General features: G+C 35.0%; 4 protein-coding genes and 1 pseudogene across 4 annotated transcripts; all 5 read left to right on the top strand.

Annotated features, from left to right (window-relative positions):
* Window positions 1–1923: 1923 nt before the first annotated feature.
* LOC140514598 (14-3-3 protein epsilon pseudogene) lies at window positions 1924–3510 on the top strand (annotated as a pseudogene).
* A 4842-nt stretch (window positions 3511–8352) lies between these two features.
* LOC140513167 (olfactory receptor 4K14-like) lies at window positions 8353–9291 on the top strand. Its single transcript, XM_072622560.1, has one exon. It carries the CDS (start codon window positions 8353–8355, stop codon window positions 9289–9291), a length of 939 nt encoding a protein of 312 aa, XP_072478661.1.
* Window positions 9292–28564: 19273 nt separating this feature from the next.
* On the top strand, window positions 28565–29579 carry LOC140513389 (olfactory receptor 4K3-like). The gene has a single exon (XM_072623055.1). The coding sequence runs from the start codon at window positions 28586–28588 to the stop codon at window positions 29519–29521; it is 936 nt and encodes a 311-aa protein (XP_072479156.1). The 5' UTR covers window positions 28565–28585; the 3' UTR covers window positions 29522–29579.
* A 15379-nt stretch (window positions 29580–44958) lies between these two features.
* Window positions 44959–45897, top strand: LOC140513513 (olfactory receptor 4F4-like). The gene has a single exon (XM_072623259.1). The coding sequence runs from the start codon at window positions 44959–44961 to the stop codon at window positions 45895–45897; it is 939 nt and encodes a 312-aa protein (XP_072479360.1).
* A 14947-nt stretch (window positions 45898–60844) lies between these two features.
* Window positions 60845–61786, top strand: LOC140513243 (olfactory receptor 4L1-like). Its single transcript, XM_072622754.1, has one exon. The coding sequence runs from the start codon at window positions 60845–60847 to the stop codon at window positions 61784–61786; it is 942 nt and encodes a 313-aa protein (XP_072478855.1).
* The last annotated feature ends 10303 nt before the right edge of the window (window positions 61787–72089 follow it).

Genomic DNA, 72089 nt, shown 5'->3' with positions numbered 1-72089 from the left:
TTTCTATACTCAATTGCCCGTATATCTGATTTCCCAGGTGCATGTGAAAACAATTTTTAACATTCATTTCTTAAAATTTTGAGTTCCAACTTATCTTCTTCCTTCCCCACCAATCCCCACTGAGAAGTCAAGCAATTCGATTTATGTTATTCATGTGTAGTTATGCAAAAGACTTCCATGAAAATCATGTTGTGAAAAACTAACTATATTTCCTTCCATTCTATCTGGCACTCCATTTATTCTATTCTCCCTTTTGATCCTATCCTTCCTCAAAAGTTCCTCCTCCCCCTTCCCCCTCTGCCACCTTGGTCCTAGGACCAGACCACTCACTCTCCCACACGGGTCCCACAGGCTTTTTCCTTTGACCTTCCAATTGGTCTTCTGTGTTTTGGGGTCATGAAGCCTGGAAACCACCAGAGTTGTCCGAGATTCAGTCCCCCTAGGCCTACTCAGGTCTTGTATGCCCTTGCTTGACCCACCCTGGACTGTGTTGTGCTCCCAGCATGGTGTAATAGACACTTCCCAGAGACCTTCTGGGCTCTCTTGGCCTGGGGATTTGCTTCATTCCTCCATTCTGTGGGTTCTGCAGCCCCAGAATTTTGGAGCCATTTTTACAGGTATTTGGGTGGGCTTCAGGGGAGCAGTCTAGAAAGTCCCTGCTGTTACTCCACCATCTGGGTTCCACTCCCCTTCTACTAGTATTTCTAGTAGAACATTGGATAATATCATTGATAATGAGCATCCTTCTTTCACTCCTCATGGTATTGGGCAGGCTTCTAGGTAATATTCATTAGAAATTATGCTTGCTAATGACTTTAGGAAGATACTTATAATTTTAAGGGAGAATCCATTCTATTCATGGTTTCAAGAGTTTCTTTTTAAAGGAATGAATGTTCTATTTTGTCAAAAGTTTTCTATTCATCTATTGACATAATCATATGCTCTTTTAATCTTGACAGTTGATATTTTTGTACATATTTTAAATTTCACTGAAATTGTTTGGGCAAAATGACTCCTAATGAATGCTATGATTTCATCTCCATTTGTGGTATATTCACCGTTTTAAAGTTTCATTCTGGTAATTTGGATTTCTTCTTTCTTATAAAATCATATTAACAAATGGTTCATCTATTTTATTGTTTTTGCATAAAAATCAATTGTTAATTTTACTTAAAAGCCAATGACTTTCTTACATTTAATTTCATTTATCTCACCTTTGAGTTTTAGGATGTCCAGTTTGGTGTTTAATTGGGGATTTTTAGTTTGTTCTTTTTCTTGTTTTTATAATTGAATATCTGATTCATTGGTTTGCTCTTTCTCTATTTTATGGGCATAAGCATTTAGAGGTATAGAATATTTTCACATTTTCCTTGTTATTGTTATTTTCCTTAATAAAGTTATTTATTATTTGCTCGACTTGCTCTTCAATCCTCTCAGTCTTTAGGATCAGCTTGTTTAGGCTTTAATTTTTAATATGTTTCCATAGTCTATTATTAAATATAATTTTTATTCCACTATGAACCAAAAAAGATGTATTTCCTATTTCTACTTTCCCACATTTAACTATATAAAGGTTTTTTGTTTTGATATATGATCAATTTTTGTGACTGTGCCAATGTACCCTTGAGGAAAAGATTAATTTCTTTCTATTCCTGTTCAGGTCTCTCCAGATATCTATCAGTTCCAGCGTTTCTATTTTCTTGACTTTTTTTTAATATTAGATTTATCTACTCCTGAGAGGGAAATATTCAAGTTCCCTTTTACTATAATTTTGTTCCCTATTCTCATCTGTAATGTATTTAGCATTTCCTTTAAAAAATTTAGATGCTGTTCTTTGCTGCCTGGATGCCGAGCAAGAGGCTGCCAAGAGACTAGGAGCCGCCCTCTGCTGCTATCCATCTTGCACATACTGCCAGAGTTGCCTCCGCTATGGATGATCGGGACGATCTGGTGTACCAGGCAAAACTGGCTGAGCATGCCGAGAGATACGACGAAACGGTGGAATCAATGAAGAAAGTAGCAGGAAGGGATGTGGAACTGACAGCTGAAGAAAGAAACCTGCTGTCAGTTGCATATAAGAATGTGATTGGAGCCAGAAGAGGGTCCTGGCAGATAATCAGCAGCACTGAACAGAAAGAAGAAAACAAGGGAGGAGAAGACAAACTAAAAATGATTCGGGAATATCGACAAATGTTTGAGACTGAACTAAAATTAATCTGTTGTGACATTCTGGACATACTGGACAAACACCTCATTCCAGCAGTAAACACTGGCGAGTCCAAGGTTTTCTATTATAAAATGAAAGGGGACTACCACTGGCATCTGGCTGAATTTGCCACAGGGAATGACAGGAAGGAGGCTGCAGAAAATTGCCTGGTGGCTTATAAAGCTGCTAGTGATATCGCAATGACAGAACTTCCCCCAGCACATCCCATTCGCTTAGATCTTGCTCTCAACTTTTTCGTATTCTGCTATGAAATTCTCAATTCCCCTGACTGTGCCTGCAGGTTGGCAAAAGCAGCTTTTGATGACGCAGATGCAGAACTGGATACTCTAAGTGAAAAAAGCTATAAGGACTCAACATTTATCATGCAGTTATTACGTGATAACCTAACACTATGGACTTCAGATATGCAGGGTGATGGTGAAGAACAGAATAAAGAAGCGCTGCAGGGTGTGGAAGATGAAAACCAGTGAGAGACACTGAAACCAACAAGAGATCCATCTTTGAGCACCTCACTCCTCCCCTCCCTCCACACAGAACTCGCCAATGTCACAGAGAACCTCCAAATCTGACTTTCACATTTGGTCTCAGAATTTAGGTTCCTGCCCTGTTGTTGTTGTTGTTGTTTTTAAACAGTTTTCAAAGTTCTTAAAGGCAAGAGTGGATTTCTGTGGATTTTACTGGTCCCAGCTTTTAGGTTCTTTAAGACACTAACAGGACTGCATAGAGGCTTTTTCTGCATTGCTGTATTGTCTCCGTGCCAGATGTGGCAAGATAACCATTGGAAATGGATATTACATTGGAATGCCGTTAGACTTCTAGGTGAAGCGAGAGTATAGGAGAGGTTTATGGCACTGTAGGACGCATGTGGTGGCATTTTTCCTTTTTATAATTGTTTAAACCAAATTCTATACCAAAATGTTAAAATTATTTGGGTGTTTAGCTTGAAGTTACAGATTGCGTTGGAATGTTTATTGTAGTGGTTTTGCTGTAAAAAGTGTTTCCAAACTGTGCTGAAATGGTGCTGGTAACAGCCCAACAATCCGTGGCTGCTCACTCTTGCCGACTTTGACCTTCCCTCACAGCAGGTTAGCATTGAAGGTGGTATTGAAAAGCCTGCATACGTGTTTACTTCTTTGGTTTTTCTCCTTCCCTCTTCCCCTTCTTCCCTTCTACTCCCTGCCTTCCTTTGATCCCTCAACCTCTTTCGTTCAGTATGTGTAACTTGAAGCTAATTTGTACTACTGGATATCTGACTGGAGCCACAGATACAGGACCTGTGTTGTTCTTACCAAAGCACAGCATGTAATTGATATTAAACTTAAATAAAACAAACCTAAATTAAAAAAAAAAAGGATGCTATGCTATTTGGTGTATATAGGTTTATTTATTGATAAATTCATAACCTATAAATTACTTCATTACCTATGATACTTTTTATCATAAGGAACTTTCCCTACTTATCTCTTTTAATTAAGTCTGTTTTAACTTTAATTTTAAGATCATGGTTTGCACACCTACATTTTGGCAGCAGCTGAAGAATTCTAATTTTTCTGAAGTTATTTCTCCTGGATCTATTTTCTATGTCAGTTGCTTATTCAATGAGGTGTTTCATATTTTCTTCTATTTTCACTCTCCTCACTTTTTGAATTGTTCTTTGTAATCTCATGAAGTCATTAACTTCTACTTCCCCAGTTCAAACTTTTAAGGAATTATTTTCTTGAGATTTTATACTTTTGTTTCCCTTTCTTTATTTAATTTTACTTTTAGTGAGTTCTTTTCATCAGGGAATTTTTGTTCCTCCTTTTCCAAGAGTTCTTTCTACAATGAATTTTTGTGCCTCCTATCATTGGGCTTATTCTATTTTTTAAAAAAAGTTTATTCAGTATTTTTTATGCCTCTTGCCTAGCTATTAATTATCTTTTCATAATTTTCTTGCATCTCTCACATTGTTTCCCAATTTTACTCTACTACTTTTTTATTTCTTCAACTCTTCCAAGATTTATTGCTGTCCTTGCATCTACTTAGTATTTTTTGAGGCTTTGTTTGAAGCAGTTTTTACATTTTTATCTTCTAAATTTATATCTTTTACTTCCCTACTTTTTTCATGGTTCATTTTCCCAGACTATTTCTTCACTTTGAACTTTATGTTAAAGTTGGGCTCTACTCACTTGGGCTTGGGGAGACACTGTCATAAGCTTCAGACTTTTTCATCCTTCTTTTTCATGCCTAGTTTTTTGGGTCTGCATGTTTTTGGTCCTTCTGAGATGAACTTTTCCTTAAAGAGGGGTGGTCAGTGTTCTTCTAGTTTGCTCTTTACCCATGAAGGACTTCTGTTCTCTTGCAGTCCGAAGCAGTACTCTTCCTCCTGACCACAGATATGGAAATAGGGACTCTGCTCTCTTGTGACCAATCAAAAGCACTCCTCTCTGCCCTGGAACTGTGATCCAGAAGTACTAATGGGAAATAAAGTTGCTAATGAGTGCTATCTGCACGCTGTGGTAGAAAGGACTCCTGTTCATATTTTCTGATCAGTTCTCCAACTCCCTTACTTTTATGCCTGCTTTCAAGGCTTACTACTGCTGTTCCTGTCCTGCTCTGGGTCTGCACCCATTCTGATGCAGACTTCCTCTGTAGATCTCCTAAGTTGTCTTACTCCAAAAAACCATCTCCCTCTCACCTTTTGTTAGCTCCACAGTCCCAAAAATATGATTCAAGGTGGAGTTCTTTAAAGTTATTTGAGGGGGAATATTGAGTGGGTTCAATTGGGTACTTTAGTATCTGAGCTGCCCGGGGGCTTTGAAGTAAGGAATTATTAACTGACTTTTACTACTCCTCTGGGGCAAGAAAGATTTATTCTATGAGGTTTCTCTGGGTAAATACGTGAATAATGTAAGATTTTAATAGCTGGTGTATTGAGGCAGGTATTATCCAACAACTCTGCTTTATTTAAATGTAAACTACTCCCATAAAATGTGAGATGATGAAATAGTGAGGAACCACTTGTAGTTAGGTTGGAAAGTTTAATAGAGTATTTGGCAGTTGAGCTACATATTGAACGAAAATGAAGAATTTTGAGTGATGCATGTGTGAAAAGACAATATTCAATTCATGGAATATAGAAGCGGCATTCCGTCAATACTCATAGTTGGAGATGGATTTTACAATATTGCTTATTTTTGGATTTTCTAGTTAAATAGAGCTCCTTTATCTGGCTTTGAATTTTCCAAGGACTCAGTGCCAGATGTTTGTCCAATTTTGGTAATACACAAAGACACTAAGAAGACCCAGAGGACCATAATATATGGATCTTTTCCATGAAGCCTGACCTGTCTTGCCGAGAATACAGAGAATGAAGTTTTCCTGACCAAGGACTATTCTCTGAAGTGAATATATGTACCACACTAAGAAAGATTCTCTTTCTTATATTACAGTCTCCAACCAGCCTAGTTATATTCTCTTCATTGCTCACAGATTCAAATCACAAGAGGGAGAATAGCATTTGTCAAACAATGAGAAATCTTTAGTGAGAGAGATGCTGAATAGGGTAAGCCTTTTCCTGTCCTCTCTGATTTTTCTGCAATTCTTTCTAATTCTTTCTTGTCTCTCTCTCTTATATATTTTGATGCAATTTAAAGGTATCACCTCTAAATGCTGCTTCCAATTTCAACGAGTTCAGAGTTCATCCCAAGCCATGCGATTCCCAGGAAAATTCAGAGTTTCTTCTCCTAATTTAACCCAGGAAGTTAGCCTTTTGTGTAGCCACAGCCATGGTTTTCAATCCATTTCAAGGCTCAACCTACTTATTCTTCAGAGTCCCCTCTTAGATTTTTGGTTTTGCATGTGATTATTTTCTCAGTTCACTTCATATTAGTAGTCTATATCTCTTAAGTCAAAAATGACAGCCAAGTCAATGGGATAAATGAATAAACAGTTTTCCAGATTAGAGGACAGTTGGGTGCATTGGCAAAACAGATACTGAAGACAAGTCTAAGTAATAGGGAAGAAAATTAAGGGAAGGTGAAAAAAAGTCTCAGATAGTTATTATGATATGGGGATTAAGCTCTATAACACTGAACACTGGAAATCATATGTATATACATATTTTATATATGCATATATGAATCATAGTAACATATATGTGAAAAAACATACATACATAGATGCAACCTCAGAGGTCATCTAACACAAACCCCACATTTTAGATTTTAAGAGACTGAATTCTGGGAAGGATATTTGATTTCCCAAGGTCATCGTGGCATTAAGCAGCAGAAGCATTATTTGAAAGCACGGCTTCAGAGTTTCACTCAGAACACGCGCTTTAGGTATTATACCAAATGACATCCCTAAATGTCCTTGATATAGCAATGTAAATGAGAAAATCCATAGCCTTGATCCCATTTCGCCCATTCTTCTATTTCACTTTTTTGTTATTTTCATAGTTTTCATTCTTTTTTTTTGTAAGGTGACAGATGAGGAAGGAAAATTTGCCTGAAATCACAGAACTATTTAATTAACACTCTCAGTAAACAGAGAGATCTATTTCTTTTGGGTCCAACTTTCATAGGGTCTCCAAAAGTAAAGGGAAAAGTTTTCTATTTAGTTTTATTTCTTAGGTTTTTAATAGAGCTAATCACAGGAAAGAAGTGAAACAAAGAGAGGATTGAGAGTTAAACTATTTGAGAGAAGACTTATTTAGAATCATTAAAGTCTTGTAAAGGGCTAGGTGCACAGAATATGGAAAACTAGAGGTAAAGGATAAATTATGTATTCCATCCCCTTTTAGTATATGTGAGGAAACTGATTTCCTGAAGAGGTAAGGGAGTTTTCTTATGTCTCATAGCGAGTTAGTAGTCAAGTTGCTCCTAGAATTCAGACATTAAATAGCAGGTCAGGGTTCTTTCCATATTACTTTACTACTTGTTGGTAGCAGCGTGTGAAATTCTTTCTTTATAGGGTGACTGTAACATGCTATATTAATGTAAGTTATAATCAATGAAACACAAAAATGCGTCTAATCTTAGAAACAAACAACATCCTTTCTAATTTCTATACATGTTTCATCTGGGAACAAGTGTGAATATGTACTACAACGTATCATTCAATGAGACTGAGACCATTCAGTGTCAATGGAACAAAATCAGTTTGGAAAAAGAGAAACCATTTTTTTAAAAGAAAGAAGACATCATATATTTTCAAGTATAAATATCATGGTAAACAAACCAATATAATATCAAAGAGCCTGGCAATGTGAAATTCTGAACAACCATTTTAAAGAATGAATAGTAAAGGTTAATACATTGATGGTACATACTTGTTAACAGCTTTGGAGGAGATTAAAAATAATGTATTTTCACAAATAAGTTTAATGATATTTCTGTATTTTATTTTTCACAATTTACACTCAAATTGTTTTCACAGGTGATTAACAATTCAATTCAACTCCATTCCTGAATAAAATTTGTTGAAAACTGAAAATGAGAACAATCAGAACTCATATGGCAGCGTAGCTTCATGGAAAGAGCACTGGACTAGGTATCAGGAGATACGGGCTCCTTGTTTACTAACTTAGAGATGCTGAATAACTCAAAGGTCATCAGTTGTAATTTTTCTAAAATGAGGAGATAAATTATATTTAAGGACTCTCAATTTTATTCTTCTATGTTATTGTAGCTTCCTTCTTTGAAAATCCTTCATATATTACAGATAAGCATTTACATGTCAAAATAAAGTAAAAATTTCTCTCTCTCTCTCTCTCTCTCTCTCTCTTTCTCTGTCTTTCACTCTCTCTCTCCCTCTCTGTCAGGCTTGTTGTCTCTCCTTTTCCTCCTTCTTTCTTTCCTTTGTTTTCTTTCATTACCTCTCCTTCCTATTACTCTTCATCTCCATCTCTATCTCTCCCTTTCTGTATCCTTCTTGCTCTTGTTTTCCCCCTGGTTGTGTTCGTATGGGTGACAGATAGCTCTAAGATGGAGAGATATTTTGAACAAGTTACACAGGTAGCAATATATTTATAATGGGAATACTTATTTGAGGGGAAAGATTGAAAATTAAACTCTTTTCCATTTCAACAAAGCTGTTTTTTTTCTTATTCTTCTTAGGTAAATTTCTATTAAATACTGGACTGAATGGATGAAGTAAATAATTCTGTGGTGTCACAATTTGTGCTATCGGGGCTTTGTGAGTCTGAGGAGCTGCAGATATTCTTGTTTTCATTTTTCTCCATACTTTATTTGATCATAATTTTAGGGAACATCCTGATTATTCTCTCTGTCATCAGTGATGCTCATCTCCACTCTCCCATGTATTTCTTGTTGGCCAACCTATCTTTTGTTGATTTGTGGCTTTCCTCAGTCACAACACCAAAAATGATAATAGACTTTCTCAGAGAAAGCAATACCATCTCCTTTGGGGGCTGTATGTGCCAGATCTTCTTTGGGCATTTTGTTGGAGGGGGTGAGATGGTGCTGCTTGTGGCCATGGCTTATGACCGCTATGTGGCCATATGCAAACCACTTCATTATACAGCCATCACGAACCAGAGAAGATGCATTGGGCTTGTAGTGATCTCATGGACTATAGGATGTGTGCATTCAATGAGTCAACTGGCCATGGTTATGGATTTGCCCTTCTGTGGCCCTAGAGAGATGGACAGCTTTTTTTGTGACCTACCACTGGTCATTAAGCTTGCATGCATGGATACTTATGTCCTAGGACTAATGGTGAATGCTGATAGTGGAATCCTTGCTTTGATTTGCTTCTTTCTCTTGTTGATTTCTTACACCCATATCCTAGTCACTGTCTGCCATCAATCTTTGGATGGGGCAGCCAAGGCATTATCTACCTGTACTGCCCATATTATGGTTGTAGTGATATTCTTTGGACCTTGCATCTTCATCTATCTGTGGCCACTCAACATCACCTCAATGGACAAGTTTCTTGCTGTGTTTTACACAGTCTTTACACCTCTGTTGAATCCTGCTATATATACCTTGAGAAACAAAGAGATGAAAGTTGCTCTGCAGAAACTGAGAAGTCAGTATCTGAATCTGAAGTGGAATTCTTAGATGTATCTCTATTGAATGTCTTATATTGAAATTCTTAATTACTGTTAAATGTAAAACCATCCTTCTCATCACCCAGGCTTGTAATCTAGGTGCCACCCTTGAGTCATTATTCTCTCTTAGTCTCTATATCCAACATATTACTAAACCCTATCAATTTTTCCTTTTCAACATTGTTTTTATACACCTCCTTCTCCGATCCTGTTTACTACTCTGGTGTAGGTCCTATCATTTCACTGCTGGTCTATTGTAACAGCCATTCAGTCAATAAATGTTTAAGTGTCAATTGAGTGCCAGACACTGTGCTAAGCACTGGGGATATAAGGTTAAAATATAATCTCTGCTTTCAAGGAGATCACTGTCTAATTGAGGAGGCATTATAGAAACAGCTATGTACAAACAAGTCATATACAAGATAGACCTGACACAAGGTAATAGAATTAAAGGGGTTAATAAAGACTCTATATAGTAGGTAGAATATTAGCTGAGATTTGGAGGAAAGGAAGGAAATCCGGAGGCAGAGATGAAGATGGAGATCTTTCCAGGCATGGGACTTAGACATGGAAAATTCCCCAAACAAGAAGATGAAATGTCTTGTTCAAACAACTACAAGGAGACCAGGATCACTGGACCAGCATATGGAGAATATGAGAGGTAAAAAGTGAAAGATTACTGGAAAAGTAGGGGAAGCCAAATTGTGAATGGCTTTGAATGCCAAGGGATTTTATATTTTATCTGAAGATGATAGGGAGTCACTGGTACTTCTGAATAGGAGGATGCCAGGGATGCCCTTGAGCTTTAAAAGGGACATCACTTTGGAAGCTGAGTAGAAGTTAATCTGGGGTAAGAGAGACTTGCGGCAGGTAGAGCCACAGTCTATTGCAATAGACGGGGTTTAAGTTGTACCATCGTGGTGGCAGTATCAGAGGATAGAAAAGAGAATATGGAAGAGATGTAATGAAGATAAAATGGACAGTCTTGAAGACAGATTAGATATAGGTGTGAGAGAAGTGAGGAGTTGAGGAGGAATCTTCTTTAGTGAAATACAGACTTAATTTGTCAATAAATACCAAATTTCTTCTCCCGTTTCCATTCTTGGGCAAAGTATCCCTCACTCACATCAACATCCTTTATTGAATCTCAGAATGTAGGCAACCAAAGATACTCAATATCCTTTCATACCCACATTTCCTTGAAGCAAATGGGAAGTGGTACTAAAAGTAGTTGGGGATTCATCTAGAAAAGTGGAGAATCATCACCAGCTCCTCTTGTTATCAATCACCAGGTATGTGGAGGAAATGTGATTCATAGTTTCTGAATATATACATGTATATGTACATTATATTTTTGCTTATATATTATCATTTAAAATGTACATAGATATTGTTGTAATTAATAAAAATATACAAACTTAAAGGTGTTAATTTATAGAGGTTATTTGTGAATGTATATTTCCTAAACCAGCAAGTATTATAATGTAGGGAATCATAATTTTTTTGCCTTTAAAATTTTGTTTTAATATTCACAAAGATTGGAAACTTCTATTTTAACAAATTCTCAAGTTCACAAATCTCTGTAAGTCAGATTAAGTTTCATCCCTAAATGAGATAATTGAGATTTTACCATATTCAAAGGTGACCTCAGATGGCATAGACCAGGAAATGAGAATCAGAAGTTTGGTGTAGAAAGAACACTTGCATCAGAGTAAATTCATTGCATTTGTCACAGCTCCAACAATTGCTAATTATAAGAGAAGCATTACAGTGTAAAAGAGACAGTTGTCTTCAGTTAGGAAAATCTGATTCCCGTCTCATTACCTTATAGAATGATCGTATGTTCTTGGTCATGTGAAAACATCTCTTGGTGTCCTGAATAATTACGTAAGACTTTAAGTTACAGAAGTGCTCGTATATGTTGCTAGAGGAGTTCTTTCAAAAGAAATTTCTCATACTTATAAAATCACAAATGTAGTTTAGAATTTAGGGAATAGTTGAATAAATTATAGCACATGGGTATAATAGAATACTATGGAGCTCTAAGAAATGGCAAAAGAAATACATGGGACTTCCATGTATTGATGCAAAATGAAGTGAAGCATTTATACAATGACAGCATTGAAAAGAAACGAACTGTGAAAGGCTTATGAATTCTAATTAATAAATAACTAGGGACATCTGCAAGACTGATGATTTATAATTGCTGTTTGGAAGAGAGGGAATGACGTAGAAGTGTAGAATGAAATATAAATTTCTCAGACATAGAGAATAAATGAATTTATTATGTATGACTATTTGAGGGAGATGAGTGGAGAGTTAAAGAGTATGATTATGATACTAAAAAACGGAAGAAAAAATAGCATTATTTAGTCATTAATATACACAGATTAGATCATGAGGAAGTTCAGAAATGTATGTATGTGTATATATACATATATATACATACACACACGTATATATGTATATATGTATATATACATATACATATATATATGTGTAAGAGTGGGAGTGTTGGAATTACCAGGTTAAATTAAAAATAGTTCAAAATTTTATATAATGAAGATTCATTATTTCATATGACGTCCTCTTTAGTACTTTTTAAAACAGAAAAATATTCATCTTGGATCATAATAATGAAAGGGAAAAATTAGAAATGAAATAAATAAAATAAAAATAATGTATAGTCAGGAGTATGCTGGTAAATACTTAACAACTAGCTCAAACATAATGACAGCTGCAATAATAACAAGAAGAACAACAGGCACATGACACCACTTTTAACTTAATTTGTATTGTTAACATTTTTTCCATCACTTCCTTAAATCTCAACAATCAACAAAACAGCAAATCAAGCCCTAATTTGTAACATTTTCTGATTCGAGACTTGTAAATGCTCATACTGATGATTTAAAAATAAGTTCCTACAAGCTGGTTCTATCACATTCCTGTGCATAGTCCAAAAGCATTTAGGAACATTTAATAATGTCACATTATTAAAAATTTATAATCTTTAAAACAGGCATCAAGAAAAGCTTTCAAAATTCAAAAAAGCTTTTCAAGAGAACTAGCCAAAAATAACAATGGGACAAGAAATATGTCAACCCTGTTATTCTGTCTTCTAATGGAGTTGTCCCAAACATCTTTTTAGTGTGTACACAGATGATGGATCTATGCCTCAATATTGATTCAATGGCAAAAGAAGACTTATTAACTACACCAAAACTATAGTCTACAGAACAAAAATATAAAAAAGAATATTAAATATAAACAGAAGGCACTAAATATATAATAATAAGATTGAGGCCTGTCCTTCAACTGCTTTTATGTAAATCCCATAAAAATGATGGGAATAATGGAATGATGATGAAGAAGATGATGATGATGTTGACATTTGTACTAATTCAAAGTTTATTTGAATAAAGTGACATGCATCATAAATTGTTATGAGCATTTAAAAATATGTTAGAAAGAATAAAAAAAATCTCGAGCATAGACTTAACTATACGTAAGTTAAGAATTATTTACTTATTTTTACAAGAATTATAATGCACTGGATTGAAATTAGCAGATTTAATTTTTTAGCTTTGTCCATAATTAGATATGTAAATTTGCGTAAGATATCTAGGTTCTCTTTCCAATGATGTTGAGGAAGTAATTCAAGTCTCTTTGAGACTCAGTTTCTCACCAATAAAACGATTTTTTAAAAAATATTAGGTGACTTCTTTTACCCTTTGACAATAGGTATTACTCATCTACTTTGTCTAATACGATGGGTAATTCCTTTAAAGATAATAGATATCTCCCAGAAGGCTTTGAATTTTTCTAGATTTTGATGAAACCCCACAGCGCCATCTAACTTAAAAGTATCTAGAAAATGTTACCTTCTTGTAGTATCCCATCTCAGTGTCAAACAAGCAACTTTGTTGAGCATACATACGCGTGTTTCACAACTTGATGTAAATATGATCTGAGGGTCCTTGAATTAGGCTATGACTGTTGAACTAGATTGTTTTTAAGGTTGTTTATACCTATGAAATTCTGTGGGACTTTCACTGAGCAGTTTTATGTGCCTTCTGCGAAGATGAGTTGGATTGTATCACTGATTTTATTTTTAGTAAAATAAGCTACTTATAAACAATGAAATTTCATTGACATGTGAAGTTCACATGGACATATGAAGTCTATGTTTTTTACTATTTTATTTTTTTAATAAATTAATTTGTTTGTTTTTAATTTTCAACAATCACTTCCATAAGTCTTAAATTTTCTCCCCCTCTCTCCCCACTCCATCCCTGAGATGGCATTCAATCTTGTATGGACTCTACACATATGTTCTTATTAAACACATTTTCACATTAGTCATGTTGCATAGAAGAATTAAAAAAGAATGGGAGAAATCATGAGAGAAACCAAACCAAAACAAAACATAACAGAAGAGAAAATAGTCTTCTTTATTTTGAGATCCAATTACATAGATCTTTCTCTGGATGAAGATAGAATTATGTCTCAGGAGTCCATTGGGAAAGTTTTAGGTCTTTGCATTTCTGTGAAGGGCTTAGTCTACCACAAACAATCCTCGCATACTGTGATTATTCCTGAGTACAGTGTTCTCCTGGTTCTGCTCATTTCACTAAGCATCACATCATATTAGTCTTTCCAGGCCACTCTGAAAGCCTCCTGTTCATCAATTCTTATGGCACAATAGTATTCCATTATATTAACATACCACAACTTGTTAAGCCATTCCCCAATTGATGAGCATTCCTTTGATTTCTAGTTCTTGGCCACCATAAAGAGAGCTGCTATAAATATTTTTTTCATATGGGACCTTTCACATTTTAATGATCTCTTTAGGATAGAGTCCTAGAAGTGATATTGCTGGTTTAAATGGTATGGATACTTTTGTAGCCCTTTGGGCATAGTTTCAAATTTTCCTCCAGATTGGCTGTATCAGCTCACAGCTCCACCAAGAATGAATTAGTTTTCCACCTCTCTCACATCCTCCCCAGCATTTATGATCCTCCTGTTTTGTCATGTTAAGCAATCTGATAGGTGTAATGTGGTACCTTAGAGTTGTTTTGATTTGCATTTCTCTAATCAATAGTGATTTATAGCATTTTTTCATATGATTATAGGTAGCTTTAATTTTTTCCTCTGAAAGCTACCTGTTCATATCATTGGACCAATTATCAATTGAGGAGTGACTTGTATTCTTGTAAATTTCACTCATTTTTCTATATATTTCAGAAATGAGGCCTTCATCACAGAAAATTGTTGCAAAAATTCTTTCCCAGTTGTCTACTTCCCTCTTAATCTTAGTTGCATTGGGTTTGTTTGTGCAAAAACTTTTCAATTTAATGTAATCAAAATTATCCTTTTTGCATTTCATAATGTTCTTTATCTCTTGCTGCTCATAAATTTCTCCATTTTCCGCTAATGAGACAAACACATTATTCCTTGCTCCTCTAATTTGTTTAATAGTCTCAGCCTTTAAATGTAGATTGTGTACTCAATTGGATTTTATTTTTGTGTATGGTGCCAGGCATTGGTCTATGACCAGTTTCTGCCACACTTTTATCCCGTTTTCCCAGTAGCTTTTCTAAAACAGCAAGGTTTTATCCCAACAGCTGTGGTCCTCAGGTTTATCAAACAGTAGACTACAATATGCATTGACTACACTGTCTTTAGTACCTACCCTATTCTGCTTATCTACCCCCTCTGTGTCTTATCCAGTACCAAGTGGTTTTGATGATTGTTGCTTTACAATACAATTTGAGATCTGGAAGGGCTAGGCCACCTTTCCTAGCATTTCTTTTCATTGATATTCTTGACCTTTTTTTCTTCCAGATGAGTTTTGATATTACTTTTTAAAGCTCTAGAAAATAATTTTCTGGTAGTTTGGTATGGCACTGAATAAGTAAATTAATTTAGATAGATATGTCGTTTTTATTATATTAACGGGCCAATCCATGAGCAACTGATGTTTTCTTTTTTTTTTTTTCCCAGTTGCTTAGATCTGACTTCATTTATGTGAAAAGTGTTTTGTAATTTTATTCATATAGTCCCTGGGTTTGTTTTGGCAGGTAGGCTTCCAGATATTTTAAAGTGTCTGCTGTACCTTTTAATTGGATTTCTCTTTCCATCTCTTGCTATTGGAGTTTGTTAGTAATATATAGAAATTCAGATGGTTTATGTGAGGTTGTTTTGTAACATGCAACTTTTCCAATTATTTCAAGCAGTTTTTTATTTGATTCTCCAGGATTCTCTATGTGCATCATCATATCATCTGCAAAGAGTGAGAACTTTTTTTTTGCGTATTCTAATTCCTTCAATTTCCTTTTCTTCTCTTATTGGTAAAGCTAACATTTCAAGTACCATATTGAATAACAGTGGTGATAATAGACATCCTTGTTTCACCTCTGATCTCATTGGCAATGCATCTATCTTATGCCCTTTGCTATACAATGCTTCCTGATGGTTTTCAGCAGATAGTGCTCATTAGTTTAAGGAAGGCTCCATTTGTTGCTATACTCCAGTGCTTTCTGTTTTTTAAAACCTATTTATTTATAAACATATAATTTATTTATTCAGTTCTCAACATTCACTTCCACAAGAATTTGAATTAAAATTTTATCCTCATTTCTCCCCACCTCTCATCCCAGGACAGCATGCACCCCATTGATCCCTTCCTCCTGTCTTTCTTCCCTTCTATTTCCCTTCCTTCTTCAATCTCCTTTCCCTTCTATTTTCCTTTAGGCCTAAATAGATTTCTATACCCCATTGCCTTACATCTTATTTTACGGTTACACCCAAGAACCATTTTTAACCTTCATTGTTAACGTTTAAGTTCCATATATTCTCCCTTCCTCCCTCTTCACCCACTCTCATTGAGAAAACAAGCAATTCAATATAGGTCATACATGAGTAGATGTGCAAAACATTTCCATCATAGACATGTTGGGAAAAACTAACCACATTTCCCTCTGTCCTAACCTGCCCTCCATTTATTCCATTCTCTCCCTTGACCTACCTCCCTCAGTAAGGTTTGCTTCAGATTATTCTTTTTCCCAATTTGCTGTCCCTTCTGTTATCTTCCCTCTCCTACCTCCTTTCCCCCTGCCTTTCTGCAGGGGAAAGTAGATTTATATATCCAATTGAATGTATGTTATCCTGTCATTAAGGAAAATTCCATGAGAGTAAGGCTCACTTGTTTCCTTTAACCTCTCTCCTCTTCTCCTCCATTGTAAAAGCTCTTTCTTGCCTCTTTTATGTGAGATGATTTGCTACATTCTTCCTCTCCCTTTCTGTTGCTCTTAGTACATTCCACTCAACAGTAAATTTTGTTTTTAGGTATTCTCCCTTTGTATTCATCTCAACCTGTGACAACTTTCTGTATGTATATATGTATATATATGTACATATATATACAGCCATGTACATGTACATATCTACACAAATATAAGATACACATACATATATACCCATACACACCTACATACACACACACATATATATGTATATGTGTATATGCATACATATGTATATATTTATTCCCTTTACCCTTATACTGAAAAATCCTCATGAGTTTCAAGTAACATCTTTCCACATAGGAATGTAAACATTTCAACTTTAATGAGTTCCTTAAGACTTCTCTTTGTCTTTAACTTTTCATGTTTCATTTGATTCTTGTATTTGAAAGCCAAATTTTCTATTCAGCTCTGTCTTTTCAACAAGAATGCTTGGAAGTTTTCTACTTCATTGAAATTTCATTTTTTCCCTGAAGTGTTAAAGTCAGTTTTGTTGGGTACGTGATTCTTGGTTTTAATCATCTCCTTTGACCTCTGGAATATCATATTCCAAGCCCTTCAATCCCTTCACTTAGAAGGTGCTAGATTTTATGTTATCTTGATTGTATTTCCATAATACTTGAATTGATTCTTTTTGACTGCTTGCAATACTTTCTCCTTCGTCTAGGAACTCTGGAATTTGGTTACAATGTTCCTAGGAGTTTTTCTTTTGGAATCTCTTTCAGGAGGTGATCAGTGAATTCTTTCCATTTCTATTTTACCCTCTAGGTGAAGAGCATGAGGAGAGTTTTCCTTGATAATTTCTTGGAAGATGATGGGCAGGCTCTTTTTTGATCATGGATTTCAGGTAGGCCAATAATTTTTAAGTTCTCTCTTCTGGATCTGTTTTCCAAGTCAGCTGTTTTCCCCCTGAGCTATTTCACATTGCATTTTTTTTCATTCTTTTAGTTTTCTTTTATAATTTCTTGCTTTCTCATGAAGTGGTTACCTTTCATTAGCTCCATTATAATTTTTAAAGAACTATTTTGTTAATAACCCCACGGTATCCACAGACAGCAACAGCAAGATAGAATGGATGTTATATTTTTTTCAAAAGCTTTTTATGCATCTATTGAGATAATCATGTGCTTTTTGTTAGTTTTGTTTTTGATATGATCAATAATGCTAATAGTTTTCCTAATATTGAGCCAACCCTGTATTTCTGGTACAAATCCTACCTCACCATAATGTATTATTCTCGTGGTAATTTGCTGTACTTTTTTTTGCTCTTATCTTATTTAAAATTTTTGCATCTATATCATTAGAGAAATTGATCTATAATTTTTTTCTCTGTTTTGACTCTTTCTTGTTTAGGTATAAGAACCCTATTTGTATCATAAAAAGAATTTGGTAGGAGTCCTTCTTCCCCAATTTTCCCAAATAGTCTATATAGTACTGGAATTAACTGTTCTTTAAATGTTAGATGGAATTCAATTGTAAATTCATCTGGCCCTGGAGATTTTTTTCCTGGGAAGTTCCTTGATGACTTGTTCAATTTCTTTTTCTGAGCTGGAATTATTTAAGTATTAAACTTTCTCTTCTCTTAATCTGGGTAGCTTTTTTAATATTTATTCATTTCACTTAGATTGTCAAATTTATGGACATACTGTTGGACAAAATAATTTCTAATTATTCTTTTAATTAGTTCATCCTTTCATTTTTGATATTGATAATTTGCTTTTCTTCTTTGTTTTTTAATCAGATTGATCAAAAGTTTATCAGTTTTTTTGGTTTTCTCATAAAACCAACTATTAGTTTTATTTATGAGTTCGATAACTTTCTTAATTTCAATTTTATTAATCTTTTTAAAAGTTTTTCTTATTTCTAATTTGGTATTTACTTGAGGATATTCAATTTGTTCTTTTGCTTGCTTTTTCAGCTGCGTGCCCAGTTCATTGATCATCACTCTTTCTATTTTATTCATGTAGACATGCAGTGATAAAACCTTCCCCTAAGGGCATCTTAGGGGAAGCTGTTGGAGCATATCATAAGTTTTGGTACATTGTCGCATTATTGTCATTCCCTTGAATGAAGTTGTTGATTGTTTCTATGATTTGTTGTTTACCCTAACCATTCTTTAGGATTAGATTATTTTGTTAAGTCCTTTTAAAATATCATAAAATATATGCAATTCTCAAGATTAACAAGTACAATCTTCCCTTACAGTGATGTAAACGGTTTGCCAAGGTGAATTACAAGTTTTTTTTTTCCTGTTTTCATTTTTATGCCTCTCTTTAGAGTTGTATTTGAAGATCAGACTTTCTGTTGAGCTCTGGCCTTTTCCTCAGGTAGTTCTAGAAATTATTTATTGCACTGAATGTCCATATACTTGCCTGAAATATTATGTTCAATTTTGCTGGGTGTTTGAACCTTGGTCGTTGTCGTAGCTCCTTTGCCCTACAGAATGTTATGTTCCAATCCCTCTCATTTTTTAACATAGAAGCCGCAAGGTCCTATGTGATCCTGACTGTAGTTTCTCAATATTTGATTTTTTTTGGCTGCTTGCAGTATTTTCTCCTTAACTTGATAGTTCTGGTATTTGGCAACAATATTTCTTGGTGTGTTCTGTTTGGTATCTCTTTCACCAGGCGAATGGTGAATTCTTTCAGTGACTATTTCCCCCCCTGTATCTAGGATGTCAGGGCAGTTTTCTTTGAAGATTTCTTGAAAAATATTGTCCAAGTCTTTTCTCATCATGACTTTCTGGTAGACCAATAATTCTTAGATGTTTCTCTACTGGATCTGTTTTCCAGGTCAGTGATTTTTTCAATGAGATATTTTACATGTTCTGCTTTTCTTGTCATTCTCAAGACTCTGTTTGACTGATTGTTGATGTCTCATAGGGTTTTTAGCATCTACTTGCCCAATTCTAATTTTTACCAGATTATTTTCTTCAGTTAACTTTTGTACCTCCTTTTCCATTTGTCCAATTGTTTCTTTTAAGGAGTTACTTTCACCAGCTACATTTTGTATTTCCTTATCCATTTGCTGAAATTTCATTTTAAATTCTTCTGTGAATTTTTTTCATATTTTATAAATCATTTGCCAATTTTCTTCTATCTCTCTAATTTGACTTTTAAAATATTTCTTGGTTTCTTCCAAAAATACTCTTTTGCTTTTTTACCAATTCATATTCCCTTCTGAATTTTCAGAGTTGAGTGTAATCTCAATGCTGTCTGTTTCCCAATTTGTGTTTTGTTCTTTAGCATTGTAGTAAGATTCTACTGTCTTTTCTTTTCTAGTTTGCTTCTTACTTGTGATGATTGCCTTTTCTCTGGGTTTTAAAGTGGTTCTCAGCTTCTCAGGCATAGGGGGCTCTGTCCCACATTTCTTGTGCTGATAATTTAAGGCTGTGTGTGCTGTAGCATCTGGTTCTTTTAGCTAGAAGCTAAAATGCTGCAGATTACTTGGTGCTGAGCTGGGTGGTGTGCCAAGGCAGGGGTCAGGTGAAGTTTTTCTGAATTTCCCTGGAGTTACCCTGAAAGTTACTGCATGAGGTGTGGGGGAGGGGTGATCTTCTCATGGGAGGTCTCCTCTGCTGAGTTGGTGAACCACCATCTGAAGTGGTGCCTTTTTGATTCCCCTGACTCTGCTAAAGCATGCCTGGGTTCCTGGTGTTTGGGATTCATCCCTTTGGGGCTCAACATCTCTTCCTGGTTTGCTGAGGTGAAGTTGTCTAGAACTGCTCTATTCCTGCACTGGTCCCCTTCAGCCACAGCAAGAAGGTCTTTCCTTAATGATTTTCCTAGGTTCTCAAGCCAAGAGACTGTTTACCACTTTGGCTAATCCCACTCTTCCAGGATTTTTCCTGGTCAAATATTCTCTGTGTTTTTCAAGGTAAACAATGAGGGGGGGGGGAAGGGAGGAGAAAGAGCAGTTACAAATGACTCCACCATCTTGGCTCCCAGATGTTCAGGTGGGTGACTTACAAACATTTAATCTGTGGGTTGATATCCTAGGAGTATCTGCTACTCTTACCAGGGGCTCTGTGCTTCTTTCTCACCCAATTCAACTGGACTCCCATCCTGTGCTGATATTCCTGAGAATCCATACTGCTGCTTCTAATTCACCCTGCCCTGGTGGTTCCTGCTCAGCTTCGCTATGATGGGATCTGTGCTGGTACAGCCTTTGCACTCTGTGCTTCCCAGGTTCCATGTAACAGATGCTTCCCATTGACTTTCTGGGCTGTTCTGGGTTGGAAATCTGCCACTCTCTGTCTCCTACTGGATTCTGAAACTCTAAAATTGGTTCATTTTATCTTTTTAGATGTATTTGAGGGCATTTGTGGCAGAGCTTAGGTGAATCCATGTTCTCATTATGCCATCTTGACTCCGCATTCTGAAGTTTCTCTATGTTACTCTTCTTCAAAGGAAAGGGGAAGGTATGACTGGAACTGAGCATGTTCAAGAGTTAGAAGATAGCAAAGGCTAGTAGATTGACTTACACACATTAGATATTTAATAAATATGTACTGAATTGAATCAAAATGAATTGAAGTTAAAGGTAACCCAGATGGATTATATTGAAGAAGAATATTGTTGACATGACAGTATGACTGTGGTGAATATTTTAGAGTTCTAAATGGGGAAAGTGTAGGGGGATTTTTTGCCTACCTATGTAGCCCTCTAATTTCACAGATCTACCATGTTTTCAACTGTCCCCTACATTTTGAGCCAATATGACCTCTAAGCTGAAGGAACATAAGAAATCATGTCCCTTTCCATTGTGGACAATGCTTTGATTCAGGCTTGCTCTTGGAGAAGTTCCCTTTGCAGTGAATTGAACCTTGCCTTGTTCTGCTCTGATTAAATCCCTATTTGTTATGTAGTAAACAAAATTAATGTCATATATTTACCCATCTCTTTTCATTTAATTAAATTCAAAGCAGTACAGTATTACAGAATGTTGTTTATTGATACACAGTGCTTCTCAGAAAGTTATTCAGATGCATAATCATAATACATACTCCTCTTCTTGGACTCCAGTGTATTAATGGCTCCACATCTCCTGGAGACTAAATAAACATAGATTGATGATGGATAATATATTGATGTCATTCACACTGATAAAAATCATATTGGTTTTGATACTGAATGATTTCACAGTGCCAAAGACTTTGGTATCAAGGATTTTCTTTTTTGAATGTTCAGTAGCTGCAATTTTATCATCTGCAAGAAAGTTATGAAACCACATCTCCACAGGGTTTCCTTTTCATGATCATGGTTACAGGCACTGGTCTAGAACAATGGATCTTCCAAAGATTCTTGCATTGTCTTGTGTTGTCTCTATCCAGATGCAAGGGGAGATAGTGATCAAAGTGCTGGTATTAGTTTGATTTCCTGTCTTTTTCTCTAGGTGTAATGCTGTTTCATCTAGGTTAATTTGCTTGCTATGTGGAAGAAAATGTTTGAAAGACTGTGGGGATAGGTAGCCACACTGTCACAGAAGTAGTTTCCCAAAATGAGGGCCAGGAGATCTGGGCTTGAAGTAGAGCTGAAAGTCTGGTGATTCTGCCATTCCTAGGGCTTTCCTGCTTGTCTGTATGATGTCGTTAATTGTTGCCAGTGAAGATGAGGAAGATGGATCCTTTTCCATAATGATTTCTCCCCTCAATGATGGTCATGTGGGGCTTGGTTGGAAGGAGGTCTGGGGGTTTGGGGGACTCTACTATTCCTAAGTCTTTATATACCACTGTCACCATCACCATCCCCCTATCACTCAATGAAACTCTCTTAAGATTGTCTTCATTTTGTGGCCTGGTTCCCAAATTATTTTTCAAGCTGAAAACATCCTTTCCTTTTTTTATAGTAATTAATTTATTTGTTTTCAGTTTTCAACATTCACTTTCATAAATCTTAAATTTTCTCCCCCCCAACCCCCACGAGATGGCTTGCAATCTTATATGGGTCCTACACAAACATTCTTATTAAACACATTTTCACATTAGTCATGTTGCATAGAAGAATTAAACTGAATTGAAGAAACCATGAAAAAAACGAAAGCAAAACATAACACACAAAAAAATAGTTTGCTTCATTCGACATTATGATTCCATAGTTCTTCCTCTGAATGTGGATGACTTTTTGCCTCAAGAGTCCTTTAGGAATGTTTTAGGTCCTTGAATTGCCGTAAAGGGCTTAGTCTATCAGAAGCAGTCCTCTCACACTGTGGCTGTTACTGTGTATATGAAAAAACCCTTTTCAAATTTAAGGCAAAAGTAAAGCTTCAGAGAATTTCACAGCTGACAGCCTTCAAAAGTTAATGGAATTATACTCCTATGGGACAAAAAGTACCACATACATCATTATATCTTAAAATGTATATTACATTCCAACACATAGCATTTACAAGGCATTTAGAATAAAAACACAGAGGCTGATTAAAAACACCTGTAAAAATACATTTTACTTAGAAGAGATTTGGAAAAAAAATAGTAGTCAGTAACATTGAAAACTCTTAAATAAATCCTCTCATAAATCCACTAAATTAATACTAATTATTTAAGAACTGCTCAGATTAGTTTTGTTTTTTTTTTCAATTTTGTGCTCAGGTGATGGTAGAGAATTTTTACATAGAAGCTGTCCTAAGATCTCTAAGTTATACTTAGCAAGTGAACGATTATCAATTCCTAGGCAAGTTCACATGTTGGAGATGATCAGTTTGTCTGGAATAAAATCTGCTTTATATAATCTTCTCAATCTTTTATAGCCATATGTGCCACAATATCATATTACAATGAAAAGTCACAAATAAAATCAGCACTATTAATAGGGTCTCATGCTGGGTGCTAAGGATAGAAATATGAAAAGACAAACCCTATTCAGTCACTACCCTCAAGGATCTTACAATACAAAACGGTTAAAGGATCGTGACAGCGACACTGCAAATGAGAAGCACAAAACAGTTGCAAAAGTGATATCAGGAATTTTGGAAAAGAAACACTTCTTTCAATTTTTATTGATAGGGGATCCTGATTAGGAAAGTCGTCTTGAAGGAGATTGCGCCTGAGAGTTCCCTTAAATGGAGAGAGAGATTCTAGCAAATGGGAGATGTGGAGAAATTACATTCCAGGGATGAAATATAGAAGAAAGTCTTCAGGGAAAGATTTTAAACAATTGCTTGTTTGGGGGCTTTCTATTTATATTTAGTTGTTCTTGGTCTCGAATTTTTAGACATGATTTTTCAGATGATTATTGCATCTTGAGGAACCTTAGGCATAAAGAGGTCTCAGGGGACAGTAGAAAATGAATCCTTTCCATGAACGTTATGCTCTGCTGTGCTTAGAACACAATGTGGAAAGTTCCCTGATTTACCACAGGGAATACAATACTTCACCAAAGTGAATATAATCTATTCTACTAAACCAAGGATGATGGTCATTCAAAGTTCAATTTTCTCTGATAGAAAGACTAGGTGCTCATTATTATCCACAAACTTGTGATCAAATGACAAATCACTGGCTGAGAGACTGCATATGGTAAGTCATTTCTGTTGTTTTTCGACCTCTATTGTTTTCTCCCTTCTCTCCTCCTCTCTTACGAGGGACAAAGGACAGGGTTTTAGAATGTTGAGCATATATAATGGTACAAAATACAATATTAGAAGAAAGAAGAAAGTTTTGGTTCATTTTCCTTTCCTTTTTCTACCTTGCTATTTCCAAAATTTCCACCTTTTTCAAAGTGGGGGAGAGGGAGAGTTTTGTCTGTATTCACAGAATGGTAAAATTAACTGTGCCAGGTAGCACAAAGAGACTCATTTCTTCTGTGCGACTTACCTACTCTTACTGTTATTAAGGAAGTAAATTCATCTTATCCTTACTAGATTGTTAACCAATCCTATTTTAAAGAACGCAGTGAAAGAAAGGGAGAGGAAATTATTGATGTCTTTGAGAGCCAATTTATTTTGTGTACCCCCAGAGGAGTACTTATCTTTGAAAATATAGCTAAAATTTATAGAATCACAGATTTGTTGAGATAGAAGATCTTAATTTCTTCTGTTTCCTTATTACCTCCACCCCAATATTCTGAGTGAAGGAATTCAAGCCAAGAGATGCTACTTCCCAGTTTCCAATAAATCCTTTCTAATTGTAGTCCATCTCTAGTGTGTGTATATGTGTGTGTGTGTGTGTGTGTGTGTGTGTGTGTGTGTATTTGTTGGGGAAATGGAAGAAAAAATGAAGAAATTTACACGATAAATTTATTACATATTTAAAAGGGATAGCACGTCGTACATAAAAGATTTGAAATTTCATTTGCAAGTATCTTTTAAAAAATTATACTGTTATGGATATCCTTGTTTTATTCCAGAAATTAAAAATAAAATAAATAAAATTTAAAAAAGTAAAAATCCTTTTTAGTTTGATTTAATCTTTTGTATCTGGTAGGTACTATATAAGTTAAAGGAAAAAATCCCTTACAGTTATTCTTTTCTTTCTATTTTCTCCATTTTTTCTGCTTTCAAATCAGAATGAAAACCAAAAAAAGTTTACTCATTCAAATGCATTAGTATCTGTAAGGCCAGTCTAGATTAAGGAAAAGTATTAATGAGGGAATATTTTAAGAGCAGTTTAGTAGTATATTTTCAAATATTTCCAATTATTTTAAGTATTCAATAGTAGCATGGATTTTTGTATTTTAGCTCAATTATTACAAATGGAATTAGAAAATACTGTCAAGAAATTTTATCAACATATAACCAATAAACACTTATTCAGTGTCTACTATATATCAGACTGCTGTGCTGAGCAGCAAAATATTCTAGGGAGTTGTTTTAAGGATAAATAGCAGTAGTTAAATATTCCAAATCATAAACATTAGGAATCCCCACATGACTTAAAAACAGCTAATTTTCTTAATTAAGTGAAACACTGATTCACTAAAACCTATTTCCATGTTAATACGCTAAGAATAATCTTATTTTCATGCTTGGGGCATCGACAATTTTACACCATGCTTGTTAAAAGTATTGCAAATTTTGTTTGGGGATAGAACAATGAACTTGGGTGGAAAAAGCACTAGATTAAACAACAGGACCACTGAATATGAGTTGTAGTCCCATCACTTTCTACATAATGTTGGGTAAATTTCATCACTTCTCTGGGCCTTATTTTCCATGCCTGCAAAAGTAGGATTTGGAGAATTTGGATTAAAATTCCTTGTAACACCTTTGATTTTTCCATATCTAAAATGTCATGATTCAGAATCTTCCCATTATGAAAACCTCTTATACATTACATAACAAGCCTTTCTATGGAAAAAAAAAATTTTTCTCGCAGGTGATTTACGCCCATGGGCACATGACCTAACAGTATTTATTTTTAACTTAAAAAATTCCTTCAACTTTATATCAAGTGAAGAATATATTTTTGGTGAGGTTTAAAGTTTCCAAGTATAATCATTTTCCCTTTAGTCAGTGCAGTATGTCTTGCCCCATCTGAATGAATTTTATTAAAGGAAAGAAGTTAATTTCTCACAAAAATGAAACTTCCTTTTTAAAAATCTCAAACTGAATCGTGAAAATGATTGTTTAAATTCGTCATCTTACTTCAGTAAAAGACTGAATATCTCATGAAGAGAGTAAATGAAAGGGAGATGAAAAACTTTTCTACTCTTTGTCTTGATAAATCATGCAAAAATTGTCAGTCATCATTTTGCCCATTTTCTTTATTATCTGAGAAGATTATTGATATTGTAAACAGTGATGAAATAATGTTCCATAACACCTAACAAAATTTTAATCAGTCACTCAATAGATATTTATCAATCATTTCCTATGTACCAGACACTGTACTAAGTGTTGAAGAGTTTCACTTGAATCAATTTCTTTTACAGATGTCAATAATCCCCCCCTGCGTTAAGGAAGAAAGCTTCCTGTTACAAAGGTGGAAATATAGTTGATGGCAATAATGATTCAGTGAACGTAAAGGTGAGTAAAGACATCAAGTTAGCTAAGGAAGCCAATAGCTAAGTATGACGTGGTTGAACTTAATTTATCTTCCTCTGTGGATGCTGAGGAAGCTTTCTGTTTTCTTTTTTGGTCCAGATCACCTGTGATTTAATTGGTACAGCAACTCCTCCTCCTCAACAGCAGCATAGACTGGCACTTGCTGGCAGTTTACATCTTAGAGCATTTGCTGAAGCACTTGCTGAAGCACAATGACTTACCATAATACCTCTCAAGTTTGTCTACAGTGAAAACATGAAGTCATTAGATCTTATGATATTGAGTACTGTCTACTTTTACAAGAAAAGTTTAATCTATTTCACTGGGTAGTTGATGCACAGCTTTTCCTCTTACATATCAAAACATCATCACATTTGTACCATTTGTACCTGAAGGAAATCTAAGATTCTTTATTCTAACTATATTGTTTTCCAGCTAAGGAAATATCAGTTTCCAATTTTGTTGGACAAAGCCAATATCACAAAAATAGTAAGTAATGAAATTAGTTTTAGCTCCTCTGTTTCTCAGACTTCGTATTTATATCAAACTGCTATTGAGTTAGGTCAATGAAATCTTAGAATTACATTTTGTGATTTATTTTAGTTGTTTTTTAGTCACACATTGAACACATTTCAGGATCATTTCAGAATTTTATTCTGCTTAATTAGTTAAAGATTATTCATTAAGTGACTGCTGTGAGTCAGAGAAGTGGATAAACTACTCAATGCCAAAACCTCAGATTACATTTTAAAATTTTCTTATTAAGTTGTTGGATTAAATTACCTATTTTGCATTTGTTTAGGAATCTCTCTGTAGTTCTTTTTGCCAAATCTGATGATTTACTTCCATTTTGGTTTATACTTGGAATCACAAAGTCACTGAATGTGGAATATGGGTGGGATATTTGAGACATGATCTACCTCAGGGACTTCTCCACTGTTGATTATTTTTAAGTCTTCTTGGTTTTTTTGAGTATCTTTTGGCTTTTAGCAAACCTTTACATACTTCCCATTCAATATGAAAGGAAATAAATTCTAGAATCTGTCACACATAAGTAGAAGGCAAGATTACTATATTAATTATTCAAAAGAATAGATTTTTTAGATTTAAACTTAACATTGATAAAAATAAAATAATATTTTATTAGTATAATAATTTGGCATAATAAAGTTGTTAAATATTTGTCAGAGCACAGTAAAGTAAACTCCTGTGAACCATGAATTTTTTTCTTGTTAGCCAGCAGTTTTATTCTCAACATAATTTTTGAATATTTCTATATCATGTTCACCCTCCAGTTTCTTTGTTGTCTTGGATTTGCTTAAGAACAAGGTTCATAATCTTGACTCACAGAGATAATTTAAAAAGAAATCTACTGAAAATCTCATAATCTTTTTTTCCCCACAATTAAAAAATGGGGTATTCTTTTCCAAGTTTATAACATTTAACTTCAGTGGTTGAATAACAAATCAGAGGCCCTGGTTATTTTAGGGGATCAAACAGATAATTTTACACAGTGGAATTTATTTTTTATTTTTTTTTTTAACTCAGTATGAAAAGGGCTTCTTATCCAAACCTCAGTCACTTATTTTTGATTAGCTTTCCTTCAACTGTATCTTTTTTTTTTTCAGGAGTTTTCCCTTTCCCATCCTACCTCCATTTTTTTGCCATTCCCTCTTCATCCATAATTCTTTTTTCAGTTAACACTGTTACTTTTGGAATATTTCAATAGGATGATATAGTTATTTTTTTCAAGTATTTCACATACCCCTTTGTCCAGATGTTCCTTTTCCCTTGGGGTATGTTCACCTCACATAGATTGAGAACCCATAATCTCTCAAATCATGTTGCCCTATATATTACTGTAAGGCTGGTTAAGTGAACATAAAATGTGGTTTCATATTTATGTGGGAGAATATTTATTTGAACATTAAAGTTATAGAATTAACCTCTTTTACATTCAAATGACTATTTTTCTCATTTTCTCCAAGGGGTTTATGGTAAAGACTTGAATGAATGGCTGAAGGAAATCATTCTACAGTGTCTGAGTTTGTGCTGTTGGGACTTTGTGATTCATGGGAACTTCAGATTTTCTTTTTTATTTTGATCTTAGCGGTCTATCTGGTAACTGTTTTAGGTAATGCCTTTATTGTGATTTTAGTTATCACTGACTCTCATCTCCACTCCCCCATGTACTTCCTGTTGGCCAACCTTTCCTTTGTTGATTTGTGGCTTTCCTCAGTTACTTGTCCAAAGATGATCACAGACTTTCTCAAGGAAAATAAAACCATCTCCTTTGGGGGTTGCATGTGTCAAATCCTCTTTGTACATTTTATTGGAGGGGGTGAGATGGTACTTCTTGTGGCCATGGCTTATGACCGTTATGTAGCCATATGCAAGCCACTCCACTACACAAACATCATGAGCCAAAGAACATGCATTTGGCTTGTAATGACCTCATGGACTATTGGATTTGTACACGCTATGAGTGAATTCGTTGTGATTGTGAAGCTGCCCTTTTGTGGCCCTACTGCAGTGAACAGCTTTTTCTGTGACATCCCACTGGTGATTGAGCTTGCCTGCATTGATACCTATTCCCTGGGAATCTGGATGAATTCTGATAGTGGTAGTCTTGTTATAACATGCTTCATTCTCTTACTGATCTCCTATACTTACATCCTTTTTACAGTCTGCCATTACTCCAAAGATGGAGCATCCAAGGCTCTCTTCACCTGCACTGCTCATATCACGGTGGTAGTATTATTCTTTGGGCCCTGCATCTTCATCTATGTGTGGCCACTTAACATAACATCACTGGACAAATTTGTTGCTGTGTTTTACTTAGTCATCACACCTCTCTTAAATCCAGCTATCTATACATTTAGAAACAAAGAGATGAAAATTTCCCTGAGAAGATTTACAAGTCAGTATGTGAATTCTAGGTGGAATTAGTAAGAACTTTGTCATTAGAAGATTCACATTTTATGCATCTCAATGGACCAACCAATGGTTGCCAGCATGCTGAATTTAATTTCAGGTACGTGACTGGCAAATAAAAGTTATAATACAGAAATGTGATAATATACAAAATTAGTGTGTTGATAATCAAAGTAATATATTGTTATTTTTTGCATATTATTCATTATTATATCATAATTTATAACAAATAATTGATTAAATTAAATAAGTGTCTAAACATAGAAATTTGCTGCCTATTATCGTTGATTGATGCCCCATAATGACTTGTTTTCATGGCTTATAGAGAAATCCATCTATTTTGATAGATCTGTAAATGACTAGACTTCATCTACCATGTGGTACCAATGGAATTGGTTTGGTGACTGTGTTCTTCCTGAAGTTCAACATAGAGTGTAAGCGCCAGGGACTATTTCATTTTTGTCTTTGTGTTTCTGGCACTAGGTCCACTCCTTGATACACAATGGAAATCTAATAAAGGCTTGTTCATTGGTTGACTGATGTCTTGCTCTTGACCATTTTTACAATTGAGATCTTGAAAAGCTTTGGCGATTACACTTAATTTGTCAAATATAAGTGACTTTTGAATAATGGTAAAAAAAAGTAACTGAATCACTACCTTTTTGCTTCTCACTAAGAAGAAAACGGGAATATTTTTTAAGGAGGAGAACAAAAGCAATCGATATAGAAGGCAGGAAGAAATGTACAGGTTCTTGATGTTATCTTAGAGAGTTTTTCACCTACTCAGAAAGGATTAAATGAAAGTAGCCTTTAACTTCCCCTCTTATTCCTTATAATGTGAAGGGCAGAATGCCTTATATTTGTTTTTTTTAATCTATTTGACCATGATTCTAAGTTGTCTGTAGAGTCTATTTATCAAATGTAGAATTTGAGAAAAGATTTCTTACTAGTACTTGCTTGTTTTATTTTGTTGATCTTGAAGGCAAAAATCATATATATATATGTCTATATATGTATGTATTTATATGTATATATATATAATATGTATACATATATATATATATGTATATATATAATGAATCACTTTCTTCTGAGATAAAGTTAAATTTGTCATGTTTAAATTAAAGGAAACCATCGTTATTTTTTTTTTTACCAAACTGTCAAAATATATATGGGAATGATATTGTCTATACCCTTTGATTCTAGAGGGCAAAACACAAAATAAAACAAAAGAATTAAACATCGCCAAAAATAATGAAAAACACACAAGAAATTCTAGCGTTTCAAGGTTTGCAAAGTGATGTTTTCAAACTTACACCATTTAGTAATCAAAATTGCCTCATTTGGGCCAAATACTAAAGAGAACTTTTTTTCCTAAAATAAAAATAATGGGGGAGAACATCATGACATTTTCACTCATTTCATTTCCACTGGACAGAATGTCAGAGATTGACAGAATTATAAACATCTTCATGGTTAATATGACCCTTTTTCGAGAATAGTTTTATCATACCAAAGCTCATCTAAGTTTTTGGAATTATGATTCTACCTTCCTTCATTCTAGAGGACATCTTATCTTTATCTCACTGAATTGATCTAGTCAGGGAGTATAATTCTTACCCTTCAAAATACCCTTCCCTATAAATTGATAAATATTTCCCATCCTCCAGTCAGGGAAGAACTATGTGGGGGCAATGTTGTTATGCATACATTGCCTCGCCTCATTCCTGGGTCCTCTTTCTAGATATAACTCAATGTCCTCCTTGACTTGGCATCAGGAAAATCTGAGGTTAAATCTTACTTTATACGTTTACTAGATGTACGATGCTAATTAAGTCAATTAACCTCTCAGACTCAATTTCTTCATTGGATAACAGGGGAAAAAATAGCACCTTCCTCACAGGGTTTCTGTGAAGATTGACATAAGTAACTCTTTTTCCACATCTGAAATTGCTACATAAATTCAATTTATCATTATCATCTTCATCATAATCATCATGATCTTCATCTTTCACTTCACATTTTTCTCCTGAGTCGACTCAAATAAAGGATGTTCATCCCAGGGTTGAAAACCATTGTTGGAGGCCATATGGGTTTGAACCAAGGAGCATGAAACAACTCCAATCCTGTAAAGTCCCATTTCAAAGGTGACTGGATAAGGCCTTTCTCTCAAGGAAAGGTCACGCATGACCTGAGATGAGAGTGGACTCTGCATAGATATATTGATATATTTTGCTGCTTCTCAATCCTCTGGTTCCAATACCTGGCTCTAAATTTAAATTTGCACTTCTGATACAGCCCTCATTCCTACATCCTACTACCACTGAGACACTAAATAAACTAATTTGTTACCATTAGTCATCTAGGTTAGTCCCAATCCTAAATCTTCTCTGTTCTCCTCTTCCACTCCATCCCCTGGAACTGTTATCTCACTTGCTAACAAATTTTTGCTCATGTAAGATTTCTTCCTCTCTTTTTCACCTCATCCTCTTTATTTTTTTAAAATTAATGTCCTTTTTTTCTCATTAAAACTTTATCTTGTGGAAGACACCTCCTTACTGGCCACCTGTCCACAGCTGGGTGGTCCTTCTCATGCTCTTGACACATGAAGTCAAGAAGAAATGTCATCGTACTCATTCTTGCCCATTGCCACTTTCAGATAATCCCTTGACTATCATCTCTTTTCAAACTTTCCTTCTTTGAGGGTCCTTCCAGTTGCCTATATCTTTGGAGTCTGTACATTTGTTTCTGGTCTTCAGATTATATGCCTTCTTCAAATATTTTAATGTCAGAGAGTATTCCTTTGTATAGCAGTGGGTGAAGTAATCTTGGTCCTGGAGTCACTAAGACCTGAGTTTAAATTCAGCCTCAGACAAATGTCACAGTAGCTGTGTGACCATGCACAAATTGTTTAACTTCTGTTTGCCTCAGTTTGCTCAACTATCAAATGGGAATGACAAAAATGGATCCAATAATAATATAGCCAAAAGAAAACTAGTTGTGACAAAAAAGTATTTAATTCCACCCAACTAAGTATACGCCTTATGTATGTACTATGTGCCAATCACTGTGTGAATTTCTAGGGATGCAAAGAAAAAAATTAAAATATCCCTGTTCTCAAGGAGTGCATGTTGTATTGCCAGTATTCAAGAACACTGCCAGGGAAAATCTAGCAAAATGAACTTCATGCTATTGTAAGTACTCTGCAGTCCATGCTTCAGGGCATCTTATTTACCATGGATGATCTAGAACCAAACATTTTCACATATTTATCAGGAAAGGAGTCTCTGATTAATATTTTAATACCTCAAATGACTAATGAGGTAGGAAAGTAGACATTTTCAGCCTAGAAAGTTCCTGTCAAAGAAGATCCAGAAATGTAACAAAACTGATCAACACATTAAAAAAATATGAGGCAATCTTCCAGAGGCAGTCAAGATGGAAGAGTTAAAAAAATACTTAGGCTTTCCCAACACTCCCTTTAAACAGCTTTACAATAATGCATCAAATCAAATTCTGGAGTAGCAGAGACAATAAAAGGTTAGGGTGAGCGATTCTTCCAGCTCAAGATAACTCAGGAAATCAGAAAGAGAGTCGTGTGACATAGGGTTGGAGGCAGGCCTGGAGCCTACATATATACAGCAATAGTTATGGGACTCAGTAGTGGTAATAGAAGTATCAGGAGTTTGGAACCTCTCAAGCCAGAGATGGCAAGGAAACCTGGCAAGTCCTTAGCAGGAGATTACATAGGACACCTTTACACTTACTTAATGTAGGACCAGAGAGTGTTTGGGGAATTCATTGTCAGTGTTCCTTGGTTTAAACCCTTATAGTCTTTAACAGGAGATTTCACAACTTGAATGAACATCCTTTATTTGAGTTTCCTCATAAGAAAATGTGTGGTGAAAGATGCTGCTGCTGCTGGTGATGAAAAATAGCACTTACGTAGCAATTTAAGGTATGAAATAGTTTTATTTATGTCAATTCTCACAGTAAACCTGTGAGATAAGTGCTATTGTTTTCCTTGTTATCCAGTGAATAAATTGGGTCATAGAGTAAGGGCAGAGAGGAACACTTTCAGTCAATAGGTAGCAGGAGTCCTAAGGAACAGCTTTATTTTTGGTCACAAGGGATCACGGACCCTGAGGAACTATATCACTTCTAGTCTGAAGAGAGTACAGATCTGAAGGAGCAGTATTGATTGTAAACCCTGGCGATTAGGTGCAATTCCTTGGTAAGGAACAGAGTGCAGGCCAACAGAGAATTGACCACACCTCTCCATAGATCACAACACCTTGGAAGGACCAAAACTTCCAAAACCCTACAACTAACTCTAAAGATAGTAGTGTTGAAAAAGCAAAAGACTGAGGCATTCTGGCAACAGAACCCAATTTTAACAAAAAATTCAAAATCAATAAGCAATGTGGAAAAATGAACAAATAAGAAAACAACAACAACAAATATACCTGACCATAAAAATCTACTATGGTGACAGGGAAGATTAAGATACAAACTCAGAAGACAATGAAGTCAAAATAGCCGTATAAAGTCTCAAAGTCAAAAAAGAATAGTATAAATTGGTCAAAAACTCAATAAGAATTTCTAGAAGAGCTTAAAAATGATTTTTGAGGGGTCAACAATCACTTTAATCAAGCATGTATATATCATTCCTTTACTTTAGGAGAAAAAATCAGCACCTTAAACTTCAGAGAATATATAGAGAAATGCAGATTAATAGACAATGCTTCCAGGAATGGCTGAACAACGTGTGGTATATGAATGTAATGGGACACTATTTTAATATAAGAAATGATGAACAGGAAGACTTTAAAGAGTCCTGTAAGGAGTTATATAAGCTGATGGTGAGTGAAAGGAGCAGATCCAGGAGAACTTTGTACACAGCATCAATCACAGTGTGCGAGGAATTTTTCGAGTACAGTAAGTCCTTCACAGTAATGCAAGGATCTAAAAAATTCCCATTGGACTCTTGAGGTAAAACGCCTTCCACATCCAAAAAAAGAATTATGGAAATGGATCGCAGAATGAAACAGATCACTTTATGTTGTGTTATTTCATTTGTTTTTTAAGGTTTCTCCCATTCATTTTAATTCTTCTATGCAATATGACTAAGGTGAATATGTATTTATTAAGAATGTATGTGTAGAACCTATTTAAGATTGCATACTGTCTAGGAGAGGCAGTTCCAAGGGAGGTGGAACATGTAAGATATATGGAAATGATTGTGGAAAATTGAAAAAAAAATAAAATAATTTATAAAAAATGTTAACTCACTAGAGTTACTCACTGCCAACACTTTTTCAAGAACTCAAAAAGCCAGAGGGGAGGAGCCAAGATGGTGGAGTAGAAAGACACACATATGCTAGCTCCTAACCCACAGCCCATAAAATACCTGTAAGGAAGAACTCCCAGCAAATTCTAGAGCAGCAGAAACCACAGAACAATGGAATGGAGGAGACTTCTGCTCCAGAGAGACCTGAAAAACTGACACGAAAGTTCCATAGCACACTGGACCAGAGCAAAGCCCAGCCCTGCCTTGGCCACGTGGCACCTAGAGTAGCAGATCCCAGCAGGCTTCAGGGACAGAATCTCCAGTGGCCGCGAAGGTCCCTCCACCCACAAGCGCCAAAGGTCAGTGAGAGGGTCTTTTCAGCTTGCCAAGAGGGGAGTGGGGTCTCTCCATAACTCAGGCCCCCTCCGGAGGCAGCAGAGGAGGCAACAGTGGACAGAGGCTCTCAAAGGAGGCAGGAGCTTGAATCCATCTTTGAAGGTCTCCCCATAAACCCCCTGAGGGAACTGAGCCCAGTGTGGCAACCCTGCCCCCACCTGAGCTCCTGAACTTAATCTCACACTGAATAGCAGCCCTGTTCCTGCTGAAAGCCCTGAGGCTGGGAAGCAGCATTTCAATCTCAGACCCAAAGCACTGGCTGGGTGAATCTGGAGGAGAGGTGGGTGTGGAGAGGAAACTAAGAAGTCAAGGAACTGGTTGGGAAAATGCCCAGAAAAGGGGGGGAAAATAAGACCACAGAAGTTACTTTCTTGGTGAACGGATATCTTCTCCCTTCCTTTCTGAGGAGGAAGAACAATGCTTACCATCAGAGAAAGACACAGAAGTCAAGGCTTCTGTGTCCCAAACATCCAGAATAAATATTCAATGGGCTCAGGCCATGGAAAAGCTCAAAAAGGATTTTGAAAATCAAGTTAGAGAGGTGGAGGAAAAACTGGGAAGAGAAATGAGAGAAATGCAAAAAAAAAAAAAAAAACACATAAAAAGCAGGTCTACACCTTGCTAAAGGAGACCCAAAAAAATGCTGAAGAAAATAACACCTTGAAAAATAGGTCAACTCAATTGGCAAAAGAGGGTCAAAAAGCCAATGAGGAGAAGAATGCTTTCAAAAGCAGAATTAGCCAAATGGAAAAGGAGGTTCAAAAGCTGACTGAAGAAAACAGTTCTTTAAAATTTAGAATGGAACAGACAGAAGCTAATGACTTTATGAGAAACCAAAAAATCACAAAACAAAACCAAAAGAATGAAAAAATGGAAGATAATGTGAAATATCTCATTGGAAAAACAACTGACCTGGAAAATAGATCGAGGAGAGACAATCTAAAAATTATGGGACTACCTGAAAGCCATGATCAAAAAAAGAGCCTAGACATCATCTTTCATGAAATTATCAAGGAAAACTGCCCTGAGATTCTAGAGCCAGAGGGCAAAATAAGTATTCAAGGAATCCACCAATCACCGCCTGAAAGAGATCCAAAAAGAGAAACTCCTAGGAACATTGTTGCCAAATTCCAGGGCTCCCAGGTCAAGGAGAAAATATTGCAAGCAGCTAGAAAGAAACAATTCAAGTGTTGTAGAAATACAATCAGGATAACACAAGATCTAGCAGCTTCTACATTAAGGGATCAAAGGGCATGGAATATCATATTCCAGAAGTCAAAGGAACTAGGACTAAAACCAAGAATCACCTACCCAGCAAAACTGAGTATAATACTTCAGAGGAAAAATTGGTCTTTCAATGAAATAGAGGACTTTCAAGCATTCTTGATGAAAAGACCAGAGCTGAAAAGAAAATTAGACTTTCAAACGAAAGAATGAAGAGAAGCACGAAAAGGTAAACAGCAAAGAAAAGTCATAAGGGACTTACTAAAGTTGAACTGTTTACCTTCCTACATGGAAAGACAATATTTGTAAGTCTTGGAACTTTTCAGTATCTGAGTAGTTGGTGGGATTACACACACACACACAGAAACACACACACACACATACACGCATGCACACGCACATACAGCAACAAAGAGCACAGAGTGAATTGAATAGAAAGGGATCATATCTTTAAAAAAATGAAATTAAGGGGTGAGAGAGAAATATATTGAGAGAAGAAAGGGAGAAATGGAATGGGGCAAATTATTTCATAAAAGAGGCAAGTAAGAGACTTTTCAGTGGAAGGAAAAAGGGGGGAGGGGAGAGAAAAAACATGAACCTTACTCTCATCACATTCCACTAAAGGAAGGAATAAAATGCACACTCATTTTGGTATGAAAACCTATCTTACAATACAGGAAAGTGGGGGAGAAGGGGATAAGTAGAGTGGGGAGATGATGGAAGGGAGGGCAATGGGAGGAGGGAACAATTTGAAGTGAACGCTCATGGAGAGGGACAGGATCAAAAGAGAGAATAGAAGCAATGGGGGGCAGGATAGGATGGAGGGAAATATAGTTAGTCTTACACAACACGACTACTATGGAAGTCATTTGCAAAACTACACAGATATGGCCTATATTGAATTGCTTGCCTTCCCAAAGGGAATGGGTGGAGAGGGAGGGATGAAGAGAAGTTGGAACTCAAAGTTTTAGGAACAACTGTTGAGTACTGTTCTTGCTACTAGGAAATAAGAAATACAGGCAATGGGGTATAGAAAGTTATCTGGCCCTACAGGACAAAAGAGAAGATAGGAACAAGAGAAGGGAGGGATGATAGAAGAGAGGGCAGATTGGTGATAGGGGCAATCAGAATGCTTGGTGTTTGGAGGTGGGGGAGGGGACAAATGGGGAGATAATTTGGAACCCAAAATTTTGTGGAAATGAATGTTAAAAGTTAAATATATAAATCAAAAACAAAACAAAACAAAAAATGTGGAAAAAAAAGACATCTCAGCAGACACAATCATGAATTTCCATGAGGAGCAGAATTATTGCTACCCAAAAGCTGGTTAACATCTATATGAAATAGTGGTACACATTGTTTCTTTTTTTTAATGGATCTCAAATCTTATTTATGACCAACTGCAAGATTTGTGGAAGTCATCACCTAAAATTGAACATGACTTTAACAATTATCTTGTCATCATCTTGCTGTCTACATAGGTTCTTACTCTAGACTATCTGAACTATTTGTACTCAGGTGATGGTAAGGAGTTTTTAGACCTGTCCTATGAGGTCTAACTCATAATTGACATATGACTGATTACCAATTCATAGGAGGTTCACCTGTTGGAAACTCAATTTGCCTGACTGTTATAAAATCTTTCATATATGACCTTCTCAGTCCTCTGCAGCCATATGTCACCACATCATACTTCAACGAAAACTCCCAAATGGAATCGACACTATGAAGAGGGTCTCATGCTGGGCAGTAAGGAAAGAAATATGAAAAATACAGCAACTTTACAGTCACTACCCTCAAGGATCTTACAATATAAGTTGGATAAAGAATATGATATTCATACTGCAAGTTGAAAGTGATAAGCATAAAACACTGTTAATGGTAATATTAGGAATTTTAGAAAAAAAAACACTTCCTTCAACTTTTGTTGATAGGGGGTGATGATCAGAAAAGTCTTCCTGAAAGAAATTGCACCGGAGAGGTACCTAGAAGGAAGAGAAAGATTCTAGCAAGTGGAAGATGTGGAGGAAGTTCATTAAAGGGAAAAAATACACAAGAACGTATTCAAGGAGGGCACTTCTTAAAATATTGCATATTTAGGGACTTTATGTTTGTATTTAGTTGTTCTTGGTCTTGAATTTTGAGAGACAATTTGGCCGATGTTAATCTCATCCTAAGGAGCTTTAGTCATAGAGGTCCCAGAGGACTATAGAAGATGAATCTTTTCCCTGAGATTTATGCCCTGCTCTGCACAGAACACAATGTGGGAACTTCCCTATTTTACCACAGGGACAACACTACTTCCCTGAAGTGAATATAAAATATTCTACACTAAGGATAATGCTCTTTCAAAGACCATGGTCTGTACTTAGCAAAAACTAGATACCCAGTATTCTCCACAAACTTGTAAAAAAATTAAAAATCATTGACTGCACAGGGACTGCATATGGTAAGTCATTTCTGTTATTTTTCTACCTTTATACTTATCTCCCTTCTCTCTTCCTTATGATAATGCAATTTCTTAGTATCAACGTATGGCAGTTATATAGCTAAGAGCAAAGAAGCAAAAGCCTCACTTAACAGACATAGGATAGAGCTTTAGAATATTAAACATATGAAATGGCACAAAAATCCAATCTTAAGAGAAGAAAGGTTAGGTTCCTTTTCCTTTACTTTTATTTTTGTACTTTGCCATTTCCAAGTTTCTGCTTTTGTGGGCAATAGGGAGTGGGGAGAGAGAGAGTTTTGCCTATATTCACAGAATTGTAAAATTAATCATGCCAGATAGTACAAATAGACTCATTTCTTCAGTGAAACTTACCTAGTTTCTCCAGTATTAAGGAGGCAGATTCATCTCGTAGCTTTCCTTATGAGAGTTTTAACCAATCCCATTATAAAGAAAGCAGTGAAAGAAAAGTAGAGGAAATTATTGGTCTTTTTGAGAGTGAATTTTTTTTGTGCAACCCCACAGGACCTGGTATATTTGAAAATACAGCATAAGTCCATTGAGTTATAGATTTTTTAGAGCTAGGAGACCTTACCTTTGTTCGATTCCATTTTTATCCCCACCTCCATATTATGAATAAAGGAATCTAAGACAAGAGATGCTAAGTGTAATATAGCTATTTAGTAAGAGAGTCAGGAGAAAAACTGTGACCAACTTATCCCCATCCAAAGTTCATTCTCACCTAACATATCACCTGCAAGCTTTCAATAAATCCTTTCTAATGGGAGCCATCTCTAGGATATTGCTGGTAGGGAGAAAGAAAGAAAAAAAGAAAAACAAAGAAATTTACGTGATAATTTTATTATATATTAAAAAGTAATATCAAGTTGTACATAATAGATTTGCGTTTCATGTGCAATCATATTCTTATTGTGCTATATTATGTAAGTTCTTGTTTTATTCCATATACAAAAAAGAACACATAAAAATGAAATTATATTAAAAGTCATTTCTTAGTTTGAGTTAATCCTTTGTATCTAGAAAATATTGTATAAACTAAAAGAAGAAAAATTCCCTTCCAGTTTTTTCTTGTTTACTTTCTGATTTCTCCATTTCTCCTGTCACAATCAGTATAAAAGCAAAAACCAAAATTTTACTCATCCATGTGCATTTGTATCCATGAGACCAGCCTAAAGTAAAGGAAAAATCCCAATGATGGAATATTTTAAGAGTAACGTAGCAATATGGATTTCAGTTTATTAAATATTTCCAATTATTTTCAATGTTTCAATATTCAATATCCATAGTAGCATGAATTTTAATATTTTTCTAACTTGATCATTGGAAATGTAGTCAGAAAATACTGTCCAGAAATTTTAGTGATGTTTAGTCATTAGCATTTGTGAAGTGTCTATTGTATACCAAAGTACTGTGCTGAGAAGCAAAACATCTCAGAGACTTCTTTTTAGGAATAAATAACAATGGTTAAGTATTCCAAATCATAAATATTAGGAGTCCCCAAACAACTGAAAAACAATAAATTTTCTTAATTAATGAAACAGTGCTTCTCTAAAATCCATTTCTATATGAATTTGGTAAGAATATTTTTTTTCAAGGCTGGGGCACAGACAATTTTTTGACCATACTTGTTGAAAGTATTGCAAATTATCATTGGGGATGAAACAATGAACTTGGGTGGAAAGAGCATAAGGTTATGCAACAGGATAATTGAATATGAATCCTACTTCAGTTGCTTTCTATGTGATATTCGCATCCCTCATCTCTTCTCTAGGTCTTAATTTCCATGCCTGCCAAAAGAGGAGTTTAAGAATTTGGATTAAGATTCCTTATAAAAAAACTCTGACTTCTGCCATCTCAAAAATGTCATGATTCAGTACCTTCCCATTATGAAAACCCCTTATACCTTACATAATAAGCATTTGTAGCAAAATAATTTTTCTCTCAGGGGATTTATTTCCATGGGTAAATGATTTCCCAACATTTCTTTTTAACCGAAAAAATTCCTTCAACCTTATATTAAACAGAGAATATGTTTTTGGCGATTTTTGAAATCTCAATATACTAATGTTTCCCCTTCAATTGGTGCAAATTCCTTTCCTCTTGCCCCATGTCAATGAACTCTCTTAAAGGAAAGAAGTTAATTTCACGTAATAATCAAATTTAAAATCTAAGACTGAACTGCTTTAAAATTGTGAAAAGGATTGTTTGAGTTAGTCATCTCATTTTGACAAAAGACTGAATATCCAACAAAGAGAATAGATGAGAGAGATATTGAAAATCTTTCTGCCCTTTATCTTGAAAATTCATACAAAAACTTTCAATGCTTACTTTTCCCTTTATCTTTATGATCTAAGGAGATTATTGATGATTTAATGAATAGGAATGGCATAAATTTCCAGTGCTTTTCACAAGAGCTAAGAAAGTTTCAATCAATCACTCAATTGAAATTCAGTCATCACTTATTATGTACCAGATACTGTGCTAAAGGCTATACAGTTTTACTTGAATGTAATTGCTGAAATGATGTCAATCACCCAGACATGCGTGGGGTTCCTGTGGCTTTGAGGCCACATGTGGCCCTTTGACTGAATCAAAATTTCACGGAACAAATCCCCATGATAAAATGATTTGTTCTACAAAACTTGGACTCAGTGAAAAAGCCACACTGAAAAACTTCAAAAGTCACATGTGGCCTCCAGGCTGCAAGTTCCCACACCTGACCCAAGTCTTAAGAAAGAAAGCCTATTGATAGTAAGGGTGGGAAAGGAGGTGATACTAATAATGATGAAAGGAAGGTAAAGGGTTCCAATAGCTAAGGAAGACATGGTTCACCTGAATTTATCTTCCTCTATGGTTGCTTAGTCAGATTTTTCTTTTCTTTTTGGCCTACACCACCTGTGCTTTAATTGGCACAAGAACTCTCCCTCCTCAACAACAGTATAGATTGGCACTTGTCTGCAGTTTACAGTCTTAGAGAAATTCTTGAAACACTGATGGGTTAAATGACTTGCCAAAATGCCTTTCAAGTTTCTCCACAGTGAAAACATGTAGTCATTAGATCTTAGGGTACTGAATACTGTCTACTTTTAATTGAAAAGTTTAATCCTTTTCGCTAGGCAATTGTTTCACAGCTTCTTCTTCTCACACAGGTCATAATATTGTCATAGGGTGATATCATTTGTCCCTGAAGCAAACTTAAGATTATTTGTCCCAAAAATATCATTTTGCAGCTAAAGAAAAATCAATTTCCAGTTTCACTGGACCAAACCGATGTCACACAAATAGGAAGTAATAAAATTGGAGTTTTGAATTCCTCTCTTTCTGAAACTTTCCATTTATACCAAAATGGTATTTGAATTAGACCAATTAAATCTTAGAATTCTAATTAGTGATTTATTTTAGTTGTTTCATAGTCACACATTGAACCCCTTTCAGGATCTTTATTTTGGTCATTCAGTTAATGATTATTTTTTAAGTGCCAACTATGAGCCAGAGAAGTGGATAAGGTTGAAGCCTCGGATTGCATTTTAATGTTCTCTAATAAAATGTTGGATTAAGTTGCTGATTTCAGATTTATATAGGAATCTCTTAGTAGCACTTTTGCAGATCTGATGGTTGACGTTTCTTATTGGTTTGTACTTGGGATCACAAAATCAAGGAATGTTAAATATTGGTGAGATATTTGAGACATAATCTATCTCAGGGTTTTCTTAACTTTTTTTTAAAGTATTGCTGGCTTTTTTTAATAGCCCTTGACTTTTAGCAAACTTTTACATTAAAGGAAATAAATTCTAGGATCTGTCATACATAATTATAAGACAAAATGAAGAAAAATAATTATTTTTATTGTTTAAAATTATTTATTTATTATATAATTATAATCCTTGTATGTAACATTCATATTAATACAGGCATGTATTAATATCATATATAATTGTTCATAAAATTAAAATTTATAGATTTAAATTTAACATTAATTTAATAAAAACTAATAAACTAATAAAACTAATAAACTAAAAACTAACAAACTAATAACTGATAAAACTAATTTGATAAAAATAAAATAAATGATATTTTATTAGCACAAACTTTTAATATACAACATTACTAAATATTTTTTAGAGCACAGTTAAATATATTACTGTGAATCATGATTGTTTTTATTACTAAGCAACAGTTTTATTTTCGGTATAGTTTTCAGAGAAATATGTGCATATGATGTTCAGCCTCCAGTTTCTTTTTTGACTTGCATTTGGTTGAGAATAGAATTGATAAACCTGATTCCTGAGTTTAATTTTTTAAAAAATCTACTGGAACATCTTTTAAAACAGAATGAGATGTTATTTTCCAAGTTTCTGTCAAACATTCAACTACATTGGTTGAAATAATACTTGAATTTTCTGGTTGTTGTAGGGGATTAATTAGATCTTCTTTCACTTGGTGGAATTGGTCTTTGATTCTTTTTTTTTTCTAGCTAATTATGAATAGAACTTCATGTCTACATCTCATTCACTTGGATTTGATCAGCTTCCTTCAACTGTCGCTTTTTTATGTTAATTCATTTATTTATTGTTAGTTTTCAACATTCATTTACACAAAATTTTGAGTTCCAAATTTTCTCCCCATCTCTCCTCTGCTCCTTCCAAAAACTCATTCTGATTACCCTTTCCCCCAATCAACCATCTCTTCTATCACACCCCTCCCTTCCTTTATTCCCATCTCCTCTCTTTTTCTGTAGGGCAAGTTAGATTTCTATACCCCATTACCTGTATGTCTTATTTCCCAGTTGTATGCAAAAACAATTCTTAACAATCGTTCCTAAAACTTTGAGTTTCAACTTCTCTCCCTCCCTGGCTCCCCACCTATACCCACTGAGAAGTCAAGGAATTCATTATAGGCTGTATATGTGTAGTTTTGCAAAAGGCTTCCATGTTAGTCATATTGTGCAAGACTAACTATATTTCCCTCCATCCTATCCTGTTTCTCATTTATTCTATTCTCTCTTTTGACCTTATCCCTCCCCAAACATGTTTTCTTCTACTTCCTCCCTCCTCCAATTTTACCTCCCTTCTATCCTCGCCCCAACCCTCTCCACAGCCTCCACCAGCTCCACTACCATCCCTCTTTCTCAACCCAAGAGAGTCCCTCAGCGCTGAGATCCAGATCCGTGGCTCAATTCCCCCAGGATCTTTTGATGGAGGGCTTCAAAAATGGACGCTGCTGCTGCAGTGTCTGCTCCTGATGGGTCCAGGCTGTGTTTCCTTCTCAGCCAAATGAAGGAGTTTTTCACTGACCTTCGAAGGTGTCTTTGGCGTTTGTGGGCTGAACAATCTGGGAACTGCTACTGCCAGTGGTACCTTGAAGCCTGTTCCATGTCCTGTCCCTGCTGGGCAGCAGGGCCCATGGTGGGCTGCACTTCACTCTGTGTCTGGTGTGACAGACCCTTCCTGTCAGCCCTCCAGGCTGTACTGGGCTGGAAATCTCCTTCACTCTGTCATTCTGTGGCTTCTGCTGTGCTAGAACCTGTTCAGTCATTTTTTACAGATATTTTATGGGCTATGAGGCAGGGAGAAGTTCTACACGTCCATCTTTCTACTCCACCATCTTGGCTCAACCCTCCCTTCAACTATTGCCTTTTAAAAACAATATTCTCCCTTTTCCAGCCTACCTCCATCTCTTTAACATTCTCTCTTCCATCCATAATTATTTTTTTCAATTAATACAATTACTTTTGAGATATTTTGGTAGGATAACATAGTTATTTTTTTTTCAAATATTCTACATACCTCTTTGACCAGATGTTCCTTTTCTCATCAGGTATGTGCATCTCACATAGGTACCCCTAATCTCTCAATCATGTTGCTGTATCTACCTATCTATTATTTATCTATCTATCTCATTGGAGGATTGATTAAAAGACTATAAGATGTGGTTTCATTTATGTGGGAGAGAGCATAATTTATTTGAGAGCATCATTTATTTGAGCATAGAAGTTAGAGATTGAGCTCTTTTTCATTCTAATTACTATTTTTCTCATTTTTTTCCTGAAAGGCTTCATCTTAAACACTTGAATTTATGGCTGAAGTAAATCATTCCACAGTGTCTGAGTTTGTGCTGTTGCGACTCTGTGATTCATGGGAACTTCAGATTTTCTTTTTTATTTTCATATTGACGCTCTACCTGATAATTGTTTTAGGTAATATCTTTATTGTGATTTTAGTTATCACTGATCTCCATCTCCATTCCCCCATGTATTTCTTGCTGTCCAACCTTTCTTTTATTGATTTATGGCTTTCCTCAGTCACTACTCCAAAGATGATCACAGATTTGCTCAAGGAAAACAAAACCATCTCCTTTGGGGGCTGCATGTGTCAGATAGTCTTTGTGCATTTTGCTGGAGGGTCCGAGATGATGCTGCTCGTGGCCTTGGCCTATGACCGTTATGTAGCCATATGCAAGCCACTCCACTACACAACCATCATGAGCCAAAGAAGATGCATTTGGCTTGTAACGATCTCATGGACCACTGGATTTGTACACTCCATGAGTCAATTGGTTATGATTTTGGAGCTACCTTTCTGTGGCCCTAGAGTAGTGAACAGTTTTTTCTGTGACATCCCATTAGTGATTGAGCTTGCCTGCACTGATACCTATTCCCTGGGAATACTGATGAATTCTGAAAGTGGTGTTCTTGGTATGACATGCTTCATTCTCTTATTGATCTCCTATACTTACATCTTACTCACAGTCTGCCACTGCTCCAAAGATGGGGCATCCGAGGCACTCGCTACTTGCACTGCTCATATCGCGGTGGTGGTCTTATTCTTTGGACCCTGCATCTTCATCTATGTATGGCCACTTAACATAACATCAGTGGATAAATTTCTTGCTGTGTTTTATTCAGTCATCACACCTCTCTTGAATCCAGCTATCTATACATTTAGAAACAAAGAGATGAAATTTTCCCTGAGAAGATTTAAAAATCAGTATGTGAATTCTAGGTGGAATTTGTAAGAGCTTTCTAATTGGCAATTCCATATTTTATGCATTCTCAGTGAGCTTCAGGTCAATGGCTGCACTCATGTTGCATACTGTTCCAAGTTTTTTATCATAAAAAATCAATATCCCATATACAAAATTAATGTTGATAATCAAATTAATATGTAATTTATTGTTAGCATATTATTCATAATATTAAAATTTATAATGAATAATTGAGCAAATTAAGTAAATATCTTACTATCAAAATTTAATATCTAAGTCTCCATGAGCAATGCTCCATAATGACTCGTTTTCATGCTTCCAGAAAAATTCATCTATCATGATAGTTCTTTTGATGGCTACACTTTATCTCTCATGAGATACCAGTGGATTCATTGAAACAAGAATTGCTTTGGTGACTGTGCTTTTCCTGAAGTTCAACTTAGAATATGAATTCCAGGGACTATTTCATTTTTGTCTTTGTATCCCTGGCACTGAGTCCACTGCTTGTTTCATAATGAACATTAGGAAATGTTTGTTAATTGGTAGATTGAGGTCTTGCGTTTAACCTTTATCACAACTTAGATCTTGAAACCTGTTAGTGATTATTATTAATTTGTCAAATTTAAGTAACTTTTGGATAATGGGAAAAAAATGACAATCACTGCTTTTCCTTTTTACCCTCCTCTCTTACCTAAGAATAAAATGGGAATTTCTTAAGGGGAGAAAAAGGCAATGCAGGAGGCAACAAGGAGCATACAGGTCATAGATGTCACGGTCGAGTGTTTTTCACCCACTCAGAAGGTATTAAATGAAAGTCAGCCTTACATTTCCCCTTTTAGCCCCTATGGTTCCAAGGGCAGAATGTCTTACATTTGATTTCTTTTCTATTTGGTTATGATTATGAGATGTCTGTAGAGTCTACTCATCAAATGCACAATTAGAGAAAAGATCTATTACTAGTACTTGCTTGGTTTACTTTGTTGATTTTCAAGACAAAATTTTTATAGAACAATGACTTTTTTCTGAGATAAAGTTAAGTGTGTCATCATTAAACTATAAGAAATCATCATCATCATTTTACCAAACTAATCATATGCATGAACGGGGATGATATTATCAATATCCTTTGATTCTAGAGGTAAAAAGACTAATGTAGCAAAACTGTTAACAAAAGACAACAAAAATAAAGAACAACAAACTATAAATCCCATCATTTATATAGCATTTCAAGGTTTGCAAAATACTTTTTGCAGACTTGCATAATTCAGTAATCAAACTTACCTCATTTTGTATAAATGCTAAAGAGAATATTTTCCTTCAAATAAAACTGATGGGGGAAATCATATAATTTCATTGTCACTCCTTTTGTCTTCACTGAAAAGGATACCAGGGGTTGAGAGAATTGTACACATCTTCACAGTTATGGTGACCCTTTGTTGCAACAGTTTTATCATACTAAGTTTAGGGAATTGAAATTAATTCATTCTAGCTTCCTCTAGTCTAGGGAATATCCTATCTTTATCTCACTGAATTGATCTAGTCAGTTAGTTAGATTCTTACCCCTCAACTTTCCTTGTAAATGGGCAAATATTCCCCATCCTTCACTCAGTGAAGTACTTTTTGGGGTCAATGGTGTTCTGTATATTTTTGCCTGACCTCACTCCTGAGTTTTCCTTTTGATGTAAATTAATATCATCCTAAACTTGGCAACAGGAACACCTGAGTTTATATTTTGCTTTATACACTTACTAGCTATGTGATGCTAGTTAAATCGATTAACCTCTCAGACTCAATTAATTCAGTGGATAACAGGTAAAATAATACCACTTTCCTGACATGGTTGTTGTGAGGCTCAAATGAGTTGACATAAGTAAAGCTTTTTGCAAACCTTAAATTGCTACTATATAAATGCTATTTATCATCATCATTATCATCATCAAACATCATCATTTTTCTCCTCACATTTTTCTTATGAGACAATCCAAATAAAGGATTTTAATTCCAGTTGTGAAAACTCTTGTTGGAGATCTTATGGGTTTGAACCAAAAGATGAAAAAGGATTCCAACCCTGAAATGTCCTATTTCTAATGTGATTAGAAAAGATCTTTCTGTCTCAGAGCACCAGTCATGCATGACCTGAAATGGGAGTGGACTCAGAATCGACATATTGGTATATTTTACTGATTCTCAATCCTATGATTGCAATGACTGGCTCTAAATTTCCATTCAAATTCTGATGCCTCCTTCATTCCTACATCCTATTGCCACTAACACAATAAATTAACCAGCTTACTACTAATTATGCTCTTATCCTCCTTCAGATTAGTCCCAATCCTGAACTTCCTCTCTACTTCCTTTCAACTGTTTCCTTTGAATCCCTTCTCATTTACTAAATAACTGTTATTCATCTAAGATTTCTTCCTCTCATGTTCATCTCATCCTCTTTGGTTAGAATTAGTGTACTCTTTCTTATAAAATCTTGACCTTCTGGAATTCACCCCTTATTGCCTCCCTTCCTACAGCAGGTTGTTGTTTCTCATGCTGTTGACACATGAGGCTGAAAAGAACTGCGTACTCCTTGTTTCCCATTGCCACTTTTAGACTCTCCCTTTATTGCCATTTCTTTTTAAACTTTCCTTCTTTGAGGGTCACTCCAACTGTCCATACCTTTGGAGCCTGCATATTTGTTTCTGATCTTCAAATTATATGTCTTTTTCAAATATTTTAACATCAGATAATGTTCCTTTTATAGAAGGTGATGCAGCAGATAGAGTGTTGGCCCCAGAAACACTTAGACCTGAGTTCGAATTCAGCCCCAGGCAAATGTCACAGTAGCTGTGTGACCACAGGCAAGTTACTTAACTTATGTTTACCTCAGTTTCTTTAACTTTTAAATGGAAACGATAACAATATTATTATTATTATTATTATTATTATTATTATTATGGCCAATAGTAATGTCACCAAAACTGAACAACTCAGAACAAAAAATGGGATTTAATTCTTTCCAATGAGGTATAGGAATTAAGTATGTGCTATGTGCCAGTCACTGTGTGAATTTCTAGGGATAAAAAGAAAAAATCAAAATACCCCTGTTCTCAAGGAGTAGATTTTCTTTTTTTACACTATTGCATAATTTATTTATTTTCAGTTTTCAGCTTTCACTTGCACAAGATTTTGAATTCCAGATTTTGAATATGAATCCTTGAGAGGAGAGTAATTATATTGTCTTTGCATACATATTGCCCTGTTTATAGGTATTTAAAATGTTTGAAGCAAAAAATTTCAAATAAGATTGGTAGAGGAAAATTTAGATAATGAAATGAGAGGAAAGGAAGAAAATTATGAAAATTCAATTAATAATTTGGTAAAGGAGGCAACAAAACACTGAAGAAAGTAACATCTTAAACATCAGAGTTGGTCTAATAGAAAGAAAGTTAAAGAAATTCGGGGATGAAAATTACTCCTTAAAAATTAGAACTAGCCAAATGGAAAAACAGGTACAAAAGTTGAAGAAAATAATTCTTTTTTCAAAAATTCTATTAATTTTTTTGTTTTCAGTTTTCAATAATTGCTTCTGTAAGTCTTCACTTTTCTCTCCCTCTCTTCCTGAGATGTCTTGCAATCTTAAATGAGTTCTACAGATGGATTCTTATTGAAAACATTTTCATATTAGTCGTGTTGCTTAGAATAATTAAAACAAATGGGAGAAACTGTGAGAAAAATCAAACTACAACAAAACATAACAGAAAATAGTCTGCTTCATTCTGTGTTCTGGTTAGTTCCTTCTCTAGATGTGGATGTAATTTTGCCTCAAGAATTCTTTGGGAATGTTTTAGGTCCTTGAATTGTTGTGAAGGGCTGAGTCTATCAGAAACAGTCCTCACACACTGTGGCTGTTACTGTGTATAATGTTCTCCCTGTTCTGCTCATTTCACTCAGCATCAGTTGATATAAATCTTTCCTGGCTTTTCTGAAGTCCTCCAGTTCATCATTTCTTATAGCACAATAGTATTCCATAATATTCATGTACCACAACTTCTTCAGCCATTTCCAAATTGATGAACACTCTCTCAATTTTCAGTCCTTGGCCACCACAAAAAGAGCTGCTATAAATATTTTTGTATATGTGGGACCTTTTCCCATTTTTATGATGTCTTTGAGATACAGCTCTAGAAGTGATATTGCTGGATCAAAGGGTATGCACATTTTTCTATCCCTTTGGGTATAGTTCTAAATTGTTCTCCAGAATGGTTGAATCAACTTACAAGTCCATCAACAATGAACTAGTGTTCCAACTCTCCCACATCTTCTCCAACATTTATCATGAAGAAAATAAATGTTTAAAAATTAGAATTGGGCAAGTGGAGGTTAAGGACTTTACGAAGCATCAGGAAACAGTAAAACAAAACCAAAAGGGTGAAAAAAATGAAGAAAACGTGATATATCTCATTGGAGAAACAAATGACCTGGAAAACAGATCCAGGAGAGATGATTTAAGAACTAATGGACTACCTAAAAACCATGACAAAAAAAAATAACCTAGGCATTATCTTTTAAAAAATTATCAAGGGAAACTGCCCTGGTATTGTAAAACCAGAGGGTAAAATAGAAACTGAAAGAATCCACCAATTGCCTTCTGAAAGAGATCTCCAAATGAAAACTTCCAGGGATATTATAGTCAAATTTCAGAGCTCCCAAGTCAAGGAGAAAATATTGCGTGCACCCAAAATAAGCAATTCAATTGTTAGGGAGATATAGTCAACATCACACAAGATTTAGCAGTTTCTCCACTAAAAGCTCAGAGGTCTTGGTATATGATATTCTAGAGGATAAAAGGGATAGGATTACAGTGAATAACCAACTACCCAGAAAAACTCAGTGTAATTCTTCAGGGGAGAAATAGATAATTAGTTAAATAGAGGACTTTCAAGCATTCCTAATAAAAAAAGAACAGATCTGAACAGAAACTATGACTTTCAAATACAAGACTTAGGGGGTAAACAAGCCAGAGAAATGATAAGGGATTCAATAAAGATAAACTGTTTATATTCCTATATGGCAAGATGATATTTGTAACTCCTAAGATTTTACTTATTATTAAGCAAATTAGGAGCGTATATTCACAGGGAGAATGAGTGTGGGTTGAATATGATGGGATGATTACATAAAAAATAAAATTAAGGGTGAGAGAGGAGCTCACTGGGAGAATGAGAAAGGGAGAGGTAGAATGGGGAAAATGATCTAATATAAAAGAGACCTGCAAGGAAGAGCTCTTACAGTGAAGGGGAATATGGGGGAGCTGAGCAGAGGAACTCATGAACCCTACTCTCATCAGAATTGGCTCAAAAAGGAAATAGCATACACACTCAGTTGGGTATAGAATTCTAATCTATCCTATAGGAAAGTAGGAAGGGAAGGAGACAAGACAAGGGAGAAGTGCTTATAGAAGGGTAGGTGAATTGGGGGAGGCAATAATCAGAAGAAAAATATTTTTTGAGAATGGACAATGTGAAAAGAGACAGAGGGAGTAGCATGAACAGGAAAAAATAGAGTGGAGGAAAATGTATAACTATGAAAATATTTTTATAACAAATCAAGACCTCATTTCTTAAATATAGAGTTGAGTCAAATTTATAGAAATGCAGCCTTTAATCAATTGATAAATGGTCAAAGGATTTGAATAGGCAGTTTTTTTTAATGAAGTAGTCAAAGCTAACTCTATACTTATATGAAAAATTGATCTAAATTACTATTTATTTGAGAAATGCAAATAAAATTTTTTGAGCTACACTCCAATATCTATCAGACTGGCGAATATGACATAAGAAGAAAATGACAATTGTTGAAGTAGATGTGAGAAAACTGAGATACTAATGTACTGTTGGTGAAGCTGTATACTGATCCAACCATTCTGTAGAGCAATTTGAAACTAAATCCAAAGTTCTATAAAATCAAGCATAGTGTGAAGTGTTTGGGTCAAAGGAAAGGAAGTTCAGATGTGGATATGTCTGGTTCTGAAAGGTGGTGAAAGAAAAGTTTTATGCTTTAAAAACCAACACTGCATACGGATATGGAATATAAGATTTATGAACCAAGGGAAGCTGGATGTGAGTAAACAAGAGATGGAAAGATTAAACATCAACATCTTGCATATTAGTGGACTTAAGTGGACAGAAATGGATGAATTTAAATCAGATTATCATTGCATATATTATTTTGGGAAAAAAATACCTTAGAACAAATTGATTTCTCTTCACAGTCAATAAAGAGATGAACAAAAAGGTACTGAGTATAATCTTAAAAATGAAAGAATGCTATGTGTTTCAACTGAGGGAAACCATTCAAAATCACAGCAACATAAGTCTATGCCTACATCACTAATGGTGAAGAGGCCAAAGTTGATTAGTTCTATGAAGAACTATAAAATCTTCTGGTAATATTAGCAAAGAAGGTCAAATTCATCATATGGGGTTGGAATGCTAAAGTAGGAAATTAAAATATAATTAGAATAACAGACAATTCTGGCTTTGGAGGACAAAATGAAACAGACCATTGACTAATATAGTTCTCTCAAGATTACTCACTAGTCAAAACAAACACCATGTAGGGGATACTCCAAAAATTCCAGTTTACGCTATAGTCCTCTCCTTCTTAAAGGCAAGGAGAGGAAGGAAATAAGTATTTATTAAGTACCTACTATGTGCTTTAAAACAGAAGCAAATCAGCATTTATTAAAAACGTACTATGAGCCAAGCACTTTGCTAAGCTTAAACAAAGGGAGATAATAAGCATATAGTAAGCTCTACTACATGCTAGAGACTATGCTAAGCACAAAAGGAAAGTAAAAAGGCATAGCTTTTTAAGGGACTCTAAGATCTACTTCCAGCAATTCTTTGAGTAGACGGCTAGGTAGGAAGGTTGAGGAAAAAACACTTGGAAATGGAAGATATGCAATGGATTTAACCATATTCTATCTCCGAACTTGCTTGAAATTCTAGAATCTGCTAGAATTGAGTTTCCGATTTGATGGATTTCATTACTCCCAACTGAAGAGTTAATTCACTTTTGTACATGCTTTGTTATAATTGAATCTGTGAAGCTTCTCTTACTTCTATTTATTGTTTTGCTTGGAAAATATTTGCTCCCTATGAGAAATTTGTTATGATCTTTTATGAACATCAGTATTCAGTGAGAAGGAATTAAATTGGTAAGTGTAATTTAAGGGTTACTCTCTTCCATAAAAACAATCAGTTCTGTTTTTCATATTTGAATGTAAACTCCGTGAAGGCAGAAATTATCTCCATTTTAAAATCTATATTCCCAGAGTTTCAAGCAGTGCCTAGCACCTAGTAAAGGCCTGATCAAATACTTTCATTCATAAATTCATTTGGCAAAATATTCAGTTTGCAAAACACTGAACTTTTAAGTGTTTCACTAATATTGAATTAGCTTCTATAAGTTTTTCTTCCTACTTTTTGAGTGCTTGATGGAGGAGCAGAAACTATTTCTGGAAAGGTAAGACTAGACCAGGTTATGGAGAAGTTTATAAACCAAACAGGATTTTACATTTGTTCTTAGAAGCAATAGGGAGCCATTGGAGCTAATTACATGGGTGTGGGGGATGATATGTTCCAACTTATAGTTTAAGAATATCAATTTTGTTACCAAGTAGATGATAGCAAAGAATGAAATTAGACTTAAGAAATGGAGAGCAGCTATCTAGTTAAAGTAATACTCTAAATGACGAAGGCCTGAATCAAGATAGCCAGCTTTTTCTGGAGCAGGTCCAAATGGATAATACATCTGCCCTTTTGGTACAATTTATTATCTGCTTTAATGAATGGACAATTCTTTGCTTTTGAAGCCTAGGAAAAACCAACAAGATTCTTTAATAATGCTCAGTGGGGTTTATTCTCTAGTCTCCTAGACTCATTATCCAAAGATATTTCCTGTCGTTTTCTTCTGACTAGTAATAACACCATCTATAAGTCTTCATTACTGGGGTAACAACAAAAAAATCTATCTAACAAGAATGTCAGCGTGTCCTTGTCTCACTGAAGAAGCTGATTCTTAAGGTGTTATTCTAAGTCTGGTAGGTTGAATGACCAACATAGAAATATTAAGAATTTTCTGTTTCCACAGTAGAGCAAAATGATTTCCACATAGAATTCATAATTGTATGAAAAAGGTGGGAACTTTTCAAATAGGAAAGGAGCATAAGGTCATTGTCATGGTCAGCTATTTACTTGGAAGAAAGTTCTTGAGCCTATAAGAATTAGGAGGTCTTTGTCACTCATCTTCTTGATTAAACTGGAGAGTTTCATATTATGAATGGAAAATTTTAGATTATTACATATATTTAATTAGCACATAGGTAGTAAAAGGGAGAATATGGTTTGAAGTACTTTTTTAAAAAGTCAGCTAGGTAGTACAATGGATACATTACTTGGCATGGAATTAGAAAATACTGAGTTCAAATCCCACTTAAGATAATTCCTACCTTTGTGACCCTTGACAAATTACTTAATTAATCTCTCCAAACCTCTGGTTCTTAATCTTCTAAATGAGGCAATTGAACTTGGTTCCTAAGGTTCCTTCAATCTTTAAAATGATGATCCTAAGCAATTGTCACAATTGAGTCCAGAATGTATCTGCACAGAAAGAATAAAACTTTCTCTTTCTTTTATATTGGTGTGACCTGAGAGCTAGAATTGGGAGATGGTTAGAAATGATGTTAGCTCTTTATTTTATTGGAACTTTACTGTCCCACTTTGATTGTTCAGTTGCACTCAGAAAGTATGTATCTGTTTGTGAAGCTCCTGAGAAACTACCTGTTTGTATTTGAAACCTGTTTCTTCTTGTTCTCCAGCCATCATAGCTAGCTCCCTTCTTTGAACTACTACCCTTCTGTCAGTGTAGCAGTATTCAATGCATAATTGTTTTCTAATTATAATTGTATACTAGAGTCTTATGTGCTCAACTAGGCCAAACTGTTCTGGGATTAGGAAACTTATGTCATATTATTTCTTTGTGTTCTCATAGTGCCAAAGCTTTATTCTCTTTAGACATGTGAAGATGCTAAATAATACTAACAGGTATGGATAAATATGATCAGACAACTTCCCTCTTCTAGATATGGTTGAAGACTAGAGTGACTTGGTGCTAAGGTGCCCCAAGATCAAATTCTGTCTATGGTACAAACTAGTTGTATGCAAATTTTAGCCCCTCTGTGCCACCAGCAGACTTCTAAAACTGTCAGTTAGAGACTACTTGATGACTGATATTGATAGAGGGAGTGTCCACAATGGAAGGACCCTATCGCAATAAAATCACAGATAGAAAGCAGAAATTTGAATACAATTATTGAAACAGTGTCTCACCAATGCCAAACCATGCAATCAAATCTGTCAGTTCAATGGGAAATAAAAAAGAATTCAGCTTCCTGTAGGACATGTTCCTTTCTCCCCTTCTTCCTTCCTAAGAAGTTCTCCCTGACCCCTAACCCCACCAAAGCAAAACTAGAACAAGAACAACAAAACGGCTCCTAGTATATGGTTGATCAGAGTGGCAACATTTTTTCTTGTTCTTTTTTTACAAAAAAATTGAAAACATTTTTATTTAAAGTTTCAAGTTCTAAATTCTATCCTCTCTCCTTCCCCTCTTCCTTCCTTGAGGTGGTAAGTTATCACATATAGGTTATATGTGTGCAATTAGATAAAAATTTCCATGTTAGCCATTTTGTACAGGAATATTCTAGTAAAAGAAAAAAATGCGAGAAAGTGAAAACTAGCATGGTTTAGTGTCCATTCAACGAATACCAGTTCTTCCTCTGGAGGCAAACAATATGATTCATAATTAATCTTTTAGAATTGTGTTGGACTGATCATTGTATTGCTAAGAACAATCCTTTGTTGAATGATACTGCTATTCCTATGCACAACATTCTCCTGCTTCTGTTCATATTATTATACATCAGTTCATGTAAGTCTTTCCAGGTTTTTCTGCAATTATCCTGCTTGTCATTTCTTACAACACAATAATACTCCATTAAAATCATATATCACAACTTTTGATTGATAGGCATCCCTTTGTTTTCCAATTATTAGCCACCACAGAAGAACTGCTAAAAATATTTTTGTACAAATAGGCCCTTTTCCTTATTTTTTGAATGTCTTTCAGATAGAGTCCTAGGAGTGGCATTGCTGAATCAAAGGTTATGCACAGTTTTATACACCTTTGGGCATATTTCCAAAATGATTGGATCAGTTCATTACTCCACCAACAATACATTAGTTTCCTAGTTTTCACATATCCCATCCAACATCTAACATTTTCCTTTTCTGTTGTATTAGCCACTCTGATAGATATGAAGGAGTACCTCAGAGCAGCTAGCATTTATTAAATGCATATTATATGATTTTTATAATAAGTTACTTTGGTGCTATTTAAACAACAAATTTTTGAGCAAATGATAACCCCATAGGTCTAAGCCTGTATCAAGCAAAGTTCATGGTCAAATCATGTATAGACATGAGTTGCACCAATTACCCTGTTATATACACAACTGTCTTTAGTATTATTATTTTGTTACAATTATTATTTCTGGATTAGATATATGTTTGAAGGGCATTGAAGATTCCTGATGAAAAACTTCATTTAACCATGCAAATTCACCCATGCTCTATAAATTATGGTTTAAGAAAGTTTCCATGGGACACTCAGAGGTTAAATGACATAAGAAGAGTCAAATATTCAATATACATCAAAGGCAAACTGTGAAGCCAAGAAGACTTTGGACTGTTTTTTAGCCATTACAGAACATTTGCTCTTATTTTATTAATATTATTAATTGCATGAGATTGATGGAACCCATTTTCTTAGGTTTTGTGAAAATGTATGAAGAAGTCATCTCTTAATAAGAAGTTATCACATTAAAAATAATTTCATCAATAATCCCTTAGAGAAAAGTTTAATAGTGCTTTCACATGTGCACTTCTACTGCAAAGGTAGGTGGGATATAGGGTGCCGAATTTGAGGTTAAGAGGACCTAAGTTCAAGCTTAGTGACCTTGGGCAAATTATTTAATCTCTTTTATTTCAGTTTCTTCATCTTTGCTATTAGAATAATAATACCGATCAAATCATGGGATTGCTGAGAAAAAGAAAGTCAAATGATATAGTATGTGTAAAGTGCTTTGAAACCTTAAAATGTTCATAATAGTAGTAATGGTACTCATCATTGTAATAGTGGTGTAGTAATAGCAGCAGCAGCAGCAGCAGCAGCAGCAGCAGCAGCAGCAGCAGCAGCAGCAGCAGCAGCAGTAGTAGTATAGTAGTAGTAGTATAGTAGTAGTAGTATAGTAGTAGTAGTATAGTAGTAGTAGTAGCAGGAGCAGCAGTAGTCGTATTTGACTGATGTGGTTAGAGCTTTGTGGGAATGTTCTGGGAAATAATTGCACCATGCAATATTTAACCTTCCTGCTACACAGTCCCACGCCAGAAAGACTTATCATTTTCCTTTGTCAGTCATATAGAAAGAGTTATTTAGGGTTGAACCAAGGATTATTACTTTCTTCACAGTCTTAAGGAAAAAAGTGAATTCAACACCTACTTGATATGACTATATTCCATTTCTTCTTCCCCTGCAGACCTGAAAAAAATCAGTCTTTTTTATTGCCTAAAATTCTTTTAATTTTTTTTAAAAAAATCTACTTTTTAAATCTAAGAAACTGAAACAAGTAAGTCATTATTTTTAAGGTTGAATGTCTTGCAAGTAAGAAAGTACCCTTTTTCCTCCTTCAACTCTTCTGCTGGCTTTTGGTAACTTCATATATCTGAATGCAATCTAAAAACATTGTGATACCTACTCTCCCTAAATATTCATATTTTGTGCATCATAGACACAAATATTTTTATCATTATTTTTTATTTTGTTCCATTTTTTGATTTAAGATTCAGCTTTACAATAATTCCTCTGCATTTATAGAATGATAATTTTGAAAAAGAAAAAAAAAAACTATTTTCCCAAATAAAGATATCACTCCACTTCTAAAGCCTAATTTCTATCTTCAATTTCTATCTAAAGCAAATAGGATTTTCTTCTAAACACTATTGCTTTAGTGAAATAGCATCTCCTCGAAGATAAGGATCATAAAATTTTGATACCTACTACAAAAGAGCTATGTAGCAAACTCTAAAGATGATTATTATAATGATTATCGTAATGACATTTAGGCAATGACTCATTATCCCTACTCTCCTTCTGCTTATGCTCTTTCAGATATCTTTTATCACATGGAAATTTCTTTACGGATCATTTTAATTTTCATACATAATTTTAGAAATAATTTAATAGAATTTATCTACCACTCACTTTAAAAAATGTTTTTATAGATCTATGTAATTTTTGGCATCTCCATAGTTTCAAACTCCTTCCCTTCTTAGAAAACTATCCCATTTAATGAATGCTATTTTTAAAATATGGAAATAAAGAGAAAAAGAAACCAAAATAGCTGATTCATCAAAAAGAATCAAAATACCTTTTCAAAATAAGTCTAAAAATATATTTCATCAGTTCTATCACTATCTTTGAGTAAAGTGAACTTTTGCATGTATTATGCATTTTGAGGAAACAATAAAATGTAGTTCACTTGAGAGGAAGCAAGGAGGGTGAAGATAGTGAGAAATCACTAGCTGATTTGCCCTTGACAAGCCCTGGCATACATACTTTGTGGCAGGGAAAGTTTGTGACATGCTAACGTATGTTTTCCCCTGTGTATTGCAGTGAAACTCTCAGTATATAGAAGCATTATGCTACTTATGTACTGGGCATCTTTTGGTAAGCACACATATTTTTCCAATTCTGTTTCCTCAGTAGTAGGACTTACTTAAATTCTATATTTGCCTTGTGTCAGTAATTATTTTTTTTTTGTTTTAAGTGCAATGAGCTAAAGTTTCAACAGATAAGAACGTTGCTTTAGCTAAAAAATGATGTAGACTTTATGTTACTTCTAAGATAGGTGAACAAGGTAATCCTTGGCAACTGACTTGTGCTATATCCTTTTTGTGTTAGACTACTAACTGAAAAGCAAAAATAGAATAAATGGAGTCTGCACATGCTGACATACTACTACTGTTGTGTGCTGAGGGAGCATTTTATCACAGTGAAATACAGCAGGAAATCATATGTAGCTTCATTTTAGCTGAGTTAAATGAGAATAATTCTGCTTAGCAAAAAAAAAAAAAATTTCTGATGACTCTTATTGGTATGTTTTTAGGTACATTACAGTCTTCCTTAGTTTCCATTTCCTTATTTGCAAATTAAGGTATTTAGGTTAGGTGGAACTCTGAGCTGCCTCCCATATAGAGATTTATGATACCCAAAATGAAATGAAATTTATTTTAAATTATATAAGTGTGATTCTCATAAAAATGATGGGTGAGGTGGCACCTATAATTCGGGATTGTATAACCAAATTTTAAAATAGGAATATATTTAAATACTATTTCCCTCAAATAAATGATGTAAAGAATAGTTTCAGAGAAACCTGTGACTACTTTTATATGATAATAACATTGTATTGACCAATAATTTTTAAAAGTTTAAGAACTCTTGATCTTGGAAGGCAACCATGACCAAGAGAAATCCAAATTTTAAAGTATAGTAGCAGTTGTCATAATAGTACTAGAAGTAATAGTAGTAAATTGTAGTAATTGTAGTAGTAGTGGTAGTAGTAGTAGTAGTAGTAGTAGTAGTAGTAGTAGTAGTAGTAGTAGTAGTAGTAGTAACTGTACAGAAAAACAGTTGAGCATCAAGAATGGAATAAGAACTGAAAGTAAAGGGTGGTAAAAGGCTTAAGCATCTAAGTAATTGATTTAAGCAACCAAATACCCACTTGATAAAGCTGAACTGTAAGCACAAGAATTACCAAATTCAGTCTGGGCAACAGTCACAAAAACATCATTTTAAAAGAAATTTCTTTGTCACATGGGGAGTGTCTTATAATCTTCTTGCTGAGGGGGGAACCAATTCCATGCCTTGTAGTAAGCAAATTAGTCACTGCAGGTGGTTAGAGTGGGAGCATGACAGAAATGGGTTTTCTAACAAAGGAATTAACTTTAACTTCAAATCAATTTGAAAAAAAAATCTGTGACTAAAACAATATCTGAGGAATTATAGATATGGTTGTTTATTTTACTTGTTTCATAACTAAAGGTCTGTGTCTTACCTGTGTGTGTTCATCTTTCGTTGCTGAAGAAGACCATGCCATCAGAGAAATAATGACATGACTTGCACTTGACTTTATTTTGAGTGAGGGAAGGCTGTGCAGGTCACCAGCCTCACTTCGCCTCCACAGCCATCTGAATCCAGTGACCAAATATTCATCAGGATGCTGGAGATGACCCAGGATGAGGCAACTGGGGTTAAGTGACTTGCCCAAGGTCACACAGTTAGTGAGTGTCAAGTGTCTGAGGTGAGATTTGAACTCAGGTCCTTCTGACTCTTGCACTGGTGCTCTGTCCTCTGCATCACCTAGCTGCCCTGTGCCTTGCCTACCTGAACACTAGAATGTATATTATCTGCATCCTAAACACAGATTAGTCATTGTGACTGAATTCAATAAGAAATTAAAGTTTCTTGGCTAATAATTAGTGGTATATCAGTTAGTGATAAACATGTAATTGGTTGGTGCCCAATCACTTTAAAGTGTTCATTCTATAGTATAATGTGAACATGCTAAATGCCATTTTCAGCAATTTGTTTTATTGGCTTGGTTTGGGAAAATAAATTAATTTCAACATTTCATGTGGTAATTAATACTGACATTTTTTTTCTATTCTATTTGGAGCTGCTTCTAGGAGGTGTATTTTTTTTTTAATACATGTCCATATAATGATCATGAATACTCAATTCAAGCTGAATTTTTTGTTCGTTTTACCTTTAGAATATTTTTTGGGAATTTGGAACAGTATAGATGGATCTGAAGAATGCCTCTCTGATAACTGAATTTGTCTTGTTAGGACTTACCAGCATTTGGGAACTTGAGATTTTGTTTTCTGCAGTATTTTTCCTAGCCTATGCATCAATCATGGCAGGAAACATTCTTATCATAATTATGGTGATCTTTGACTCCCAACTGCACTCTACCCCCATGTATTTCCTCCTGGCTAATCTTTCTTTTTTTGATATGACTATTTCTACTATTACTGTCCCTAAGATGATCACAGACTTCTTCAGGGAGAGAAAAACCATCTCCTTATGGGGCTGCATGGCCCAGATGTTTTTCCTCCACTTCTTGGGAGGTAGTGAAATGACTCTCCTTATATTCATGGCAGTTGATCGATATGTTGCAATATGTAAACCTCTCCACTACACAACAATTATGAACCATCGAACACTGATAGGCTTTGTGTTGCTTTCCTGGGCTGTGGGATTTGTGCATACCATGAGCCAAATGGCCTTTACTGTGAACCTTTCATTTTGTGGCCCCAATGTGGTTGACAATGTTTTTTGTGACCTTCCCCTGGTGATCAAGCTTGCCTGCACTGACACCTATGTCTTGGACCTGCTCGTTATTGCTGACAGTGGGCTGCTCTCACTAATTTGTTTTATTCTCTTGCTTGTCTCCTACACTGTCATTTTGGTCACTGTCCACCGTCACTCCTCAGGTGGGCTCTCCAAGGCTCTGTCTACATTGTCTGCTCACATCACGGTGGTTACTCTTTTCTTTGGACCATGCATTTTCATCTACGCCTCACCATTTAGTAGCTTTTCAGTAGATAAATTTCTCTCAGTGTTTTACTCAGTTATTACTCCTCTCCTGAATCCAATCATCTACACCCTGAGAAATCAGGAGATAAAGGCAGCTATGATTAGATTGAGGAGCCGACATGTAAGCTCCAGGCAGGCTTTATAGATGATGCTCATGATAACAACAATGATTAAAGCACACCCAAGATAAATTCCTTTTCAGAATGACCTATTGCTCTTCAGTTTCATTTTCATATGTTTCAACTTTTATTAATAAAGATGATGTATATTTATAATATGGTCCTTCTTTCATATCCAAGGAATGTGTTTTGAGAGTTTGTATGTCTTTGCGTTTCTTTAAGTAAAAGGACCAAATTACTAGACATTAATTTAACTTTTCAATGACAAAAATATTCAGAAAAAAGATATATTTAGATAAAAACATTATATGTGCAGTAGATGATCCCTAAAGTCTCCTTGTTCCCCAAGTCCTTTGATTCCTCAATTTTTTGTGATATCATGAAGTATTGAGGTATTATAGTCAGATTGATCCTCCCTTAGTGGCTGTGTGACTCTGGGTAAGCAATTTAACCTCTGTGAGAATCAGTTTCCTAATCTCTAAAGTGGGAATAATGAATAATATTTTTAATAGATTTTTCCAGACAGGGTTGTTGTGAGGATCAGATAAAATAATATATTTAAAGCACTTTGAAATCTTCAGAGGAACACTATATAAATGTCCCTCATCATCATCAGAACTGAAATTAAAGAGCCATTTTGAGAATCTGAGTCTAGGTTTGAAATCACTCCACCAAATATTACAAATATATAAAGAGAGAAATGAGAAGGTTCCAAGTATGTCAGGTAACTCCACAGAGAGTAAGTGTTCTGTAACTCTCTATATTGCATGGAATAATTATCTCTAGCTTTTATATAGTTCTTTAGGGTTTGAATAGTGTTTTATATATGTAACCATCTCACCTGATCTTCACAACTTCCCTGAGAAATTGGTACTATTATTATCTCCATTTTCCAGATGAGGAAATTGAGGTAGGTAGAGGTTAAGTATTGCCCATGGTCACATAACTAACAAGTGTCTGAGTATGAAGCTGAACTCAGCTTTTCAATTCTCCAGGTCCAATGCTCTACTGCACCATCCAGCTGTACAGCAGAGAGAACTTTTTTGAGTAGTGAAAATGACCTAAGACTAAGGGTGTGGCCAGAACTCAAAATGGTTAGTACCAGGATGAGGTCATAAACCTCATATTTCAAAGCATTCAGTGTCATGAAATGCACATACAAACAGACATGCAGACACAGACAAACAAACACGCTTATCCTTCTGAATGAAGCCAAAATCCCTAAAATCAGCATTAGTCCATATTCGGGTCAGAGAGGAGTTATATTTTGTCGCAACAATATTAAGAAGAAACTTCAACCAAACTGTTTACTCAACTTCTACAGACCCTAAAACTAAAGCTGAGGTCATGAATAAAGCTCTTTTCTATTAGACTCATGGCATATTTTTAAATGCTTATAAGGAACATTTTATTTCAGGACAAAGCTGCTTTCCATAATGTGAAAGTACAAAGTTCAGTCACCAGAAGCCTCTTTCAAACCCTGAAGCAATACTCAGCAGAATTAGTTTCAGCAGGATCAAGCCTGGATATCTCCAAGGCTTCGTAATGTGAATTAGACACCAGTCATCAATGTTGAAGGAATGAATGATGAGTGAAAAATAATTTCTTAAGCAATTTTTATGTCCAAATAACTGTACTAAAATCCGGAGAAACAAACAGAAAATTGAGACCACCGTCATTGTGAAGAAGTAAATATATTATTGAGTTTAACTTTGATTTAGTTGGAAAGACCTAGCTGCCAAGAGGGTTCCATCACTGGGATAAATGGAAATGCCTGTTGTCTGTACAGTACATTGGCTTGATTCCTTCCTTTCTGAAAAACGTCCACAGATAGAAGTTAAAAAACCTTGTTGCCCAAGTGTTTCCAAATTGCTTGCTACAACTGATACTTCCTGATTATTCCCTATATCACATCGATTTCCTCAGATCTTGATCTTTAAGGTTTTTTTCTAGATCTAAACATAAGATCATATGAAATTTCCTCTCTTTTTTTATGGGAAATTGCTACATATAACAGACTTTATCTTTTTTAAGTGACATAAAGGCCATTTTCTTGTTTTATTATTTTTTTTTACTTTCTAGTGCATTTCTTATATTAGGATATTGTTCTTCAGTTATTCAGTTATGTCTTACTCTTTGTGACTTGAGGAACCATATGGTGTCAATGGGGTTTTCCTGGGAAAGACACCATTTCCTTTTCAGTGGATTAGGGCAAGCAAAGGGAAAGTGAGTTCCACAGGGTCACACAACTGAATCAGAAAGCACCCCAACATACACAAAGGGGCCTGCTACAATAAGTTCTTCGATCTGCTTCTCTAAAAGGAAAGGCAACTTTTGAGGGGTTAACAATCACTTTATTCAAGCATAGGTATCAGAGAAAATCAAAATTTCAGAGAAATCAAAAATCAAGAGACAGTGCTTCCAAACTACCTGACCATTAACATATATACATCTTTACCGGAGAGGGAAGCACCAATATCTGGGTTTTCAAAGCTAGGGAGCTGCTTAACAGCTTCCCAGAGTCTCATCTGGCATTCAAACCTTCTTACAAAAACTAAGACCCAAAATAAATCCTTATCCTCAGAGTTTTTACATAACTTTTCAGAGCCAGAGGACATGACCCTCTGACTCAATGGTTCAGTAGAAAAAACAAAAATTTTGGGACCCTTCTACAAAACAACTCCCCTAATCTAGTTTCCCTCAATAGGTAGGTCCAACAATGGGTGAGAAAGATCCTCCTAAAACACTTTATTCAGAGGCATTATAATTCTTGGTATAAACAAAAAAAAACAACAGCAAAAGGTCCTAATTTGATTGCTATCACAACCACCAGTAAGTGCCTCAGGCTGGTCATCCTGATACCAGGCCCAAGGCTCAATCTACGGTGTCACTTAGCTGCTTCTCATATTAATAAAGCCATTGAAAAATATCCTTTATGAAAGCAACTTGTGAAAATACAGATTTGGGTTTGGAAGGGTATAGGTAAGAAGGCAAGGATAAAATAAAGGTGAGTTGTTGGAAATGTGAATGAGAGAAACAAGAAGAGACATATATTCTGATGCTCAGTGAAGTAAAAATTAAAATAGTGCTTCTAGACTACCAGACAGAAAAAAATAGCACATATAAAGAAAGTGAATAGTCAAGTGTCTTTTTCTCCCCTATATCCATGAAAGTTGGTTGATCTTTAGAGTACACTGGTTTCATTCATTCCTTCATGAAGGAAGTCCCCAGACAAAAGTTATAAATCTTTGGTGCCCAGGTATTTCCTAATTGTGTGCTGGAACTAACACTCCCTAACAACACCCTATTCCATACCAAATTCCTCAGATTCAATTTCCCACGAGAAATGTTGTTGTTGAAGAATCTGAGACACGAGTATTTGGGTCCTGCCAAGGGGAGAATCAGAGGCCTAATGAAAGTCATTGCATCAGTCAATAAACATATATTAAACACCTCCTATGTGCCAGACACTGTGCTGGCACAATGATGAACAAAGAAAGGCAAAAGACCATTTGTGCATTCAAGGAACTAACCATCTAAAGAGAAGCTCATTTTAACAAACAAAGGTCCCATGTCATGGATAATATGCTAGGTTAAGAAAGAAGTAATACACAATAACTGGATTCTGCCTGAATGAAAGTAACATCCCCAAATTAGAGGAAAGTGAGATTTTGCTCATTTTACTCTGCATTTGTTCATTAAAGTCTTCTCAATTTCTTCTGTTTTTTTTTCACATTTATCATTTTTTACGGTATAATTATATTCCATCCTATTTGTATGTCAAGCTTTGTTCAATAATTCCCCCGTTGAAGGACAGTTCTTTACAACAAAATGTGTAGTTATACATATGGGTCCTTTCCCTCTGTACTCTTTGAACTCTTTGGGGGTGTATGCTGGTAATTGAATTCCAGAGTCAGAGGGCACATATGATTTGATGATATTTAAGGTAAAATTCTAAAAGTTTTCCAAAATAGGCTGAAAAATTGACAATTTTATCTATAGAGAATTAGTGTACCTGCCCTCCCATAACTCTTCCAAAAACTTTCATTTTCAAGTTTTATGGGTTTTGTCAATTTTCTAGCCTGTCTTTCCAAGATGATTATAACTTACTCTCACTCAGATACTTACATACTTCAGCAAAACTGGCCTTCCTGCTTTTCTGCATCATATAAGATTTCATTTTACCTTTTTTGCCTTCGTTCTTAAGTTCCTAGCATGCTCTCTCTCACTCCATGCACTGATTTTGTATACATTTTGTATTTATCTATAAACATTCATTATAGCCTTGTTACAAAGTAAACTCTTGAAGGCAGGGATTTCCTCATGTTTGTATTTTTATCCATAGTGCACAGGAACACAAATAATGTTACAGTGGCCCTAATAAAGTAGTCATTTCCTACATTTCTCTTGACTGAATGCCAAAGTAGAGGAGTTTTTCTATCAAGTGCTGAAAGCCCTGGGTCAAAAAGGAGTCAGAGTCAAGGAAGGGGACAGACCCTTATGCTTCTCTACTATGTGCCTGGAACTCTTTTAGGCACATTACAAACATTGTCTCATTGGTTCATCACAACTATCATGGGAGGTAAGTGCTAAGAACCCCATTTTGCAGCTTGGGAACCTGAAGTTAAGTAACTTGTTCAGGGTTCCATAGCTGCTAGGTCTTCAAAACCACATCTGGACTCAGGTCTTTTTGATTTCAGCCCTTTCACTTTATCAACTACATCAACTAGCTGCCTCATCTTACTGAGGTATAACAACAGACGATTGAGCCATAATGTGGAGAAGTAAACACAGAACTTGTTCTTCAATACCTTTGTGACTCATGTGGTCTGCATAAGTCCTTAAGTCCATGGAACGAAGGAGTAAGCTCTTTCTTTTGAGTGCTTGACCCTTTTACTCATTATAAGTTTGAAATATTGGTGAGGTAAATCAATTGGCAAGCACTTTAGTTCTAATGATTCACAGTTCTTTCCTCGTTTTGATTTTCATGCCCAGACTAGAACGTAAAGGCTGGAGGACTGTCTACATGTGTGGGAAAGAAGAGAATACTTAAAGATTTGACTTTATGAGTGTCTTTTCTATTTTCTCTCAGGTTAAATAAAAAAAATAATTTTCCTATATGTAGTTAGGCAGTACAGTAAATAGGTGATAGAGCTAGAGTGTACAAAACCTAAGCTGGAATATGACCTCAGAAATTTACTAGCCATGTGAAGGTTATCAATTTATTAATCAATTAACTTGGATTCAGTTTCCCCTCTGTAAGGTAAGAATAATAGCACTTATCTCATAGGATTGCTGTGAGGATCAAATGAGATATGCATGAAACATTTTGTAAACATTAAAATACTATCTAAATTGCAGCTATTATTTTTATTATTAAATATTACTGCAATCTTAGTGCTTGCATGGGACTGTAGTACATTTTTTTCCTTTTGTGTAGAGATCCAGAAATGAGTCAAATTTTGATATGTTGGGGGATATCCTGTGGGCAAAGAGAAGCCAAATCGAAAAGAATTTGATTCTCCTGTAGGAATCCCTGAGAGGGGATTTAAGTCAAAGACAGATTTTATATAAGAAATCCTCATCCCTAAACCCTATCTATTTTAAGTCAGAATTTTGGTTCTGGGCATTAGTTATAGGAAGATTATTTTGGTGACAGTGTGGAGGATGGATTGTAGAAGGAAGAGACTTGAGGGAGGCAGACAGATTAGGAGGTTACTAACATAATCTGGTTGATAAGTGAATGAACTAGGGTCATAACAGATTTAATAGCAAAGAAGAAGTGGCGTCAGCTATAATAGAATTATCAAGGAGGGTAAAAGAGAGGTAGTAAGCAAACATTTGAATCCTACATGATTAGGATAATGATGATTATAGCAAACAAATTAGGGAAATTTTAAGGAATTCAGTGGGTCTCTAAGGTTACAAAATAAAGCTTCCATTTTAGTCTCTTTTCTATTAACATTTCATTTTGTCATTCAATGTGTTACACAGATGAACTTTTTTTGGAGCAAATTCAGGCAGAGAATACATCAATCCATTTAGTGAAATTTGCATCCACTTTAATGACCAGACAACAAATCTTTCCCTTGAAACCAAGGGAAATCATGGTTCTGTAATAATTCCCATGTGAATTTGCTCTTCAGTCTACTATGCTCATTATTATATAAAAGTGTTTCCAAATTTTTCCTGCTGCCTACTTGGGAGGTCATATATATCTTTTCCTGGAACCCCAGAAAACCTATTTTCTTCATTGTGTCTGTTCTCATTGAAGAACTTGCGCCTTGATGTCTTCATCTCTATATGGGAGATTGAATGGCCAGTGCTATGATATGTACATTGTATTAGAGCCATGTAACAGATTTTTATATAGACTTAGTAACTGAATAGCAAAGAAGGGCATTTTTCATTCAAAATAGCAGTTTTAGGAGGGAAGGTGACTAGGAAAAACCATTTCATATTTCCCAATCTCACCATTTCTTCTCTTGTATTTATTCTTTTGAGTGAGTTATACTCCATGTCTGACTTGTCCTTCCTTTCAGCTCCCCATTTTGATTTCTGTTATTTTCTCAGTCACCTAGTAGCTGAGACTGAAAAACTGAGAATTTCTTTTACTCATCCTTCTCCCCTCTTTCATTCATATCTAATCAGTGGTCAAATACTTTCAGCATTGCCTCTAAAAATTGCTTGAATCTATTTCCATCCATAGGTCACATAGCATCTAAAGCAATTTTCCTAAATCTCTCATTAAACCTTGTTACTCTCTTCCTTTATATACTTTATATGTTTCCTTTCACATTTAGGATCAAATATACATTCATTTGTTTAGCATTTAAAGCCCTTCGTAATAATAATAACTAGCATTTGTGATATGCTTCAAGACTTGCAAAGCACCACCCATATGTTTTCTTATTTGATCCTCACAAGAATCCCGTGAGATTGAAGCTGAGAGAAGCTAAGTGACTTGACCAGGATAACACAACTAGTAATTGTCTGAGAAATCATTTAAACTCAGAACTTTTTGACTGCATGTCAGGACTTCATTCACATATCTATCTGTCTGTCTGTCTATCTATCTATCTATCTATCTATCTATCTATCTATCTATCTATCTATCTATCTATCTATCTATCTATTTATCTATCTATCTAACTGTCTGTCTGTCTGACTGTCTGTCTATCTATCATCTATCTATAATACGGGTAGATGCATCCCATTCACATCCAGTTATGATTGTAACTACGTTTCACCCTTAATCATAATCAAATTATATACATTTTCCTCTCTTTACCCTCATTACCCTTTTCTCTCTTCAAAAAACATGGTAGAAAGAAAAAAGGAAAGTGTCAACATTAGTAAGTTTAAATGGAAGTTGTTTGATCCTCTCCTTAGCCCTTCCTCCCTTCATTCAGTATACATTTGGATCCCTGGTTCTTTGTATCTCTTTGCTTTACATGTTCCCTTTATGAGATATTCTTTATAGCTGAAGTTTATGTTTTTTCTTGACTATGACCTTACCTTTTACACTCACTACACGCTCTTTCCTATTCCCACCTACTTCTTTGTTAAACTTAATGTATTTATATACCAAATTGTGAATGTGTCTATGAATGTGGTGTGTGTGTGTGTGTGTGTGTGTGTGTGTGTGTATGTGTGTATGGAGAGAGAGAGAGAGAGAGAGAGAGAGAGAGAGAGAGAGAGAGAGAGAGAGAGAGAGACAGAGAGAGAGAGAGAGAGACAGAGAGAGACAGAAAGAGACAGAGAGAGAGAGAGACAGAGAGAGAGACAGAAAGAGACAGAGAGAGAGAGAGAGAGAGAGAGAGAGAGAGAGAGAGAGAGAGAGAGAGAGAGAGAGAGAGAGAGAGAGAGAGAGTTCAATCTTCCTTTCCCTGGTTCACATAAAAGTGAGATTCTAGAGATGTCCCTCTCCCCCAACCTTCACCTCTATGTCAGTATACTCTTCGTGTACCTACTTTAATTGTGAAACATTCAGGAAGGCCTCTTGTTTCTCCTTTTCCTTTGTATATTTCTTTCTTTCCTTTTTTCTTCACTTTAAACCAACAAAACATAAACAATCAACTGTATTTGTCTTTCTTCACTTCCTCATTGACTACTTAAGACAATAACATTCCATAGGGACCTTTGTGTCTTTACCTCTATTAAATCATAAGCAATTGATCATGATTCAGACATTTTAAATTTTGAAATTCATCATGCTGTACAGGTTACACAGCTGACAAGAGAGAGGAAAACTTGGCTTCCGATCTACTTTGAATTCATATGCACTGTGTGACTCTGTCCAAATTGCAAATGCTAGGTGGTCCAGTACATCTGTGATACTATATATTTCAAAGAAGGTGCTCATTTGCATTGATAGAGAAATTTGGTCACCAAGAGTGAATAAAAAACACAAGTTTAGGACTAAAATATGTATACCTATATCTATATCTTTGACTATCTTTATATACATATATATGTATGTCTATCTTTATTATGTATCTCTATATAGCTGTTGTTTCTATCTTTATCTCTAACTATATAATCTGCCATCTCTATGTCTCTGTATGTCTCTATCTCATCTCTATTAAAGGTCTATTTTTTTCCCTTGTAGGATTATAGTATTTTGCAGGATAATATACTTGTGTAGAAAATTTTTGGTTTGCTTTTTAGCATATTTTATTCCAGTATTTATTTTGTTTATCACAATTATTGCATGATTTAGTGTGAACATAATTGCATATACTCTGTATCATTTAGTATGGTTCCTAGGTATTTGACTCGTTTCTGTACTTTTTCTTCTCCAGTATTTTTTTTCTGCTGTATTATATATATATATATATATATATATATATATATATATATATATATATATATAAATATCTTTGCACATTTTCAATTTGGATTTCTTTTGAGAGTTGATGGATATTGTTTGTTCATGTTTTTTTCCCAGGAAATTTGATGTTTCCTAAATGACTTCTCTTCCTTTTCTCCATGTCCAGCATTTTTATAGCAGAACTCTTATAATTTTTTCCCTATTTTGATTTGCCCTAATATTTTTTTATTGAGTTATTGAGTTGTTTGCTTCATTCTAGTTTTTCTAGTTATTTATTACTTGAGTCTTATTTTTGACCTCTTGTTCCAAGCTATGCTTTTTTCTTATCATATTTACTCAATAATTCTACTTTCATTTCATCTTTTGATTAATTTCTACTATGCACTCTTAGATTCCTTATGAAAAAGTCATTTTTCCTCCTAGGATCCAATTTTACTTAATTCTGAGTTATTCTCTTCTTCTGTATTTACTCATTGAACTTCTAACTCACGATATTTCTTTATTGAGTTAATTTTTTTTGTTTGCTCATGTCTCCAGTATCAGTTTCTGGACTGAACTTTTTTATATTAGATTCTACCCTCACGTAATGGTTCTAAGAGGAAGGGATGCCTAAACCCGGGTAGTAACCTACACAACAAAATATAAAACTGATCTCATTATTGTCAATATCTACCTTAGGTAAAGTAATCTACATAAGCAGACAAAATAGTCATCCTAATAAAGAGAACCAACCAAGTCACTACCTAGAAGAAGGACAAGTATTTATATTACATTTTGTGCCAGCAATCTTTCTAGGTGTTGTGAATACAAAAACAACAACAACAGCAATGGTTATTTATGATAAGTAGTTATATAGTGTTTACAGAGTAAGCATAAAATAATAAATCTTGTTGATTATCTTCTTCAACATAATGATCAAATTAATAAGAAGAAGGCTAGATGGTAGCTTAGGGTTTGCATCTTAAGTACTGGGTTATAGAAAAGTGATTATTTTATTTCCAAAACGTGAAGACCTTTTCTTAATATCTAAGAATTATTCAAAATGCTCTTCTTAAAGCTAAAGGTAATTCTGATAACCCTTAGTGTCCAAATTTATTTGAAAATGTTCAGGAATAACTCCAAGAGACCAAAGGGTCTGTGGCATCCAAAAGAAAGTCATTGGTCAAGAAGTATGCCTAACTAGAAAGATTAATTTTGAACATTTTCTCAGAAAACTCTTGTGTTCTACACCTTTAGTTGAAAAAAATTAACACATTATAGCTAATCACCAAGAAAAGAGGATTTTAGATCTACAAATGGAAGCAAACTTTTAAGTCATCTGGTGCCACCTCCTTATGTCTAATGGCAGGAAAACTGAGGTCTAGTAAGTAAATTACTTGTGATTGTTTCATCCTACCAAAATAGTCAAGACCATAGGGATGCAGTCAGTCCTTTCTCCAAAGTATAAGTTCATTACTCTGATTCTCTTTTGATTTTTATGATTTACATTTTTTTAA

The sequence above is a fragment of the Notamacropus eugenii genome, chromosome 7 (assembly GCF_028372415.1).
Source record: "Notamacropus eugenii isolate mMacEug1 chromosome 7, mMacEug1.pri_v2, whole genome shotgun sequence".
NCBI lineage: Eukaryota > Metazoa > Chordata > Mammalia > Diprotodontia > Macropodidae > Notamacropus > Notamacropus eugenii.
This window is presented reverse-complemented; position numbering and strand designations above follow the sequence as displayed.

What these genes read in the sequence shown, in the direction of transcription:
- LOC140513167 (XM_072622560.1), top strand. Translation starts at nt 8,353, where the DNA reads ATGGATGAAGTAAATAATTCTGTGGTGTCACAATTTGTGCTATCGGGG.
- LOC140513513 (XM_072623259.1), top strand. Translation starts at nt 44,959, where the DNA reads ATGGCTGAAGTAAATCATTCCACAGTGTCTGAGTTTGTGCTGTTGCGA.
- LOC140513389 (XM_072623055.1), top strand. Translation starts at nt 28,586, where the DNA reads ATGGCTGAAGGAAATCATTCTACAGTGTCTGAGTTTGTGCTGTTGGGA.
- LOC140513243 (XM_072622754.1), top strand. Translation starts at nt 60,845, where the DNA reads ATGGATCTGAAGAATGCCTCTCTGATAACTGAATTTGTCTTGTTAGGA.